The sequence below is a fragment of the Euleptes europaea genome, chromosome 19 (genome assembly GCF_029931775.1).
Source record: "Euleptes europaea isolate rEulEur1 chromosome 19, rEulEur1.hap1, whole genome shotgun sequence".
Taxonomy (NCBI): domain Eukaryota; kingdom Metazoa; phylum Chordata; class Lepidosauria; order Squamata; family Sphaerodactylidae; genus Euleptes; species Euleptes europaea.
In genome coordinates, this window is record NC_079330.1 from 38,863,481 (window position 1) to 38,935,569 (window position 72,089).

Genomic DNA, 72,089 nt, shown 5'->3' on the forward strand with positions numbered 1-72,089 from the left:
ATGTCTTATCTCAGCCAGTCAGTTTTTGATGGGGCGGGGGGGAGAGTGCGAAGTTCCCAATTATTTCTAACAGCCAGGCTGCTCTTCTATTCCCAGTAAAAGCTAAAGTATTCTTGTTACTCACATAGACTTCAGATAGTGAGGTATTTGTTCATTAATCAGTTGATAAGTTGGTAATAGGTGGTGGAGATCCTGGCCAGATGCCAAAGAAAATGCTCACGGTGATGCTTCTCCTCTCAATGCCAAGCAGGACAGTCTCCGCATCTCCGGGGGACTTAAAAAACTCCTTCGGAGAGTATGGGCATCAAACTATTTTCAGGCTGCAGAGGAATTCCTGTATCCCAATCCACTAATTAGGACTGGGTTGGAGTGAAATAAATCACTCCAATTAGAGCATATCTTGGATTCTCTTGAGAGCTTTCTCAAGAGACAAGTGCCAGGATCAGCTCAGCCACCGGAAGTCTCAATAGGGAGGAGTCTTTAGGGGCAGGGACGTGGGAGGTGCTGTCAGGGGCCACCTTTAGATGATGGTGTGACATCATTTCCAGGAAAACCGTAGAGTTTCTAGTGATTCATAAGGCTGACTGATGTCACTTCCAGGAATTCCCTGTAAATGATGTCACACTGTCACCCTATAGTAATTTTTCATTTTTTCCCTCCGCGTGGCTGCTGGAATGGTGGCTGGAAACAACAGCCAGGGGGCCAGGGGGCATCCCCTGCTGCCAGCAGGAACTTGGTAAGCCTAGGTGGAAGACACTGATAGAAGGGGGCACAAAAATATGCATTGAGAGGTTGTTCCAAAACTTTTGTTCCACAACCAAGGAGATCCTCTCTTGAGCTGCCACCTATTTAACCTCAGAAGATGGCTGCAGCTGTCAGGTAAGCTCATATGGGACCAGATTGTTCTTAAGGTATGCTGGTTCCAAACAGCATAGAGCTTTATATGTCATCACTAGTCGGGAGAAGAGGAGGTTGAGGGGGGACATTATTGCTCTCTTTAAGTATTTGAAGGGCTGTCATGTAGATGAGGGCAGGGATCTGTTCCTGCTGGCAGCAGATGATAGGACCTGCAATAATGGGTTTAAATTGCAAGCAGAAAGGTACCAGCTGGATATTAGGAAACATTTTTTACAGTTAAGAGTTGTTCAGCAGAGGAATTGGCTGCCTAGGGAGGTGGTGAGCTCCTCCTCACTGGCAGTTTTTAAGCAGAGGCTGGATAACTACTTATCAGGGATACTTTAGGATACTTTAGGCTGATCCTGCATTGAGCAGGGGGTGGGACTAGATGGCCTGTATGGCCCCTTCCAACTCTATGATTCTACAATCCTATGATTCTATATTATGGGATTTGTTGGCTGTTGGTTTTATGACTGTAGACTGGGATGGTTTTATTCCTGGGGGATAGCTTATTATTTTATTTATTAATTTATTTGATTCATGTATGCCCCGCCTTTCTTCCCAATGGAGAGCCAAAGCAGCTTACATCATTCTCTCTTCCATTTTATCTTTATTGAATAGTTTTCTAGTTTACTGTTATAATTTCAATGTTTACTGTTCAATGTTTACTGTTATAATTTCAATTACTTTATTTTCTTCTTCTTTTGCTAACTACCAGGAGCAGGTCTCTGGAAAGGAAGCATTCAAATGTCCTAAAAGGACAGATAGTCAGGTAGACAATTCCTAATGCAGCAGTTCCCGTTTGAAACAAGACCTGGTGATTTGTAGAAGAATCCTAAACAGAGTTACATAAAATGGATTTAGAAGGGTATAGTGCTTCTTGGATTACACTGTTGGAATTACAAACTTTATCTAGGACAAATTAGGATGTGGAGAATGTTGGAAGCATATTTTTGCACCCATCTCCTTATGGTGCATGTAATCCACTTGGTAATCTTCTACAGAGAAAAGGGACACACACACACACACACCAAGTCTCTTCAAGAAATAGGGGAAGAAAAAGATCTGTTCCTATCAAGCATCATTTCATCCGAAGCACCTTGGAGTCTGACTCAAGTCAAATGGGTTAGGGAACCCTAAAAAGCAGTTTATGGAAAGGTATAAAGCCAACTGCTTTGACGTGTCTGGAAAAAAAGCAAGCCGGGTCAGAGCCGCTCTCTCCGTGTTCACCTTCAAGGCTTATGAACAACGTGGCCTCCATCTAAATGTTGCTTTCCCCTAGAAGGGGGGGGGGAAGGGCCACAGCAATAAAACGCTGGTTTGTCAATGCAAATGGAATTTTAAATTGAATTCTTATCAAATTAGCCATTTATCAAGGTCGTGCAAGACGGCGTGAATAACCTCTGCTGAAGCTTCTGCACTCTTCCTTTTCTGCAGGAGCTGAAAACAAGGTTCCTTGTAGTGTGGTTACTCAGCTGGAGGAGAGCCTGAGGTAGGGCGGCTGAGACAGGGAGACGCTCAGTTCTAGTGATAGGTAGGGGGATGCCAGTTCTCAGAAGGCAACAACTTCGGTCTCTGGCGTGAACTTCTTTGCCTTGCCTAAATGGGGGCTAGTGGTTTGGGCTGATGAGACGCAGAAGAGGCTTTGTCCGTTAGTCAACTGCATGGATTAACTCCCTGCTTCTGGATCAATTATGTTATTACCTTTCAAGCGCCCCCCCCCCGGTCCTCATACTTACAGGGCTTCATCTCCCAATATACTCTCATGGGCCAGTTATGTCCATCCTTCTCTTTATGGTGTCCTCTCATAAGACTGTCTGTATGGCAACATCCAGGTTGGGGGTTTTCCCCATGGTGGGACCAGTCCTTCCGAATGGCCTACTGGAATGGTTGCGGAGAAAACCTTCACTTGCTACATTTTGGAAAGCTTGTAAGATTGTTTTCTTCTAGAGAGCGTTCAGGGATGTAACTAGTTTAAGCAGATTTGGCTCTGTTCATTTCAATTATACTCTAGTGCATTTTCACCTGTGTTTTTTATCTTGCTAACTGGACAGTATATTTTATGTCCTCACAACCTGGCAGTCACATTGTTAGCTGCCTTCAGCATGAGGAGATAAGGCAAAGTAGAATTTTAAACAAACAAACAAAACATAGGTTCATGTGGTCTGAACAATGAATTTGCCAGAGATAAGCATGAACTTAAAGCAGCTTCTCCTAGGGTTGCCAACTCTGGTTTAAGGAATTCCTGGAGATTTGGGGGTCAGGCCTGGGAAGGGCAGTATTTGGGAAGGGGGGGAGTTCAGCAGGGATGTGATGCAATAGAGGTTGCTCTCCAAAGATACTGTTTCCTCCAGGGGTCATTTTCCTGCAGTTTGGAGATCAGCTGTAATTCCAGGAGATCTCCAGACTGCACCTGGAGGTTGGCATCCCTAGCTCCTCCTCAGCTCTTTTCTTGGCATTACTATTCCTTGTATCCCAAGGTAGTTGGTCACTTCAGGGCTGAGTAGGAATTGGGGGGGGATGGGTTTCATCAGATAGCTGACATGGACCTCCTTTCTTGTCTGCTTCATGCTGCCAGTCTGGGGTTGGTTGTTAGAATAGGCCTACAGTAATCTGGATCGGTTCCAAGTTTGGTGGGGCCCTGGGCAGAAAGTGCCCACAGGCCCTGCAATCCTCTGCCCACCATCAACCTCCAACTTATAGCTTTCTTCCTGCCCATCTACCTACATGCCTCACACCTGTCCATGTACCTCTCCTCTACCTACTCACTGTGCCTGCTCACAGTTCTTGTATGGTAGTGCATAACTAGGAGCGTTACCACTGTGGCTGCCAAAAACGCTACCACCATATACCACATCCACATGTACCAACTTCCCTAGCGGTGCTGGGCAGGACATGCGACTGAGAATATGGGTGGCCGAGTGCTCCACAGTGGACAGAGGGAAGGGGACTCAGTCTCAAGACCGGGCGGGGATGTAGGGCTGTCGATTCGATTTGTCCTGAACCAAAAAACAGCCGAATTTCCCCCGATTCGGCGGTTTTTAGTTCGGATGGAACCGAACTCAAAAAAGGCGGGAAAACGGGGAGCCAAATTCGGCAAGTTCGGGGTGTTCGGTGAATAAATTCGGCAAATTCAGGGTTCGGCGCAGCAGCATAACCGTCAGTTAGTAAGCAGCATTCTCCCGTGGCCAATCGGTGGCCAGGCAGGGTCTTCTTCTGGCCAATCAGTTGCGATTGAGCACGTGAGCCCAGCTGCTGCGCAGCCCGGGGAGAGAAAGAGAGAGTATCTGTTTGTGTGAGAGAGAAATCCCAGGGGGGGGAATGCGTGTGCACATTCGCTCCTTTCCGTGGCTGCAGGGGGCGCATTTTTTGGGGTAGAGCCCCCAAACTTTCAGCGGAGCTTCAAAGGACCCTTCTTGCAAGAACCCCCAGGTTTTGTAAAGATGGGATCAGCCCCCCCCCGAAATATGGCCCCCTAAAGGGGTCCCCCCTTAATGTGCATTTTTATTCCATTTACAGCACACATTCGAGCCATTCCATGGCTGCAGGGGGCACATTTTTTGGGGTACAGCCCCCAAACTTTCAGCGTAGCTTCAGAGAAGCCTTTTTGCAAGAACCCCCAAGTTTTGTAAAGATGGGATTAGGGGGGTGAAATATGGGGTCCCCCTTTTCCCTATTGGGATGAATGGGATCAGCCGATCCTGTGTGCATCTCGAGAGCGGCAAATCCAAGGCAAAACCTCCCGTGCTTAAATGGAATCGTATTGGATTGCCCAGTCCTCCCAGTCCCTCCTGATGGAACAGAAGACATCCACAGTAAGACCCTTTTGGGGCTTTAATCTATAATTTTTTCCTGTGTGTATGTGGGGGGGGGGAAGCAGAGTCTGTGTGGCGGAGCAGTTTCTGTGGGGGGGTGGAAGCCAAAGGAGGCTTTTGCCCATTCTGCCGAGGGGTGTGTGACTGCTCACCTCTGTGGGAGTGTGTGTACTGCTTTTAAAGTTTTAAAGTTTAAAGTTGAGTCTGTGCGGCGGCTAGCGAGTCTCTCTCCGCTCGGCACCCAGGCCACGCCTCCTCCTTGGTGTTTTTCCCTGTTTTTGCCCCTAGCCTGGGGTTGAGTGCAACAGGGCAGCTTGCGTGAGATCTCCTGCGTCTTGGATTTTTTTCCCGTTTGGGGGTGCACCGCGGCGCTGTATTGGTTGGAGAGGTGGGGGGGTGCTGGTGAGACTTGCTTGAGTTTGGTGGGGTCATTTGCATAAGGGGGGAAGAAGGAGCAGGGCAGAAAATACAAACTCTGGGGTTTTTTTGCACGGTCTGTTTTGCTGCTCGCTCAAAAATGTTTTTGCAAAATCTGACTTTCACAATACATTTGCACGGTCCAAGTCACCTGCTCCTTTTTTCCTTTTTGCTGAGTTAATTAATAGAGTGCAATGCACAGCTTGCGTGTGCTTTGCATTGCAATGGTTAGCACGGGAGGTTTTGCCTTGGATTTACCGCTCTCTAGATGCATAGGATCGGCTGATCCCATTCATCCCAATAGGGAAAAGGGGGGACCCCATATTTCAGCCCCCCCTGATCCCATATTTACAAAACTTGGGGGTTCTTGCAAGAAGGCTCCTCTGAAGCTACGCTGAAAGTTTGGGGGTCTACTCCCAAAAATGCACCCCCTGCAGCCACAGAATGGCTCGAATGTGTGCTGTAAATGGAATAAAAATGCACATTAAGGGGGGACCCCTTTCGGGGCCCATATTTCAGGAGGCCCTGATCCCAACTTTACAAAACTTGGGGGTTCTTGCAAGAAGGCTCCTCTGAAGCGATGCTGAGAGTTTGGGGGCTCTACCCCCCAAAATACACCCCCTGCAGCCACAGAATGGCTGGAATGTAGTTTTTATGGCTTTATTCGGATGAATTTTCCCCCGAATTCAAATCTCGCGCCGAATTCCACGGATCTGAAGCAGGGGAGTTCGGACTTCGGCATTTCCTGAATTAAAACAGGCTGAATTTTGCCAAATCCGAATTTTACCGAATTTTTTTTTCAACAGCCCTAGCGGGGAGTCAGCGGCAGTGAGCCCTGCTAGAAGCCCCAGGCCTGGACTGCTGCTCCACCGCAGGGTATGCCAACAGCTAACATCAGCCCTGACTAGTATGGAGACACTTGAGGACCCTACTAAGTTGGCAGTAGGTTGCCAACCTCCAGGTTGTGTATGGAAATCTCCAGGGATTACAGCTGCTCTCTAGGGAACAGAGATCAATTCACCCGGAGAAAATTGGAAGGTGGACTCTATGGAATTATACCCTATTGAAGTCCTTCCTCTCCCCAAACCCTACCCTCCTTAGGCTCCAACCCCTTCATCATTTTTCTACTGGTGAAGAAGGTGGGAAGGCACCTCTTTGACCACAAATAACAGCTATACTGGGGATCACCAGATCTGAAGAAGAGTCGGTTTTTATATGCCAACTTTCTCTACCACTTAAGGAAGAATTACAGCACCTTACAATCACTTTACCTTCCCCTCCCTACAACAGACACCCTGTGAGGTAGGTGGAGCTGAGAGAGCTCTAAGAGAGCTGTGATTAGCCCAGAGTCACCCAGCTGGCTTCATGTGGAGGAGTGGGAAAACCAACTGGGTTCACCAGATTAGCCTCCGCCGCTCATGTGGAGGAGTGGGGAATCAAACCCAGTTCTCCAGATTAGAGTCCACCGTGCCAAACCACTGCTCTTAACCACTACACCATGTTGGCTCTCATAAGAAGAGGCTGTTTGTAAGGGGGAGAACTGGGGAAGATTGGGTGAAAAAACTGGCTGGATCCAACCCATACAACAAATTTAAAGATATGGTAACTTGAGCACATGATAAAAGAAGTTTGCCTGCAGATCGATGAGGGTTTCTCTGGGTGGTGGTTCCACCTGACCCCAAGAAGAGATTTATAGCATTTGTTCGCTCTTCCTTCTCTCCCCGCCCTGAAAAAATTGCTTCCTGATGGATGGATTAACTCCAGCACACACGCCTACCATTCTTCAGCAACCAAGATAAATGACAGATGGAAAATGCTTTTGGAAAGTTTCCCAAATAACAAAATAGTAACACATTTGACAAACTATTTCAGAAAACATAATAGCAAAGATAATGATAATTAGGCTAGTAGTTTATGCCCAAATGCTTTTGAATGCCAAAGAAGAAAATACAATATTTTCAGTCAAAGATAATTGAAAAGATTATTTGGCTTATCTAAAATAACTTCCCCCACCAAGCTTCTGCACATCTGTTACACGAATATGTGCAGATGCCTGGCAGAATGCTGCTGATTGAATACAAACGTTTATCTCTTGGAAAAAGAAGCAGGTGCATATTTGAATGAGGTGTGAAGGTCCCCTTGCTGGAAATGGAGGCAGAGCCAGGCTTCTTTCCAGTCTCGTGGGAGGAGGAAATTAGGTAGACGGAAACCACAATTCTCTTGTGTGTGTTCAGAGGATCAGATGATAGGTCAAGGGAACCAGTTGGTGGAGAAATCAAGGTAAGAGGGATCCAGATGAATTGGTAAAGGTGCCACACAAAGAAACACACAACTGGATGCTCTGTATGTTTATTCAGAAGTCCTTTGGAGTTCAGCGAAGCTAATTCCTCTTTGAGTACATGCAGAATTGCAAATGAAAGACATTTAGCTAGAAGTTTAGCCAAAGTAGACAAAGAGTTGGAATCAGGGATACTAAGAATTTTGGCTTGAATACAATCTGCAGCTGAACTTACCTTGACTAAACCTTTTTACTGAAACACAAAGGAAGTTCCTGATAAAATTGCTTTGAGGTTTTCTGTACAACTTCATTTCAAGCACAATGCTGAGCACTTACGCAGCTGCTCACGAGTTGTTTGTCCTACCAGGCCAGTTCATAATAATCTATATATCTAATTTTGAAGCGTGCCCTCTGCCTGCGAATACTTAAATCTGCAGTTAGCGGGCAAACTCACCTCCAACAGATTTTCTGCAGACTCGGGACCATCTGGGTCTGCAGAAAGATCTAACATTTTAAGAAAACTGGGAGTTTAAATCTCCCCAATTTTCAAAAGAGTGTTTTCTGTGCATGTGCAGACAGTGGTGTTCAGCAGCAGCCGCAGACAGCCGGGCCCAGCCATACTGATGGCAGATGGGCTGCACCTTCGTGGGGGCAGGTGCCTAAAGCCACTCCAGGCTTTTAGGTAAGTGGTTGGGAGGAGGGGAAGGGGGAAGAGGTCTGGAGCCGCGATGGAAGATGGGATTCCTTACTGTGAGTTTCACGGGCCCTCACTTGTATTATTGTCAGCTCTTCACCCATCGAACCAGAAATCACCACAGAGACAATAAGATTCCAAGCAGATGGCTTTACTGGTCAAATAGGCAATCCAGTGCATGAAAGGCAAGATGACAGCTATGGCTTGTCTTGCCTGTTATTTGGAAATATAAGGCAGAGAAACGGCGGGAGATTACAAAGCATAAACAGAGCATTATTTCCCAGGAGTGGCGTTCCCAGGCTTTGGTATGTGTAGCCGTCCTTGAGTCTGGACGGTTCAGCAGAGAAACGAAAGGAAACATCTAAACTGAGATAACAGCCTGACATCCTGCTCCCCTTAAGTCCCCCTCCCATCCGGCAAGGGGGCTGGCCTGTCCGGGTAGATATTGTGAAAGGCGTTGACGAGTTTGGGGGCGGAGACATCCCGTGCGTGAACCCACTCGTCATAGGCAGGGGGGAAGTGTTTCCAGCGGATCAGGTATTGCAAGGCCCCATGGTGTATGCGGGAATCCAGGATTTTGGAGACTTTGAAATGTTCCTCCCCCCCACCATTATGGGTTGTTCAGGAGGCGGCTCCAGGTGCCATTGTGGGGAAGCAATATGGGGCTTTAGAAGGCTGATATGGAAAACGGGGTGCACACGCCTCAGAGTTTTGGGGAGAGACAGTTCCACCGTGACAGGATTTATGAGGCGGGTGATGGGAAATGGGCCAATGTATTTAGCACTGAGCTTATGGCAAGGACGGGTGGAGCACAGGTTCTTGGTGGAAAGGTATACCAGGTCACCCACTTGCAGGTCCCTACTGGGGGAACGATGCTTGTCAGCCTGCGCCTTGTATTTGCGCTTGGCTCGGTCCAGGTTGCTAATCAGCCAGGGCCATGTTGTACGGAGGGTGTGTGCCCAAGAGGCAATGTCGGCATCCCCCTCCCCCTCTGATCCTTCTACCGGGGTGATAGGACCGAAGTCCTGTCCATACACCGCATAAAACGGGCTGAAACCTGTGGACTGATGTACAGCATTATTGTAGGCATATTCTGCAAAAGGCAACAGTTCCACCCAGTCATCTTGGTGGTAATTGACATAACAGCGCCAATAACATTCGAGTACAGCATTGACACGTTCGGTTTGACCATCCGTTTGGGGATGGTATGCACTAGACAACCCTTGCTCCACCCCCACCAATTTGAGAAAAGCTTTCCAAAACTTAGCAACGAAACTACTTCCGCGGTCGCAGATTATCTTGCGCGGAAACGAATGTAGTCTAAAGACATGTGACACGAAGAGGCGGGCCAACTTCTGAGCGGAGGGGATCCCCGCACATGGAACCAAATGTATTTGCTTAGAAAATAAGTCAGTGATAACCCATAACACAGTTTTCCCCCCGCTGAGAGGGAGATCCGTCATAAAATCCATAGCAATCACTTCCCAGGGTTTGCTGGGTATTTCAAGTGGTTGCAGTAGTCCTGGGGGTTTGCCTTGAGATCGCTTGACCGTGGCGCAAACAGGACAGCTGTGAATAAAAGAGTCCACATCAGAACGCATTCCCCCCCACCAGAATTGTCTGCGCAACAGGTGAAGGGTCTTTAGGAACCCAAAGTGTCCAGCTGTTTTTACTCCATGAGCCAAATGTAAGACTTCTTTTTGGAGCGTTTTGGGCACGTATAATTTTGAGTCTTTGTACCAGCAACCTCCTTGTTCGATTACATCGGGAGGCAGGGTTTGAGCAGAGCGTTCCATAAGGCATTGTGCCCGAAGGGAATTTAAGAAAGACTCGGAGACGGGAACCCCCCTTTTTTACGGTGGAAGCAGGAGCAGATATGGGGGTCGACTAGGGGGAAGCGCTTACGTGCGGTGGTGCGCTGACTGCAGGCGGCTTGGCGGCCGGTTGGGATGGAGGAGTTGGTGCGTCGGCTACTGCGTGCTTCCATTGTGGGGGCAGTGTTTGGGATCGGGTTTGTACAGCCAGCACGGGTAGGGCTTCTCTTTGCGCGGGCGTAAATAAAGAGTCTGTTGGCCGATCGAGTTTCATCGGGTACTGAGGCAGTCTGGAGAGAGCATCCGCGAGAACGTTTTGTTTTCCAGGGACATGCTTCAGGACAAAACGAAACTGAGCAAAGAATCCGCCCAACGCTGTTGTTTCGCGGACAATTTATGGGTCCCCATGAGGGCAGCTAGATTTTTGTGGTCGGTCCAGACTTCAAAGGGTACTTTAGACCCCTCCAGGAATTGTCGCCACAGAGTAAGTGCATGGTGAACGGCTGATGCTTCTTTCTCCCAAATGGGCCAGTTCAATTGGGAGTGCGCAAACTTCTTTGAGAAGTAAGCGCAGGGGTGAAGGAGACCATTTGGTCCTCTTTGAAGAAGGGCCCCTCCCATAGCCACGTCGGAGGCATCGACTTGCACAATGAACATTTGATTCGAGTCTGGGTGCCGTAGCACGGGCTCCGAAGTGAAAAGGCTTTTGAGGGCTACAAAAGTGGCCTGGCATTGATCAGTCCACAGTATCTTAGCGGAGGGTAACGTAGCCGAGCTTCCTTTACCCTTTGTTTTCAGAAGGTCGGTGATGGGCAGCGCCACTTGGGCGAAGTTAGGGATGAACCCGCGACAGAAATTAGCAAAACCTAGAAACTGTTGTACTTGTTTGCGGTTGGAGGGAGGGGTCCAATCGAGGACGAATTGGACCTTGGCCGGGTCCATGCTAAGGCCATGGTGGGAGATTATATATCCCAAGAAAGTTATTTTGCTCTGATGAAATTCGCATTTAGCCAACTTTGCAAAGAGTTGGTGACTGCGCAGGCGCTGCAGAACTTCTCGGACCAGAGCGACATGCTCATCCATGGTTTTTGAATAAATAAGAATGTCATCTAAATAAACTACTACCCTGCGGTACAGTAAATCGTGGAGGATTTCGTTGATGAGTTGCATGAAGACCCCCGGGGCTCCTTTTAACCCGAAAGGCATCACAAGGAATTCAAACATTCCAAAACAGCTAGAGAAGGCAGTGAGGGGTTCGTCTCCCTCGCGGATACGGACGCGGTAGTAGGCTTCTACTAAGTCCAATTTGGAGAATATACGTCCCTCCTGCAATTGTCCCAAAATATCTGAAATCAGCGGTATAGGGTAGGCGTTGGCTTGGGTAACTGCATTGAGCTTTCGGAAGTCGATGCATAGGCGCAGGTCGCCCTCCTTTTTTCGGATGAAAAATGCGGGGGCTGAGTTGGGAGCATTCGATGGGCGAATGAACCCTCGGGCAAGGTTTTTGTCCAAAAAGTCCCGTAGTACAGTGCGCTCGGAAGCGCTCATAGGGTAAATCTTACTCTTGGTTAATGTGCAGTCCTTCACCACCTCAATTGCACAGTCAGTGGCCCGGTGGGGGGGTAAGGCATCACATTCTTTAATGTTAAAGACATCCGCAAAGTCCTGGTATACATCAGTTAGGGACGGCGGTGATGGGACATTGGAGGTTAATGCTGGAGCGGGTGGAGACAGCACCGCAACTTGCTGTCGGTGCTGATTGCATTTGGGGTTGGCAAAGGAGATAGTGTTCGTCTCCCAGTCTATACTGGGACTATGAACATTAATCCAGTTAATTCCCAGGACCACTTCAAATCGGATAGGGGCTATGGTAAAGTCTATTTGCTCCCAGTGGGAGCCAATACCCATCGCCACCCCTGTAGTGCGATGATCAACTGGGCCCCCCTTGAAACGGCTTCCGTCCATTTGGGCAAATTGGACGGGGGCTGGTAAAGCCTCGGACTTGACTTTGAGTGCTGCAAATGTGGCCTCATTGATTAGAGTGCGACCGCAACCGGAGTCAATGAGTGCCTTAACGGGTAGTCTGGGACCACCTTTATAGTGTTGTAAAACTGCGTCCACATAAACGGTGGTTTCCACTTCCTTCACCTTAGCGGGAGCTTTCGGTTTAGCAGGAGATTCTGCAGGGGTCTGTGGAGACGCTCCACTCACCACAGACCGGAGCCGTTTTTTGACAAATCAAGGGGGGTTTCCAGGTTCAAAGCTGGAGGATTCCATGGGTTCTCTTCGTCAGAATGCCCAATGGGGCATTTGTAATCCGGGACCCGGGACCCGGCGGGGTCACTCGATGTAGGAAGGTTAGATGAGTCCTCAACGTGAAGTGCAGAGGGTGTGGGTCTTCCCGGCGCTGCGCTGCGGGTGGCCGCGGTGCCTCTGCGTTGAGGTCGTCCTCGAGCTTGGGCTGCCATGCTGGGGCGAAAGAGTTCAGGGCGATGTGGGCAGACTGCCGCAAAGTGGCCCAGTTCCCCACAAGTGAGGCAAGCTCCTCTTTGAAACCGTGTTTCGCGATCCTGGGGTGGACGCGCGGGCTTCCGTGGATTGGGGAGCGGTGCCTTGGACTGGGGTTTTTGGACGCTTTTCTCCTTGTTTCTTTGGCGGACAAGGGAAATAAAGCGCCGGCGGCTTTCCACCTCCTCGGCTAATAGAATCCAATCCTCGAGGGTGTCGGGATCACCCCGCATATACGACCAGTTCAGAATGTCAGGGTGTAAGGCTTCCCTGAAATGGTGAATTAGGGTGGCTTCGGGCCAGTCCACAATTCTGCTTGCTAGTCTCTGGAATTCATCGGCAAACTCTCGAACTGGAGTGTAGCCTTGTCTTAATTGTAGAAGCTCCGCTTTGGCTCGTTCCCCCAGAAAGGGATCCTCAAACCTCCTCCGTAAGGCAGTCATGAAATTGTTGAGGGAACGGATAGAGCGGGATCGGGTGTCGAACTGGAGGACCATCCAGTCGGCTGGTTTACCTGTCAAAAGGGAAGCCACATAGCGAACCCGGCTGTCCTCTGTAGGGAAGAACTGCCCTTGTTCTCACATATAGCTGTCTACCTGATGCAAGAAACAGGGCAGGGTTTCGAGAGATCCATCGTAAGTAGTTTTCAATTTGAGTTGTTTCCAAGGACCGGGCATGGGTTGGCCCGGTTGCACAGGTGCCCTGGGTGCGGGTAAAACGGACCTCCGGGAACCCGGGGTTGAACAGGCACATTAGCGGGTGGCTGGGCTGGCACTCCCTGCTGGACCGGTACTGCGGCCCCCTGTGGAACGGGTTGTGCCGGGGTTGTCAGAGCCCGCTGTAACTGCCTGTTGTCCTGAAGCAAGCGTTCCATTAGCTCCTGGAGTTGATCTACACGGCCAGATAGCTCCTGATTCTGAGCTCGTAACAGGTGAACGTCCTCACCCGGGCCACCTGTTCAATGAGGTTTGCTTGTCCGAAAACTTGTGGCCCATTGAGAACTGTCCCCATACAAGTTCTCTTCCTCAGACTCCTTGGAGTCTTGGCGTCGTTCTGCGAGACGGCGTGTGCGTTGGGTCGTGCGCGACGGGGCAAATACCGGGGAAAACGACAGACCCAATGGAGGACCGCTCCGTCCGGAGTCTTTGGGGTGGCCGCCCGTCCGCGCCCGATCCGCAGCCAACTGCTGCTCTTTGTCCCTTGCGGCTTGAGCCTCGGCTTCCGCCTTAGCCGCTTCAGCAGCTTCCCTATGCGCGAGAGCCTGTGCGTTTTCAAGTCTCAGAGCGGCAGCTGCGGTAACGTGCGGTAAAAGTTCCGTTTCCAGGAGTGTGAGTAGGGGGTCGGGCTCCCCACCTAACAATGGTTGCACTCGGACCGCGACCGCGGGTGCATCGGCCCCGAACGTCGGGGTCAAACGTTGAGCCAAGGTGGCTACCGTGGTATCCTTTGTACAATCCGCAAAGAGGAGGGCTGTCTGGATAGCGATCCTCTTGGCTTCAGCTTGACAGTCAGCTGCATTGGGTACCAAAGAAAAACCTGCCGGTGCGGCTCCCGCCATGGTACCTTCCCCCGAGGTGACAGGACGCCTTAGAGCCGTGGATGAGAGAGTCTCACGGGCAAAAAGCTTATCCAATAAACCGGTTAGTATTTGTAAGTCCTCAGTTGCCAGCCGGGCATCATCCAGCAACTGATCAAAATCCTGGAGGTCTAAACCAGCATTAGTATCCTCCGACGTTAACGTCCAGGGAACTCTCACTAGAGATTGCCACTGCGTCTGGATCAGTCCATTCAAGCGGCAAACCTCAGAATTAGTTCTAAAGAGTTCAGCTACTATGTCCCGTAGGAGAGTAGGATCCTCCGAGGAGGACTCCAGGGTTCCAGGAAGCAGTTGTCACGGTTCACTCGGAGAGCGCCCTCCTAGCTCCCATCCGAGTGGCAGGCGAACCCTCCAGGGCTCCAGCCTGACTAAAGAATCGATGAAGAAGAGAGATAGCTGTCATAATGTCAGCTCTTGACCCATCGAACCAGAAATCACCACAGAGACAATCAGATTCCAAGCAGATGGCTTTACTGGTCAAATAGGCAATACAGTGCATGAAAGGCAAGATGACAGCTATGGCTTGTCTTGCCCGTTATTTGGAAATATAAGGCAGAGAAACGGCGGGAGATTACAAAGCATAAACAGAGCATTATTTCCCAGGAGTGGCATTCCCAGGCTTTGGTATGTGTAGCCGTCCTTGAGTCTGGACGGTTCAGCAGAGAAACGAAAGGAAACATCTAAACCGAGGTAACAGCCTGACAATTATTAATTAATTAATTAAGTTTAAACCTCACCCTCCCTGGCACTGCCAGGCTCAAGGTGCTGCCAACAAAATGAATACAATAGCCATATAAATACACCAATATTAAAACATATAGCTTAGAACTTTATAACTAAAACTAAACCCAATTTAACATGGATGGTACCCTAACTCCATAACAGGCTCCTATAAAATTGACTTCACTGAGGAGGTTGGCCAGAGATGGAAGTCAGCAAGGCCAATAACCTTTTTTTTGGGGGGGGGGGCACCGGCACAAGACCAGGAAGGCAACAGCAATGGGGATGGAGAAAAAACGAAAAGGGGAAAAGGATAGAACGAGGAGGACAGGGGAAGGGAAGGGCATAAGGGGGCAGGGAGGCCAGCCAGTCTACATAGCTGTCGCTGTCCTCAACCGTATGCCTGGTGGAACATCTCCATCTTACATGCCTTGTGGAACTGGGCTAAGTCCCACAGGGCTCAGGTCTCATTCGACAAAGAGTTCCACCAGGCTGGGGCCAGAGCCAAAAAAGCCCTGACCCTGGTAGAGTACAGCTGGGTGATTCTAGGGGCGGGGACTATCAGCAAGTTATTTTCAGCCGAGTGCAACACTCTTTGGGAGGGGGTGTATCGAGAGAGGCAGCACCATAGATATGATGGTCCCAGACCTTTCAGAGCTTTAAAGATAAGTACCAGAACCTTGAACCTAATCCTGTACTCAATCAGAGCAGCTTCAAGGATAGCCCTGCATAGAATGAGTTACAGTAGTCCAGTCTAGAGCTGAGCATTGCATGGATCACTATGGCTAGGTCATAATGGGACAGATACGGAACCAGCTGTTGGGCTAGGTGGAGGTTGGAAAATGCTGACTGAGCTGTATTTGTGACTTGGGCTTCCAATAAAAAGGAGGCATCCAGTGTCACCCCCACACTCCTGATAGAGGAAGCTCATACCAGCCGTACCCCATCAGGAGAGGGGAGCTGAATTTCCCCATCTGAGCCTTCCCGATCCAGCCACAGGACCTCTGTCTTTGATAGGTTCGATTTCAGGCGGCTGTTTCAACCATCCAGCCATAGAATCATAGAGTTGGAAGGGACCACCAGGGTCATCTAGTCCAACCCCCTGCACAATGCAGGAAATTCACAACTACCTCCCCCACACACCCTCAGTGACCCCTACTCCATGCTCCATGCCCAGAAGATGACCAAGATGCCCTCCCTCTCATCATCTGCTTAAAGTCATAGAATTAGCATTGCTGATAGATGGCCATCTAACCTCTTATTAAAAACCTCCAGGGAAGGAGAGCGTACCACATCCCAAGAAAGCATGTAGCACTGAGGAACCGCTTGAACTGTTAGAAAATTCTACCTAATGTCGAGACAGAAACTCTTTTGATTTAATTTCAACCCGTTGGTTCTGGTCCGACCTTCGGGGGCAACAGAAAACAACTCGGCACCATCCTCTATATGACAGCCCTTCAAGTACTTAAAGATGGTGGAGTTCCCGTCTTTGGAGGTCTTTAAGCAGAAGCTAGATGGCCATCTGTCGGGAGGGCTTTGATTGTGGGATCCTGCATGGTGGGGGGAGGGTTGGGGTCACGGGATGTGGAGGGAGGTAGTTGTTAATTTCCTGCATTGTGCAGGGGGTTGGACTTGATGACCCTGATGGTCCCTTCCAACTCTATGGTTCTATGATTCTATCATATCCTTTCTCAGTCTTCTCCTCTTCAGGCTAAACATACCCAGCTCCTTCAACCTTTCCTCATAGGACTTTAGTTTCCAGACTCCTCATCATCTGTTGCCCTCTGGACACATTCCAGCTTTTCTACACCCTTCTTACATTGTGGTGCCCAAAAAAGGAACACAATACTCTAGGTGAGGTCTAACCAGAACAGAGTAAAGCGATAACATCACTTCGCGTGATCTGGACACTATACTTCTGTTGATACAGCCCAAGACTGCATTTGCCTTTTTAGCTACTCTGACTGGCTTCAACTCTCCAGGGACCCAGAATCTTTCATGCTGCCATTTTCACTGTAATCAGGTTCACCAGCTGAACTTATTGTGTTCAATCATTGTGATTGCAAGGAGCTGATCCCCAGTCCCAGATTTACTAATTGGATTAGCAATCGTCTCGAGCTACTTGCAAGGCAGTTTGCAGCTATATGGTAGCTGTGCTGTTTGCTTGCTGTACTATTGCATCCTTCTAGTGCCTATTTTTGCACATTCACAGGACATACACAGGATGCTATACACCTATACACATCAATATTTCACCTGCTATTGTGCTTGTGCAGGTATCAATTTGTGAGTGACACAGGGGGAAACTACCAGTCTTACTGGCCTTTGCAAGACTGTGCACACACAAAAGCCCTGCCTGACCCACCAACGACAACTGAGAACAGCAGAAGGAAGGATCTACTTGAAAACTATTTCATGGCATTTGTGATGAATTTAACTTGGGTTGCAGGGCACTGAATTATTCCTGTAAGAGTGAATGAGAGCCAATTGTGCTTGCTCTAAGTGAGAATCAAGAAGCCACCCAGCAAACAGCTGGTAAACACTCAGTCCAAGTATCAAGAAGCTGGTAACTTAATTGCAAGTGGCAAACGAGATGCGAGCCAGACGGGCAGCAGCCCCGGCATTGCCATTTTCTCATCAATGGTACCTGATCTTTTTAACTGGCTTATTGCTCCACATGACCTCGGTAAGATTTGGCTTTCATTGATTCTTTATATGCTGCATAATCTATACAAATACCGTATATACTCGCGTATAAGCTGAGTTTTTCAGCCCAAAAAAAGGGCTGAAAAAGCTGGCCTCGGCTTATATGCGGGTCAATACGGTAGAAGAGGGAGGAGGGAGGGAGCAACTTACCGCCGCCGCCATCGCTGCCGGGCCCGCGCGGCCAGGAGCGCCCTGTGAGGGCCGCGGGAAGGCCGCGCCGCAATCGCTGCTGGGTGCGCCCGGCTCCCTCCTCCCAGGACCGGACTGGGGGAGCCTCCAGCGGCCGTCGGAAGGCCGCGCCACCGCCGCTGCCGGATGCGCCCGGCTCCCTCTGCCCAGGACCGGCCTGGGGGAGCCTCCAGCGGCCGCCAGAACGCCATGCCGCCGCTGCTCTCGGGCGCACCCGGCTCCCTCCACCCAGGACCGGCCTGGGGAAGCCTCCAGCAGCCGCCGGAAGACCGCGCCGCCGCTGCTCCCGGGTGCACCCAGCTCCCTCCACCCAGGGCCGGCCTGGGGGAGCCTCCTGCGGCCGCTGGAAGGCCGCGCTGCCGCCGGGCGCGCCCTGCTCCCTCTGCCCAGGACCGGCCTGGGGGAGCCTCCAGCGGTTGCCAGAAGGCCGCGCCGCTGCTGCTGCCGGGTGCGCCCGGCTCCCACCGCCCAGGACCGGCTTGGGGGAGCCTCCAGCGGCCGCCGGAAGGCCGCACCGCCGCTGCTCCCGGGTGCGCCCGGCTCCCTCCGCCCAGGACCGGCCTGGGGGAGCTTCCTGCGGCGTCCGGAAGGCCGCGCCGCTGCCGCAGCCCGGCACACCCGGCTCCCCCTGCCCAGGATTGGCCTGGAGGAGCCTCCTGCAGCTGCCAGAAGGCCGCGCCGCCGCTGCTGCCGGGTGCGCCCGGCTCCCTCCGCCCAGGACCGGCCTGGGGGAGCCTCCTGCGGGCCAGAGCAGCCATTTTCTCCAGGTGAACTGATCGCTATCAGCTGGGGAGCAGTTGTAATAGGAGGAGATCTCCTCCAGCTAGTACCTGGAGGTTGGAATCCTAGTTTGCACACTGCCAAGAGGCTTTTGTGCACCAGCAAACTGATCACAAGGGCTGGTGTGGCATAGTGCTCAGAGTATAGGACTAGGACCTGGGATGACCTGGTTCAGATCCCTTGCTCAGCCCTGGAAGCCTGCCAGGGGCACTTGGGCCTGCCTAACCTACCCGCACAAGGTCATTGCTGTGAGGACTGAGTGGAGGGCGATGGGGGATGGTGGGAAGAGGGTGGGGGGTGATGTGAGCAGCTGCTTTGGGCCCCCAATCAGGGAGAAAAGTGGGATATCAATAAAAATAAGTATAAATAAAACAAGTAAAACAATAAGATTTCTGTTTGCACCCCTACTCACTAGACCATGGACTTATTAGGGTTTTCAATATATTGATTATAGGTATTGATATATTACAGCTTTAAATGCATTTAATTCTCAGTCTTCTATTGTTTTGTCTGTATAACTGAGCATTTATGAAAAATGAAACTAAGTTAGCTCAACAGTCAGCTGGCAGTCTAGGAGCCGGGCCCAGCTGCAGACATATGCTTTGTTTATGGTACTTGCAAGAACAGAGAAAAAAATGAGGAGACACCTTTTGAATTCAGTTTGTCCGCCTTTGCATCTGCCTAGACCCATGTTGGTGAACCTATGGCATGTGTGCCGAAGCCGGCACGTCGAGCCCTCTCTGTGGGCACATGCGGACCTGTCGCGTCTGCCTAGGGCTGTGCCCTGTTGCCGTGGTGAGGGCACTGAGGATGGTGCTCCTTCTCCCCAAGCCCATGCTCCCCAAGCCTGAGCTGGCGCCCTCCCTCTCTCTCAGCTACCCGTATACATTATTTCCGGGAAGCCTTACATCCTGAGATATTGAACTGGGCTTATATGCAACAAGACCCAGACACTCTTGAAGAATGGATCTTATTAGCCGAGGAAGTGGAGAGTCGTTACCAATTCATTTCGCTGGCCTGCCGTCGAGCCAGGGAGGGGGCAACCAAAAGCCCCCAACTAAAGCCGCAGCTCCTACACCACGGAGACCTGCTCTACCCTCGCAAGACCGCATGTCTCGGTTTCAGAGGGGAGCCTGTCTCGTTTGCGGAACCATGGGCCACTTTGCAGCCGCCTGCCCGCTTCGGCTGGACCGGTTGGTCCCTTCTTGACAGGATGGACTGTTCCGGAATCAGGGGTGACCTCAGCGCAGAGGCACCGTGGCCAACCGTAGCGCTGCTCCTGGACGGACCGCGCCATCAGCTCTCCATGTCGGAGAAGCGCCCCATGATCCTGCACCAGCGAACCCATCAGGGTCCCAGATTACAAGTGCCCCACTTGGGGACAACTCGCCATCTTCGGATGAAGACAGGGACTGGGACTCCCCTGCTTTGAATCTCGAATCTCCTCTGGATCTGTCAAAAAACGGGTAGGGTCTGCGGTGAGTGGAGCGACACCGCGGACCCTCGCAGCTATTCCTGCAAAACCCAATGCTACGGTGAAGGTGAGTGAGGTCGAAGAGACTGTGTATGTGGATGTACTGTTACAGCGCCATAAAGGCCCCCCCCAGTTACAAGTTAAAGCACTCTTAGACTCTGGGTGTGCCCACTCCCTGATCAACGAAACCACTTTCAAAGTGCTCAAAGCCAAGTCAAAGCCAAAGTGCTCAAAGCCAGCTCCCATCCAGTTCGCCCAGATGGATGGCATCGACTTTAAAGGGGGTCCAGAAAATCGTCGCACCCGCTGGTTGGCAATGGGCGTCGGCCACCACTGGGAACTAATTGACTTTACCATAGCCCCTATCAGATACAACGTGGTATTGGGAATTAACTGGCTCAAAGGGCACAGCCCTTGTATTGACTGGGGGGTTGGAACTATAAAATTCTCCGATCCTAATTGCGACCAACACTGTCTAGAGGTAGCTGTTGCACCTCCGTCAGCCTTGGCTTTAGTCTCAGACCCCCCCTCGTCCTTTCCTCTACCTGTTCAATATCGAGACTTTTCGGACGTTTTTGATGTACAGGAATGTGATGTACTGCCCGCCCGCCCCCCACCGCCAGACAGACTGTGCTATTGAAGTGGTGGGAAATGAAAAACTGCCCAAAAGTAAGATTTACCCCATGAGCCCTACCGAACGTACCGTGCTATGTGAATTCTTGGATAAGAATTTGGCGAGGGGTTTCATCCGGCCGTCTACTGCCCCTTCTTCGGCCCCTGCCTTCTTTGTGCGCAAAAAGATGGGTGACTTGTGCTTATGCATCGACTTCCAAAAACTCAATGCAGTCACCCAATCCAATGCCTATCCCATCCCTCTGATCTCGGATCTCTTGGGACAATTAAAGGAAGAGCGTATTTTTACGAAACTTGACTTGGTAGAAGCCTACTACAGAATCAGGATTCGAGAGAGCGATGTACCTCTCACTGCCTTTTCCAGTTGCTTTGGCATGTATGAATTCTTAGTGATGCCTTTTGGATTAAAAGGGGCCCCGGGGGTCTTCATGCAATTCATTAATGAGATCCTACATGACTTGTTGTATAGGGGTGTGTTGGTTTATTTAGATGATATTCTTATTTACTCTAAAACTATGGACAAACACATTGCCTTGGTGAGGGAAGTATTGCAACGCCTCAGAGACAATCAGCCCAAGCTAAGTTGTCTAAGTGTGATTTTAACCAAAAACAGTTAACCTTCCTGGGCTATATAATTTCGCACCACGGACTTACCATGGATCCTGACAAAGTGCAGTCGGTAACCAATTGGGAATCACCCTCCACCCGTAAGCAGGTTCAGCAATTTCTTGGGTTCGCTAACTTCTACAGGGGGTTCATCCCCAACTTCGCTCGAATTGCACTCCCCGTCACAGATCTCCTTAAGACTAAGGGAAAAGGCAACGCCGCCACGTTGCCCTCAGCCAAAATCAACTTGACCCCCCAGTGCCAAACCGCCTTTGATACTCTCAAGCTACTGTTTACCTCTGAACCAGTATTAAAGCACCCCAATCCTGATCAGATGTTTATAGTTCAGGTTGATGCCTCAGATGTGGCAATGGGGGGTGCACTTTTACAGCAGGGGAGGGATGGTCTTCTGCATCCATGCGCTTACTTCTCTAAGAAGTTCACGCAATCTTAGCTCAACTGGCCAATTTGGGAAAAGGAAGCAGCTGCCGTCCACCATGCCCTTACGGTGTGGAGAAAGTTTTTGGAGGGTTCTAAAGTCCCTTTTGAAGTATGGAGCAATCACAAGAACCTGGAGGCACTCACGGGGCCCTGGAAACTGTCCGCGAAACAAGTTCGCTGGGTGGATTTCTTTGCTCAGATCCATTTTGCATTGAAACATATGCCGGGAAAACAAAATGTCCTGGCTGATGCTCTATCCAGACTTCCCCAATATCCAACCAAGGTTGAACGCCCCACGGAGTCCCTGTTCACTCCTGCGCAAAGGGGTTTGCTGCCCACTCTAGCAGTCCAAACCCGAGCGCAAACCCAGCTCCCACCACAACCCCCACAAGGGGGGCACTTCAAGCCCAACTACACCGGTCAGACTGACCGTGCCACCCCCTCGCCTCCTTCGCCAGCCCTGCCGGCACCCAGTCACTCTGACAATACAGCCGTCCAACCCCCCTCAGGGACGTCCCCTCCCTCCACCACAGAGCCCACACCGCCAGATGGGTTGGATCTCACAGACTCTTTTTTAGCCTCACTTCGTTCCGCTTGCCAAGCCAAACTCTCTGAGCAGGCCCTCCCCTCCACTCTAACTGAACGTAGAGGCTTATGGTACAAAGGCTCTAAGCTGTATGTGCCTAAAGAGCTCCGAAAAGAAGTCCTACAGCTGGTCCATGGAGCCAAGACCGTGGGACACTTTGCGTTTCTAAAAACATTGCATTTGTTACGGAGGCAGTTTTGGTGGGCGGGCATGCGGACTGACGTGGATTCCTTCATTTGCAGTTGCTGTTGCATACAGGCAGGTCTGAGTCTCTGCTTCCCACACAGCAACTTATCAATGCTGGAGGAAGCAGGGCCTGATGCGTATTTTACTCTTGCCGGGAGGGGCCGGCAGCTCTTTAACACAATACAGGAACAAGATCACAGACAGATACAAGTTCCTCACCTTTAAGGTCTTGGCTGCAGGCATGGCTTTCTTCCAAGTTCAACACCACGGCAAACCGGACTCCTAAATGAAGCTTCTCAAGATAACAGAGACAGTCAGCATGCAATAACATTTGCTCCCACGAGGCACTTAACGGTCAGTCTTGCTTATATTGCCTTCGTGACTCTCCAGGTGTTTCAGCTCAACTGTCGGTTTCAGACTCTGATTCCTCCTGCGCCAACTTATGTCTTTTGTCCAAAAGCCGGGCTGACTTTCTCCTTTGCTGCAATGCCATTCTGCCTTTTACTCTCCTTCTCTCCACTGGTGGAGGAGACCCTGAAGGTGAAAGGCTTTCTCTTCCCTGTTCTCTTGTTTCAGCCGGCCGATCCTCTGGCTCAGAGGCCCCGTCTTGCTGTTCCGGTGTTATCTTTTCAGAGGGAGTGAGGGCTTGTTCAGTCTCCTCTTCCTCTGAAGAGTAATTCTCAGGCTGACTCACGACAGTTGCCCAGTCTGCGCTACGGTCAAAAGGGCCCAAGGAAAACCTCCCGGATTGTTGCAACCGTTAGAGATCCCCACTAGACCTTGGGAGGTGATTGCTATGGATTTTATGACTGACCTCCCCCTCAGCGAGGGAAAAACTGTACTTTGGGTAATCACGGACCTGTTCTCTAAACAGGTGCATCTCATCCCTTGTGCAGGTATCCCATCCGCCCCGAAACTGCCCCGCCTCTTTGTGTCACATGTCTTCCGTCTACATTCCTTTCCGCGCAAGGTGATAAGCGACCGTGGAAGTAACAACGTGGCTAAATTTTGGAAAGCTTTCTTAAAATTACTGGGGGTAGAACAAGGTCTCTCAAGTGCTTTCCACCCCCAAACCGATGGCCAAACCGAACAAGTGAATGCTGTATTGGAATGCTACTGGCGCTGTTATGTTAACTATCATCAGGATGATTGGGTTGAGTTGTTACCCTTTGCTGAATATGCGTACAATAATGCTGTGCATCAGTCAACTGGGTTTAGCCCCTTTCGGGCCGTTTATGGGCAAGACTTTGGTCCCATAAGCCATAACGATGTCTCCAGGGTGGAGGGGGGAGAAAGTATTGCTGACTGGGTGCTCACGATTCAGACAACCTGGCCTTGGCTGGTACAAAATCTAGAGTGAGCTAAACGTAAATACAAAGATCAAGCTGATAAGCATCGCTCACCAGGCAAGGACTACTCAGTGGGAGACATGGTTTATTTGTCCACCAGGAATCTACGGTCCAATCACCTGTGTAACAAACTCAGTGCCAAGTACGTGGGTCCCTTCCCCATTGCTTGTATCATCAACCCAGTCACTGTGGAACTTTCACTCCCAAAATCACTCAGGAGAATCCATCCTGTCTTTCATGTCAGTTTGTTGAAACCACACGTGCCTTCCCCCGAGTGGCATCCAGAACCACTTCCTGATATACCGGTGATGGTTGGGGGGGGGGGAGGAACATTTTGAGGTTGCAAAGATCTTGGACTCACGCATCCGTCATGGGTCTCTCCACTACCTAGTCCGTTGGAAACATTTCGGTCCCACCCACGATGAGTGGGTACGCGCAAGTGACGTGTCTGCACCCCGTTTGGTCCACCAGTTCCACACTGCCTACCCTGACAGGCCTGCGCCTCCGAATGAACCGGTGGAGAACGGTGGGGAGGGGGTCTAAAGGAGGGCAGGATGTCAGGCCTGCTTTCCACTGCTCTCAGCAGCCTGTCAGACTGTGACTGTTTTAGTTTCGATTCCACCAGGTGCCTCTCAAGGTCGAACTTGCTAACTGCTGAATTCATGTTCCAGCGCTATCTCCCGTGGGAACGGCTCCTCGGTAGTGGGGGGGGGGCGCCTTGACCCGTTGTGACTAATACTTTCCCTTATAAGCCTGCACTGTGCTCCCAATTGCCATTCGTGCCAATGTACCTGTAAGCTCTGCATACCTGTATGTTTTCCAATAAATCAGCTCTCTTTTGGACTCCTTGTCTGCGGATGCTGTTTGTGGGATTGCCACAGGGACAAGTGCTCACACTGCCAAATAATTTTAAGTCAATGAAAGCACTTGGGTTTGCTTTCCTTACTTTGTTTGGATCATCTTATGCTTGTGAGCAGCTGTTTTTAGCTTTGAATTATATCAAATCTGACACCAGAAACAGGCTAACAGATGACCTGAGTGCTGCATGTGTTGCTCTCAAACTTACAAAGTATGAGCCAAGGGTAGACAAATTATCAGCATGCACACAACAGCAAAAATCACATTAATTGTTCAAAAAATTTTGTCAACGTCCTCAAAGATGTCACAAAAATGGTGAATTACATCATGGCTCGTGCTCTGAATTGTTGACAGTTTCAAGCACTTCTTGAGGAGGTTCAGGCACAGTATAATTGTTTACTTATGTACAATAATGTCCGGTGGCTGAGCAGAGGACGAGTCCTGGAGAGATGCATGTCAAATGCAAACTTTTACCTTTCAATAACAAGTTGTTTGTATCATTGAAAGCTCTGTTATTGTGTTTTTCTTTTAATGCAAAATATGTGAATGTTTGAGTTGTTTTTTCTAAACTAAAACCTCAGTATTCAGGTTAAATTGCCTTATTGGCACTTGGCGATAAATAAGTGGGTTTGGGGTTGCAGTTTGGGCACTCGGTCTCTAAAAGGTTCACCATCAGTGGCCTAGACGAATGTTTTAGATATGTCTTTGCTTTAGAAGTTAAGCAAGATGCAATATATATATAATTTTAAGATAGAAGATCCTTTGACTTAATGGCTAGACATTGAGCAGACAATGGATGTGAACCTTTAAAGATGTTTTGAGAAAGATATTGCTTATATGAAAATTTCCTAATGTCATACATCAATTTATGACATCAAGGTTAAGGTAGATGCTTGAGAACAGACATTTAATCTGATTCCATGCATCACAAGTCCTTTGAAGTCCTTTGGAGATCTGGGAAAATGACAACATTCCCAAGACTCCATCTTATTGATTCCCAAAAATCCAGCCCCCCAAATTGAATTAAAAGGGCTTGAAAACTGAGAGAAATTGGGACACTATCCCCCAGGCATGCTTGTGTGCTGTCTGTATGGGAAACAATTCCTCAGACTTGTTGCTGACAGTCTGTAAGAGAATTTCCTGGCATGATCATTGATGGGTTGGTTACTGGCTGATAACTGATTTGTAACTGTATTTCATATTAGATCTATATTCTTTTTTTGTTATATTCTGTTGTATATATTGTGCATATATCTTTTCATTTTACTATTTTCTGAAGTATTTACAATAAAAAGGAATTGTTTTACAATTCAAAATACGTTGTATCATCACTTACAGTGACTGGTTTACTAAAGTAACGTAGTTTTTAGTGAATCACAAAAATCTAAAATCCTAGTCACAAAAGTACAGTGATTGACTACTTCAGAGCTGTCATGCTAAAATACAAATATTCATTTAAAATTATGAATCGCTATTCCCAAATGTTGTTTAGCAAATTTTTCGTGAAAATGCTTTATTGCTGATTTCAGAGAAACAGGGCTGCTTCCAAAACATTCTCCTCATTCAAAGTTGTTTGACATTTCAAAGTTGTTGGTCTTGTTAATTAATTTTTATTGAATTTTACAATATAAAAAGAAAAAAGAAAAAAGAAGAAAAAAAGAAAAATACAATAGTATTAAAAAGAAAAAAGAAAAGTGTAAAAGGGTATTCGTATAACATATTCAATACCATTCGATTTTCAATACAATCATCAAAAAGTACCCTTTCCCCCCACCCACCAGAAAAAACAAGTGACCCATCACCAGGACTTCCGAAGAAGTGTCTGGTAGTTTTATTTGTTAGTTATCTAAAATTTAGTTTTACCTAAGACAAAATTTTCTATAACTCACTAAATAACATAGTAAAATCCATTTTTGCCATCTTGTCCCAATATGAGGTGGCCTTAAACCATGTTTGTTTAAACTCTTCCAAATCATTTCCGTGCAAAAATTCTGTTAATCTGGCCATCCTCATATATAACCACAATTTCTCTCTCCAGTCTATAATTGAGGGTTTGTTTGTTTGTTTCCAAACTTTAGCTATCACAATTCTTGCAGCAGCAAAACTATATTGGCAAATAATATCTATTGTTAGAGGATTGTTATAATGCTTGTTCAGTATCAGGTCCTGGTGAGATCTTGAAAAAAATTGTACCAAACAATCCCTTGGAACTTTGTTTCTGACTGCATAAGCAGAGTTAACTCTGTAAACTGTGATTATCATGCCTTCCACTATTGCTTCTTCTTCTTGTAAAAAATCAGCCAAAAGCACTTTCAAGTATTCTTTCAGGTCAGAACCCTCAGTCCGTTCTCTGAAACCATGTATGCGAATCCAACTCTCCTTTATCCTCAGTTCTAACATCGCCGCATTGTCATCTTGTCGTTCTTCACGCTCTTGGCATGCCTCCAATGCTAGTTTCATAGTGTCAACCTTTTTTCTGGTTTCTTTATTTTCCTTTGACTGTTTTTGTTGTTTCGCCTCCAACTTATCTTGCTTCAAAGTTAAAGCTGAGATAGAGTCCTGCAATGTTGAAATAGCTGCAGTATTCTGGTTAAGGCCTTGCTTAACATAATCCATATCCTGCTTCATTGACACCACTTCAGATTTTACTTCTGCCACATCTTTTTTGACTTCAGCCAGTTCGGTTTTAACTGATGTCACTTCCTGGAGTGTTTTAGTTAAAAGCTCTTGCAAAGAGTTCAGCGTGGCATCAGATTTTTTAGTCATTTTTACCAAAGAAGCTGATCCTGTTGCTGGAGAAGAGTCTGGTGAAATAGCTGGACTAGTGACAGATGGTCTTCTTTTTGGTTGTATGGACAATTGAGTCTGAAGGGTCTTGGGGTCTTTGATAAGTACTTTGGGATGCTTTTCTGAGTCTTTTTTATTTTTTTCTTCTTTATCTCCCATTGAAGCACTCAGAATAGCAGCATTTGTAATCCAAAAGAGAGGAGAGAGAGGGGGGGGATGACAATCTTACAACATCAGTTCAGAGAATCTCAACAGTGGAGCATATAACTGGAAAAATCAATCCGGGAGAGCAGTTAGCGCATGCAAGATGTTGCCCATCAATATTTCATTATCAGCTCAGCAATCACGAATCTGTTGAGTGTCTCTTAGAGCTGTCAGAATCAGCAGAGCAAAAAATTCAACTGCGCCACAGCCTGGCAAAAAGCCAAATTTCATTTTAGGATCGTTACAGAGTATAGAAAGAAAAACCAGCTTGCTTCTCCTTATTGGATATGCACCCAGACACCCCCGTGATTCTCTAGTTTGACATCAAGAAGGAAAAAAAAACCTTTATGCTTTTTCCGCGCCTCTAAACCGCCGTCCCGATCTCCAGGAGAACAATGGCGCCGGCTTCTCCGCTAGCCCACCCGAGCGCTCCCCGCCGCTTCCAAGGCAGCGAGCGCATCTAGGGCAAGCCGCGAGCCGACCGCCTGCTCAGCATCCCCTCTACTCCAAGGGGAGCTGCGACGATTGTTCGGGGAGGGGGGGTTTCCCTCCCTCCCGCGCCTCTTCGGTCGGGGCGCGAGGTTCGCGCTGCCGCGGTAGTTGGCGGCGGAAACGGAAATCCATTGGTCTTGTTTCCAAAGTGGAGCCAGTGAATTAAAAGTTCTGTGCAGGTCTCTGGGTATGCCTAGTTAATTCTTTACCTTCCCCTCTACATTACTGAAAAGCATGTCTGCATTGATAAAACTTTACAAAAACCATATCTCATTTTTACCTACAGTTGTAACAAAAAAATTTTTTTCTGTGTACATTATGTGTTTACAGGCATGCTGCAGTAGGGGGGAAAAGAATCCTGCTGCAATGGTAGCACCCTCCATCAAGATGACTTTGGGGGAGGGCAGTGTTTTATCAATGTGCACATATAAAGTGGTCATGCACAAGCATGGGGAAGAAACGGACTGATGCAAGTTGCACATATTCTAACTGAGGAATTAATTTTAGAATTAATTAATGTTAAAATGGAAGTTGAGAAGAATAGAATACAGGGCAGAGCAAAATTATGGAACAATAAAGGAACAGAATAGGAGAATCATTCTTAATTTTTCCATAAAGCTCCTCCAGTAGATTTCAGACCACAATCTAATAGCCCTCCAGTCTCTTGTAGAGCAGCTGCTCACTGAATTCCATTGCTGCTTGCCTGAGCCGTGGGTTCTCGAATAAGATGCTGCCTGGCTTGACCCATAATTTAGTTTTCTTATTCTGAGTTGTTTGTATTCTGTGCAAAATGCATCCATCTATTCGCAGTATTTATCTCCAGGCTACTGCTTGCTTTACCACATTGTGAAGAGTTAGCATCGTACTTGATTTCCCAGGAGTAAGAGAAATCCATGTTCATGTGCTTATAAAGGTTGACTTCTGAGCAAATTCTTCTACAGGGCAATTTCAGATGCTCTGAGTGATATCTTAAAGTCTTCCAATCCCCCCACCCCAGTTCTGTTTTCAAAAAAGGCATTGCTTTCTAGAATGCAGATGCTAAATTAAGAAGGTAACTTTTTCTAAATTGAGTAAATAAAATGTTAGGGGCAATCACTGCAGGACTCTGTGATTGTGTCACAGTTCTGCATTGTGGGGCACAGATAGACGCTTTAGGGTGTTTGCTTCATTTCTAGCTGTCTGCTGAACTGGAGGGGTCTGAATGGCCGGGTCTCATTTCTGGATGGGCACCAATGAATAATTCTTCCATATTTTTTCCCAATATTTTGTGCAGACCTATGGTTGAGGGCAGCTATGGTTCCTTATATATAAATGTTGGCCTCCCTGACCTCCCCGCTGAAGTAATATCTTTTTATTCAATCTGTATTTATTCCATCTGCTCACCTAGCTGAAGTTTGTGTTTTGTGTTACACTCTAGAGGCACCTTGGATAAATTAGGATAATATTTATACAATTTTATAGGGCTATTTTAAAACGTTTTAATGCTTTTACTGGTTTAATGGGCCATTAATATTTTGTAAGCCGCTCTGACCCCGGTTTTGGCTGGGGAGAGTGGGGTAATAAGTGGAAATAACAAACAAGCAAATAAATTTGCCTGGAACATCCTCCTGACTTAGTTCTCGGTCACTTTGAGGATTGAAAAGCAGGGACGAAACTGTGTGCAAATCCATCCATGTAAACAGAAAGTGCTGGAGACGGAGGTAAAACTGATCTTCATCTCATCTCTTTGAGCCCGCAGTGTAGTCCAGTAGAGAAACAGAACCAGGAAAACCCACTAATCTCCAGGCTGAAGGCAACCGGTAGCAGCCCAGTCGCTGAACACTTCAGCAGAGTCTCTTTATACAAGCAGAGGATGTACACTGTGCCACCACTCAGTGTCCTTTTTAGAGTGAGCGGCATGTGAGCACAGGGATCAAGGATGCCGGGTGAGGGTCTGAGTTCAAATCTTTTAACATTTGTCCATCCTTCAGTGAATTATTCCAGTTCTCCACTTTTCACCATTGGATTTTTGGACTCATTTCATTCACACAGGTTGTACACTATTGATATGCAGTGCATGTAGAATTTCTATATACAATATGCTGCATTTCTATGCATAGCATGTATATAATGTGTGATATGCATTATTTAAAAATGTGCACTTTGGGGGGGGGGGACAAGTGCAAGGAAACAGTAAAATCCAGGCCCTGCCCTTCATGGAGCAGGGATGGTTTCCCCCTCAATTATTCCATTTAGGAATGGAGCTCAGGGCTTAGTGCAGAGCTGGGTAGGCACATCATGTGACCCAGACAGCCAATCAGGGAGGCAGGAGGACTTTTACTTAAATCAACTTGCATCTCCAGACACAGCGGTGTTGTGGCACAGTGTTGGTCTTACTAACCTTCAAGTAAGTTTGGAGGCCCAGCCTATTATCATCTCAGCGTGAATGCAGTACCAAAGACATCATTTGGCATCAGGCAGAACAAGATGCTAACTCAGCCAGGAAGGATGCTGTTAGGAGGGCTTGGCTTTGCGCTCTGCAAAGGGGAAGGCAGTTGTGTTTTGTGCCATAGATCAGTTAATGAATAAAGCTCTAACGGAACCCGTATCGCCTTAAGGCTTGTGCTTTTTTCTGGGATGCCAAGATAATGATTCAGAAATAAAGACCCACAGGTTGGAGTCACACATAGGAGAAGGGGAATTGAAATGGGGAGGGGGGAGGTCAAAGCAGCAGAGATGAGATTGTGAAATCATCTTTAGCCACTCCCCTGGGATAACTGATTTGACCTTCTGATGCGTGCTACAGAATTGCCCTGTGTGAACAAAGCTGAACAATGTGCCAAATCTTAAAATAGCTCCCAGAAACACCCTCCCCTTCCCCTCTTGTTTCATTGTGCAAATGCAGCTGCCCCGTCTCTCATAAACACAAAGCAAAGCAAAGCCCTCCTAACAGCATCCTTCCTGGCTGAGTTAGCATCTTGTTCTGCCTGATGCCAAGTGATGTCTTCGGTACTGCATTCACGCTGAGATGATAATAGGCTGGGCCTCCAAACTTACTTGAAGGTTAGTAAGACCACACTCAAATTGCAGATCGGCATTATCTCCATTGAGAGAATTGTTTTTGATAATACTCAGCTGGCAAAAGGAGGAGAACCACATTGTCTTTTCAGTCTGAACTGCGAGTGGGTGATGTGTCCTGTATTTTGATAGAACATACTCCCGAACAGGGGGAGGATACTGTATAGCTTGCAGGGAGATCCTGTTTGTGGCCTTTTATGCATAGCTTGTTTGCCTCACAATCACCAATGGACTACTTTGGGGTTTTGCTGGGATTATGCATGGTTTTTTGGGCCTTCAGAAGTCACTTCGCTCTCCCCCTGCATTTCCAGGATGCTGTTTTGCCATGATTTTAAAGTCTGCATGTGATGGCTAGTCCTGTGCATCAATCCTTTGGGCTTTGCTTTGGGTTTGTCTCCCCACACCCATTCCCACTTCTCCCACTCTCATCCCACCCCTCCCCCTCATTGCCATTTTTGTTTTTCACAGGGAACGCTGCTTATTTGGTCAGTCCCACAGCAAGTGTTTGGTCAGTTTCAGACCTCGGGGATCAAATGGGCTGAAACAGGACTATGGCCATTCTCCAGTCACCCCTACCTGTTTGTGATTGAAGCTACTCTTCTCTTTAGGCTGCAATTACATTTCATTGTTTCATTGCTAAAAAACAACCACAGGCTGTGCCCCCAGTCCTTGCTCCCTTCCCCTCTTCTATCCCTTTCCTTTCCTGCTCTTGCAGACATTCGCCATGAGAGGCAAAAGTGGGCTGGGAGTGAGCCAGAAAGAGGGGGGAGTTGGCAGCTGTCGCCAAACATGGCTCTCTGGAGAAGCCCAGCCACAAGGGAGCAGGGCCACCAGCCCTGGCCACCATAGCGGAAGCACAGCTCAAAGAGCCATGGCCAAGGAGGAGAGGGCTGCCTGAAATAAGACTGGCTCTGCAGCCAGGGCATGGCGGGAAAACCCCAGCAAGGGTTCCACCTCACTTTGATTCTGAGGCTAGGGAGGCAAGCCCAAGAGGGGCAGGAGGAACACCCCAGGGACATAACTGCTATACAGTCAGAACATTTTTGTATATGGCAGGGAGTTTGGGCCTTTTGGGAATGCTTCCTATTCCCCGGAGGGGGAGGGGGCAGTAGAAATCCAGGACTGGGTACGTGTGGTGCAAACCACCTGGCCCTGGCTCCAAAAGAATTTGGAACGAGCCAAATCCAAGTATAAGGAACAAGCAGATAAACATCATTCTCCTGGTGGTGTGTTTAAAGTAGGGGACCTGGTGTATTTGTCCACAAAGAATTTACAGTCCTTACGTCCCAGTAAAAAGCTCAGTGAGAAGTATATCGGTCCATACCCAGTAACCAGAGTGATCAATGAAGTGGCAGTCGAGCTTGAACTCCCCAAAGCTCTTAGGGGGGCTCATCCAGTGTTTCATGTCTGTCTCCTCAAACCTTACACGGCGGCTCCCCAATACCATCCGGTGCCCAGTCCTGAAGTGCCTACCATGGTGGGGGGGGGGGGGAGGTGCATTTGGAGGTCGCTAAGATTCTGGATTCAAAACTGAAGAGGGGAAAGTTGTTTTATCTGGTTCGTTGGAAACATTTAGGGCTTGCCCAAGATGAGTGGGTGGCAGCCCCCCATGTTGCGGCCCCTCGCCTTGTGCATGAATTTCACTGTGCTTACCCTCAGAAGCCACGTCCTGCCACTGGTGTGGGAGGGGGGCCTTAAGGGGGGCAGAATGTCAGAGGTGTCCATCTTTCCTTAGCCTGTGTCTTGTGCTGGGGCCGGCCCGCACAAGCGGTTAGGCTCCTGACATGAGTGCAGGCCTGGTTGTGGATGTTTACATATTTGCTGTGCTGGTCTCACCCTCGATTCCCCTTGATTCCCCTCCGCCCGTCGCTGTAGCCTTGAGCGGCTAACGAGCTGTGTCTTCCCGCTCTCCCTTCATCCTCCTTTCCTCCCCCCCAGACGTTGTTATCAATCCCTTTCCCAGGCTTGTTAGAAAGTGCACCTATGATGTAATCATGCTACCACGTTTTAACTAGGCTCTGTAGTCTGGCTCGCTCATTAGCAGCTTTGTATTCTGCAAGTTACCTTAGCTGTACCTGTTGCCTTTTCAATAAAGTTAACCTGCTTCTGATTTGGCTGTCTGAGCGAGTGGCTTTTTGGGAATTGCCCAGGTTGGCTGGAGAACCTGACAATTATATCCCAGCCCGTTCTGGTCAAGGTTGGTTCCCATAAAGTTCTATCTTTAGATTTCCTGGTTGGAAAGCCATTTGGCTTTTCAGTTACTGAAATTTTATGTAGCTGGAATAACTTTAAATGGTATATATTTTTTCCTCTTTACATGTCTGTGAGCTTGACTAAAGAGGATAATAATACATTTGGAGATTGAAATCTATGGCTTTCTTTTAATATCCTTATTGAAGATTTCTTTTGTTTCCCTCTAAATTACTCCACATTTTCATGAAACAAGCTTGAATTTAACCCTACAAAACAAATGTCCATGCAACCATAAAATAAGAATTTCTTGCATCAGCTTGTTATCAATTACCTGGGTTTTTGGGTCAGTGTTTGGAATTGTTGGTTTATCTGCTATTTATTACCGTTTGCTTTGATAAATAAATATGTGCATTACCTTGTTGAGTTGGTTTCTTGCTTAGCTATTCTGCTTACATAAAATTGAGCTTCTTTGTTTCTGTACTCATTATATGGTTTGTGGTTACTTTTCTTAATTTGGCCTAAATTGTAAAGTTGTGTTGCTTTGGATTGTTTCTTTGGTGGGTTTTGTCAAGGCTTTAATTTTGTTTGCATTTGCTTTTTATTAAGCTGTCCCAGGAGCCTTTGGGATGAAGTGTGTGTGTGTGTGTGCTGTCAAGTCACAGCTGACTTATGGCGACCTCATAGGGTTTTCAAGAGACGTTTGGAGGTGGTTGGCCATCGCCTGCCTCCACATGGGCTGAGAAAGTCTGGAGAGAACTGGGACTGGCCCAAGGGTCACCCAACAGGCTTCATATGGAGGAGTGGGGAATTGAACCTGGTTCTCCAGATTGGAGTCCGCTGCTCTTAACCACACTGGAATATAAATGTTTAAATAAATAAAGATAAATAAATGCGCTTATCCACAGTGGTAGAGGGGTGAAAATGATATACTCTGAAAGGAATGAAATGCCATAGCAATCTGCACTTACTCCAATAGAGAACTGCAATGCATCACTTTTCATTTCAGGAACAAGATCAAGTAATTAGGAACTCCAAAAAATGAAGGTGCAGAGAATTTTGGAAGCATCCCTGAAAAAAAGTGGCCTGTATTATACTGTATTTTGGAGGACTTTCATTCATGGGGTCGCCATGAGTCGGAGGCGACTTGACGGCACTTAACACACACACACACATTGTACTAGATGTACATGGAACTCTGATCTTCCAGTGTTCCTCTTAATGCCTGTAGTTCCTTCCAGCCCCCGGAAAGATTATTCACGGGGTCATGGGACCTTCACAGAGGAGACACCACACAAGTTGGGGGGTTGGAGTGATGAGGTGAAAGGGGTGGAGTCAGTTCTGTGTTTTCCATTATCAAAGCTCCACTGATGTAAGAGAAAAGAGGGGCTGATGCCACCTGGCCCCCCCTTTCCCAGATTGTGCAGCTGTTCATTTACATCTTGCCAGTGGTCAGAAGCAGCTGCAGGAAAGCAGACAAAACAAATTCCATACACCTTCAATGGCAGGACACAGGACAGTGGAATAGGGGTGGTGGTGGTTCTAAATGAGTTTTGTGTTTTTTACACAGATGTGGAACTTCAGGCAACTCGGCGAGTATTTCCTTTGAATTACTTAAATGACACCATTGAAGATGCTATTCAGCATTCTGACATCATATGTGCAAAGCATTTAACAGCTGAGCACAATTTTCCATTATTGTGATTAGGGATGGAGACATTCCTGTAGGAGAAGCTGATCTTTGCAACCTCAGGCAAGGTCAAGTGTCTCTCTCCCCCCCGCCCCCCAGTGGCTGTGCAGCCTGAGTAGTCATTTTATGTCCAGTGCTGAGTGTTCTGAAAAAGATGGCAGCACACCAAGTTCTTATTTGTACAAGGCATTCTTGGTGATGACAAATATGTCATCATCAGCACCAAGTAGCACCTTCTGAAACCATTGACCTCTAATGCAGACAAGGCAATTTTCCCCTCTGAAACAGAGTGACCAACTCTTGAAATCCAGAATCCTGGGACCAGGGTGTGGTGCAGATTTTGGCAAGCTCTACCACACAGACTCCTGTTTAGCTGAACACTCTGAGACCAGGCTATCTTGAGGAAGTTCTTCACATATTGTCTCTCCCTGGACACTTAGAACATTGTAAGAGTTCATAGTTCAGTGGTAAAGCACGTTTTACACACAGAAGGACATTGTTCAGTCCTTGGATATGTCAAGTTCTGTGCGTGCTCAGCTTGCAGACACTTTTACTTCACCAGTTCATCCACACCTTCTCTCTCTGTGTTACTGATGTGTACCTAAAAACAGCAAAAAAGAAGCTTCAGGTGCTACAGGTGCCTCCAGAATCTTTTTCTGATAAGTTTTCTTGATGCGCAAGATCTCATCTATGAGACAGAGTTGTTCCACCAGGCCTATGGTTGAGGACAGCTCCACCAGGCCTATGGTTGAGGACAGCAACAGTTCCATCATTAACTGGCCTCCCTGTACTGTCTGTTCCATCTATATTATTATATCATATTTGTTCCATCGTGTTCTTACTCACCTCACCTTCCTCTCCTGAGTGGATACTTTTATGCTCTAATGATGCCATTTTGATTGTGCAATATGTCACTTTTAGATCTGTGAAATATTTAACCTTTAGATTTATCAGAGTTTTAACAAAATTATTTTTTTGATGGACTGAATTGCATACTATTGTGGTTAATGCACAAGATGTGAGCCATGCTGAGCTCTACCTTGGTCAGGGAAGGGCAGAATAGAAGTTTAATAAATAAATAAAATCTGTTTGTTAGCAAATTATAGCACAAAAATCAGCTTGGTGCACAGTTGGTGCCATTAGAGGTTCTTAGTGAGGTTGATTAGAGGTTCATTTTTGCTGTGTTCTTTCAGTGTGCATATGAATATTAGTAATGTCATAAGGAGGGAAATTTGTCAGAAAATTTGGGCTAGTAGCATGAAATGAAGCAGGAGAGCGACAAGATCAGGAGCTGATTGTGGTATAGACCATATGGAGGGGTTTCACTGGTTTGTTTTTTGTTTAAATAGCATTTTCAGCTTGCTACACCTGGCTGCAACTATTGATTGCAACTATTGATTGAGATATCATGGAAGAATGCTCAAAGACTATTCCTGTAGCCAAAAGAAATGAAAAGCCATGATGGATGACTGATGAAACGTTTAAAATTTCTAAAGACAGAAGAGAGTTAAAAGTTTAAGGTGACAGAAATAGAACCAGAAGTCTAAATGCAGTGTTCCAGTGACTCGCACACAGAGACAAAGAGAACTATTATAATAACCAGTGTAAAGAAAGAGAACAACAAAAAAGGAAGAATAAGGGATCTGTTCCACGAGATCCAAGAAATCAAGGCAAAATTTAAAATGTGGTTAGGCATGCTGAAAGATCAGCATGGAAACATTAACAGAACAGGACAAAAAAGATGGGAACAATACACTTAAGAACTATGCAAAAGAGTTTAAAGGATACCAGATTCCTTCCAAGAAGAATCTTTTGAATAAGAACCTGCAATTTTAGAAAATAAAGTGAAAGCTGCACTGGGAGCAATTGTGGGAAATTGTCAAGCTCCAGCAAATACACAGCGTTTCAGCGATAGACCTTCAATCCAGGCAGAGCAGCGATTCAAAGATTTATTTCAGAAGTCAGTGATTTCAGTAAGAGATGCGCAAGGTTGGAATACATGACAGCCGGAGTGGGGATACATTTATAGGGCTGATACAATAGGGTTACAGAAACAAAGAGACAATGTAGCCGTTTCCTGCCAGTAACGACTTAAGTAAAACTGAAACAGAAACAATCATGAGCAATCAGTGGAGGAGATGGCCGAGCTCTCGGCTTTGTGTGCGGGACCCGATATCAGATCGAAGATTTACACGGGCGGGTCCCAATACAATTGTAAATCTCTGGCCGGAGCTCGTGTGCAAAACCGGGGGGGGGAGGAGTGCACGGAGAACCCCATCTTGTTTGCGGGGGAATATCTTGTTTGAGGACGGAGCTGTCAGAAGCCCTATCTGACATTCCGCCTCTCCAAAGGCCCCCTCCCCAGGTTCCCAGGCTTGTCGGGACAACTCCGATGGAAGTCGGTGATCAGAGAAGGAGCGTTCATGTGTTCTGCCGCAACCCACTCATCGTGACTCGAGTTTAAATGTTTCCAGCGTACCAGATACTCCAGCAGACCCCTCCGCAGCCTGGAGTCCAGGACCCTAGAAATTTCAAAATTTCCCCCTGCACCATGATAGGTATTGCCTCTAGGGGTACGGGGTGCCAATCAGGGGCGGGAGAAAAGGGTTTCAGTAGGCTAACATGAAACACGGGGTGCACTCCCTGTAAAGTTTTGGGGAGATCCAGTTCAGCAGTGACCTCGTTGATTACTCGGGATATAGTGAACAGACCCGCGTACTTTTGGCAAATTTTTCCACAAGGAAGCAGGGACTTTAAGTTCTTGGTGGAAAGGTACACCTTTTCCCCGACTACAAGATCCCACTGAGGCGCTCTGTGTTTGTCAGCCTGCGCCTTGTACCGTTCCTTAGCCTGGTCCAACTGTTTAACAAGTCCCGTCCAAGTATTTCTGATGGAGTTAGACCAAGCAGATACCTCCAGAGGGTCACCTCCTGGCGGGAGGGGAACCGCCCCCCAAAGGGTCGAATTCTATCCCATAGACAGTCTTAAAGGGACTCTGTCCAGTAGCAGAGTGCACAGAGTTGTTATAGGCGTAATCCGCCAGGGGTAACAGATCGACCCAATTATCCTGGTGATAGTTGGTGAAGCAGCGCAAGTAGCATTCAACAACAGCATTCACCCTCTCTGTCTGCCCATCTGTCTGGGGGTGATAGGCTGACAACAAACCCTGTTGTACCCCCACAATTCCCAAAAACGCCTGCCAGAATTTTGACAGGAACACCGAGCCTCTGTCACTCACGGTCTTCCGAGGAAAACCGTGCAGACGGAAGATCTGTTGAACAAATAGGCGGGCCAACTTGTGGGCTGAGGGTAACCCCTCGCACGGAATAAGGGGGATCTGCTTAGAAAACAGATCTGTGATGACCCAAAGCACTGTTTTCCCCTGGCTAGGAGGGAGATTGGTTGCAAAGTCCATACCAATCACCCGCCAGGGAGCCTCCGGGGTCTCCAGGGGTTTCAGCAGTCCAGGGGGCTTTCCCATGAGACGTTTATTGGTAGCACACGTTGGGCAGGACCTTACGAAACCATCTATGTCCTGGCGCATCCCTGGCCACCAAAAGCGCCGCCGTACCAGGTGTAGGGTCTTAACGAAACCAAAGTGACCCTCCGTCTTGGAGATGTGGCTCCATTCTAGCACTTCCCGGTGCAGCTTCTGGGGAACATAAGTCCTTCCTTCCGGGGTCCCAGCTTCCTCCACCCCAAGGGGACCCTCCCCTCGTTCCTCGCGAAGAGCCTCCTCCCACCTGGTCTTTGCGGCAGAGGGCAGATCTCCAGGAACCTCCTGGGAGCGGGGGGAATCATGAGCCTCCCTCTGTGGGAGGGCCGGGGGAGGCGGAGAACCCGCCGCCCGGGCTTGGGCCCAGGTCCGGACTCCCCAGGGGGGAGGCATCGGGTGCTCCCTCTTGCTGGAGGTCCGGTACAGGTGTGGTAATGGCCGCCCTGGTCTGGGCCCGGGTCCGAACCCCTGGGGGACGAGTGGCACCGCTCGTGCTGCCTTGCAGAAGTACCGGGGCAGGTGGGGGGGGGCACCGCCCGGGTTTGGGCCCGGGTCAGAACTCCCATGCTTGCCCCCTCCAGGTCCAAGCCCAGGTGTTCTCGGCTGAAAAGGGACCCAAGCGGCCGCTCGACTCTGCAGTCATACTGCGGCATGCGGGAGAGACCATCCGCCAGGCAATTCTCCCTCCCGGGAACATGCTTAATGGTGAAGCGGAATCTAGAGAAAAAGTCCGCCCACCTCAGCTGTTTGGCTGAGAGCCTCCTCTGCCCCAAGATGGCCTCGAGGTTTCAGTGGTCTGACCAAACCTCAAATGGCACCATCGCCCCTTCTAAGAACTGGCGCCAAACCGTGAGGGCATGTTTGATAGCCATGGCCTCCTTTTCCCCAATCGGCCAGTTGAGCTCGGCCCCCGAGAACTTTTTGGAAAAGTAGGCGCAAGGTCTGAACTTCCCCTGAGCGTCCTTTTGCAGAAGCGCTCCTCACATTGCTTTGTCAGAAGCATCTACTTGCAGGACGAAAGGCCGAGAACAGTCGGGGTGAGCTAAAACGGGCTTAGATGTGAACCGGCTCTTTAGTAAGTCGAACGCTGCCTGGCAGCGGTCGTCCCTCGCCACCTGATAGTTAGCGGCCGTGGCCGCCTGACCCCTCCCCTTGGTCTTAAGGAGGTCTGTGATCAGGAGGGCTTTCTCGGCAAAATCTGGGATGAATCCCCAATAGAAATGTGCAAAACCCAGAAATTGCTGAACCTGCTTACTTTCCCAGTCTCGAACCGCTTGGACCTTCTCGGGGTCCATGATTAACCCATTGGGAGACACTACAAACCCAAGGAAAGCAAGCTTGTCCTGATTAAAGGCACACTTGGACAGTTTGGCGTATAGGTGATGCTCCCTCAGTCGGGGCAGTACCTCCCACACCAACTTCCGGTGTTCCTCCGGATCCCGAGAATAGATTAAATGTCATCTAGGTACACAATAACCCCCCGAAACAGTAAATCATGTAAAATTTCGTTGATGAGTTGCATGAAGCAGGACGGAGCTCCAGACAACCCAAACGGCATCACGCTATACTCAAAAAGACCAAAGCAACATGAGAAGGCTGTCTTCGCCTCATCCCCCTCCTTAATCCGGTCCCGGTAATAGGCTTCCGCCAGGTCCAGTTTTGAAAATATCCTGCCTTCCTGCAACTGACTGAGAAGGTCAGGGATGAGGGGGATGGGATATGCATTCTTTTCCGTCACTGCATTGAGACCCCTGTAGTCCACACACAACCGGAGGTCCGAAGTCCCCTTCTTCTTTACAAAGAAGCAGGGCGAGGAGAATGCGGCCTTGGATGGATGGATGAATCCCCTAGCCAGATTCTTGTCCAGAAACTCCCGCAACACAGTCTTTTCCAGGGGGCTCATGGCGTAAACCCGGGCTTTGGAGGGCTTCATGTCCACAGTGAGCTCAATGGCACAGTCCGTAGTGCGGTGAGGGGGTAGCAAGTCACAGTCCTTCACCTCAAAGACTTCCGCAAAGTCCTGATATTCCAGGGGTAGCGTTATGGGAATTGCCGCTGCGGCAGTCACCCTCCCCCCATCGGGCATGTCCTCCTGGCAATGCCACCGGCATTGTGGAGACTCAAAAACCACTTGACGCTGCGCCCAGTTAATGCTGGAGTTGTGGCCCGCCAGCCAGTTGCTTCCCAGAACCACTTGGTAAGTGATCCCAGGAGCAATGGTAAGGCTGATCTGCTCCCAGTGATCTCCCACCCCCAACAACACTGGGTCAGAGCGCAAATGAATGGGGCCCCCCTGGAGGTCGCTTCTGTCCATCTGGCGGAAGCGCAAGGGTTGATCCAATTCCACCACCCCCCAACTGCAATCGGTCAAACACCCCCTGGTCTATTAAAGTCCTGGAACAGCCAGAATCCAAAATGCCCATTACTGCAATTGGATCCCCTCCCTGGGGATTTTTTAACACCACAGGTACCAGTAGAGTCTCTCCCTGGTCACTCACCCAGGTCAGAACCGGCTCATTCTCTTGCAAAGTAGCCTCCTGTGCCGGTTCACTCACAGGAAGCTTTCTTTGTTTTTTGGCATTGAGACATCTCTGGAACAGCAGCGATGTTCACATGGGACAGGCTCCAGGTCCACGCTTAACGCCGCCGTTCCGCTCCGGGTGGGTGTTCCCTCCATCCTCCTCAGGTCCGGGACTTGGTAGCCGGTCAGAGCTTTCTTGTCTGTCGCCTGCCTGGGCGATCTGCTGGTGCACTTGGCGGCGAAGTGTCCCATCCTTCCGCAACGTAGACAGGAACCTTCTCTGAAGCGGCGCGCTCTCTCGTCCAGGAAACGGCCTCGATTCCCTTCGCCTCGGTGTACCTCCATCGCAGTGTTCCCCTTGGTCGGGTCTCTGGAGGGGGGTTCCTTCCATGGGCGATCCTTGGCGAACTGCAGGGTCAGCTTGCGGTGTTCTACTTGCCCTGCCAGCCGGATCCAGCCCTCCACAGTGTCAGGGTCTCCCAGAGTCAGGCAGCCGTCCAACACTTCCCAGCGCAGTCCCTCGCGGAAGTGTTGGACCTTGGCGGCTTCGCTCCACTCTCGCACCTTGCACGCCAGGGACTGGAACTCCTGGGCATAATCTAGCACAGACCGGGACCCCTGCCTCAATCTGCGCATAGCAATCTTGGCCCTCTCTGCCCAGTAAGGGTCCTCAAACCGGCGGTGCAGGGCTTCGAGGAAATCATCGAGGGAGCGCAAAAGTCCAGGGTTAACTTCTGTCGCTGCCACTGCCCACTCTACTGCCTCCTTCTTTAGAAGCCCGATGGCGTACTGCACCCGGGCTTCTTCAGAAGGAAAAGTCTCACCCTGATCGTTCATGAAGCCAGAAAGTTGCAGTAGAAAGTGGGGTAACTGGGCACAGGTCCCATCAAAGGAAATCTGCAGGTCCTGGGTGACTGTCCATGGAGAATGAACGGGGAGGGTAGTCGCAGCGCCGATGGACGATCGGAGTCCTCGCACCGTCCCTACTAGCGCCGTCATCTCCCTCCTTAGGATCTCCAGCTGGTCCTGAAGCTCCCGGTTCTGTCGAGTCAGGTCATGGTTCTGCTCCTGCAGAAGATGGTGTTCCTCTTCTCGGGGGCACGGGGTTGAGGTGACTGCAGCACGGCCTTGGAGCGGTTCCTCGTCCCTGGAGTATAGGTCCTCCAGCTGGCCTCGATATAGGAGATCGAAGTTTGGCCCCGTGGTTGATTGGTGGACGTACTGTCCGGTGATCCGCGGTGCCCCCTCTGCAAGTTCTGCGGGGCTCCTTCCCAGGGTTACTTCCTCCCGGCTTGGATCTGTTCCTCTCGGGGCTGCTTCCTCCCAGGGCAGGACCGCTCCCTGCTGTTCCGACAGGCAGAGGTGTTCGTACTGCCGGATCAGTTCGGCGGATCGGGTTGAACTGGGGAACATCTTTCTCAAGAATTAACTAGTAGAAAATAAAAAAGATGGATTCCAACCTAATGTCAGGCTCCAGCAAATTCACAGCGTTTCAGCAATAGACCTTCAATTCAGGCAGAGCAGCGATTCAAAGATTTATTTCAGAAGTCAGTGATTTCAGTAAGAGATGCGCAAGGTTGGAATACATGACAGGGGGAGTGAAGATACATTTATAGGGCTGATACAATAGGGTACAGAAACAAAGAGACAATGTAGTCATTTCCTGCCAGTAACTACTTAAGTAAAACTGAAATAGAAACAATCTGTTTGTTTCTGCTCCCAGTGAGCAATCAGTGGAGGAGATGGCCGAGCTCTCGGCTTTGTGCGCGGGACCCGATATCAGACCGAAGATTTACACGGACAGGTCCCAATACAATTGTAAATCCCTGGCCGGAGCTCGTGTGCAAAACAGGGGGGGAAGGAGTGCACGGAGAACTTCATCTTGTTTGCGGGGGAACATCTTGTTTGAGGACGGAGCTGTCAGAAGCCCTATCTGACAGAAATAAATCACCAGGAGTACATGGGATACCAATAGAGCTATTCCAAGCTAAACATTAGGAAGAACTTTCTGACAGAGCAGTTCCTAGTGGAACAGGCTTCTGTGGGACGTGGTGGGCTCTCCTTTGGAGGTTTTTAAGCAGAGGCTAGATGGCCATCTGACAGCAATGCTGATTCTGTGAACTTAGGCAGTGTCAGACTCAGGGGTTTGTCCTTAGCATCCCTCAAGCAAAACTCATCCAGGCAAAGGCTCTGAAGCAGTTTAGACTTTATTAGGAGAAAAATTAGATAAAGTAAGATGCTGGCTGCCTCCTGGGCATACAAGGCTACCAATGAGGAATCAAGGCAAGGATACATGGTTAAAATGCATAGCAGACTTCAAAGATGGACAGGCAAAAGGCAAACAGGCAAATACAATCCATGATAAGCTTTCTCAGGGTAGGAAGACACAACATGGCTTATGCAGCTGTGGTAGATGTGGTAAACAGGATACCCTACTGGGCATAGTACGCAGGATACAGTTACTGTACAAAGGCATGAGAACCAGGAGCATGTGACCAGGGCCCTGACACCGAGCCAAACTCTGGCCTGCTCGTATCAAGAGCCTGCTCGGAGCAATGTCAGGCTAAGGCCAAGAGGCTGGGCTTGACATTTTGCCCACCTTAAGGCCTCCTCCCGTTGATTGGGGCTTTTGGGGGTAGGCCTCATGAAACTCACGAACTAGGCGAGGGGCAGAGACATCATGTTTAGCCACCCATTCATCATAACCAGGTCCCAGATGTTTCCAACGGACTAGGTAGAAGAGCCCCCTCCCCGGGACCTTGGAATCCAGGATTTTAGCTATTTCAAAGTGCTCCCCCCCACTAACACGGTGGGTTCAGGATTGGGACCTGAGTGCCAGTCAGGAGCCGGTACCACTTTCTTTAGAAGACTGATATGAAACACTGGATGGACGCCCCTGAGGGTTTTTAGAAGAGCGAGTTCAACTGTGACTTCATTTATGAGGCGTGTTACTGGAAATGGCCCCACATATTTCTCAGAAAGTTTTTTACAAGGCCGAAGGGACCGGAAGTTTTTAGTGGATAGGTATACCTGGTCCCCCACCTTGATATCCCATCCAGGGGAACTATGTTTGTCAGCTTGGATTTTATACTTGTGTTTGGCCTTCTCCAATTTTTTCTGCAACCAGGGCCAAGTGTTCTGTACCACCTTCACCCAGTCGGTGACTTCTTTGTCCTCCCCCAGAAGATCCCCATTGCCAAAGGGACTGAATTCTTTGCCATACACCATATGAAAGGGGCTGAACCCCGTGGATTGATGAGAAGCATTATTGTAAGCATACTCTGCAAAAGGCAACAGGTTCACCCAATCGTCCTGATGGTAATTGGCATAGCAACGTAAATAACACTAACACAGCATTGACACGTTCAATTTGGCCATCCGTCTGGGGATGGTACGCACTAGATAAGCCCTGTTCCACCCCCACCAGTTTAAGAAATGCTTTCCAAAATTTGGCCACGTATTGAGGGCCCTGATCCGAGATTACCTTGCGCGGAAAGCTGTGCTATTTAAAGATGTGTGCAACAAATGAGCCAGTTTTTGTGCTGTCGGCAGCCCCTTACAGGGGATTAAATGCACTTGTTTGGAGAAAAGGTCAGTAACCACTCAAAATACTGTTTTTCCCCTGCTGGGAGGGAGGTCTGTAATGAAATCTATTGCAATAACCTCCCAAGAGGCCGAGGGAACCTCTAGAGGATTTTAAAAAACAGGCGGTTTCCCCATCATCTGTTTGGTGGAAGCGCATGTGGGGCAACTGCAGATGAAACTGTCTAAGTCTGTACGCATCCCCAACCACCAAAATTGCCGACACAGAAGGTGCAAAGTTTTTACAAAGCCAAAATGGCCAGCTACTTTAGCTCCATGACCCCGCTCCGACACCTCCCTCCGTACTGAGACTGGTACATACAATTTGTCTTCTTTGAACCAAACCTCCCACCGCTGAGTCATGTCCTTGGGAAGGCTGCCTGCTGCCTCTTCTTCTTGGCAGGCCTTAATCAAACTGAGTTTAAAGGAGTCTGGCAAGTTTTCCAGGGGAGGCGTTTTTAGTGCTTGAGAACGAGTGAGAACAGCCAAGCCCGGTAAATCCCCCCCACCCCGTTGCTCAGGCATGAACAAAGAATTGGGGGAGCCGGGAGAGGGCGTCTGCCAACTGATTTTTTTTCCTGGTACGTGTTTCAACACAAAGTGAAACTTGGAGAAAAACTCAGCCCATCGAACCTGCTTGGCAGAGAGTTTGTGAGTCCCTTTTAAAACTTCAAGATTTTTATGATCCGTCCAGACCTCGAAAGGAATTTCAGCCCCCTTCAAGAACTGCCTCCACACCGTTAGAGCGTGTTTCACAGCAGCTGCCTCTTTCTCCCAAATGGGCCAGTTCAGCTCTGATTGGGAAAACTTCTTTGAGAAGAATGCACAGGGTTGTAGCTGCCCGGTCTCTACCAGCTGGAGAAGAGCCCCCCCCCATTGCTACATCTGAGGTGTCAACTTGCACAATGAAAGCCTTCTCACAGTCAGGATGTTTCAGGACGGGTTCAGAGGTAAATAATTTTTTCAATGTATCAAAAGCTAACTGACACTCAGGAGTCCAGTTCAAACGGGAGGACGGCTGTGTCACCGCGCTCCCTTTCCCTTTTGTTTTTAACAGATCCGTGATCGGTAGTGCTACTTGGGCAAAGTTTTTGAGGTAGGAATGGTAGAAATTTGCGAACCATAGGAACTGCTGGAGTTGTTTACATGTTTTGGGCGGTTCCCATTCAACAACTGCCCATACTTTCTCTGGGTCCATGGCAAGACCCTGGTGCAAAAATCACATGCCCCAGGAAAGTCAAAGATTGTTGATGGAACTCACATTTAGACACTTTGGCATACAGTTGATTGTCCCGCAGGCGTCTTAACACCTCTTTAACTAGTTTTACATGTTCACCATAAGTTTTTGAATAAATCAAAATATCATCGAGATACACAATCACTCCTTTGAAAAGTAAGTCATTAATCATTAATCATAAACACCTCATTAATCATTTGCATGAAGACACTAGGAGCCCCACTTAACTCGAAGGACATCACCAGGTATTCGAACATGCCAAAGCAGCTTGAGAAAGCTGTTTTCCATTCGTCCCCAGCTTTAATTCGCACACGAAAACAGGCATCCACCAAATCCAATTTGGTGAAGATGTGCCCCTCCTTCAGTTGACTGAGTAGATCTGGAATTAATGGAAGGGGGTAGGCATTAGTTTGGGTGACAGCATTAAGTCAACGAAAGTCTATGCACAAACGCAGGTCTCCCGTTTTCTTTCGCATGAAGAAGGAGTCAGCTGAGCAAGGGGCAGAGGAGGGCCTAATAAATCCGCGGGCAAGATTTGTTTCCAAAATCTCCCACAGGACCGCCTTCTCCTTAGGGCTCATGGGGTAAATTTTCCCTTTGGGCAGATTACCCTCCCCTACTATTTCAATGGCACAATCCATCTTTCGGTGGGGTGGTAACACATTACTCTCTTTCACATCGAACACGTCTGCAAACTGGGCATAGTCCCTTGGCAGTTGAGGAAGACCAGAGTCTCTTTTTTGGGCACTAACAGTGGTACACCCACGGACTGCCACCTCTTGTCGATGCCGCTCACATTGCGGTTGGGTGAAGGCTATAGTCTGGGCTGCCCAATCTAAGGTGTGGTTGTGTCCCTGCAGCCAATTCACCCCCAGCACAATCGAGTATCTGATGCCTGGGGCGATGGTGAAGTGGAGTTGCTCCCAATGTGTCCCAACTCCCATGGCCACCTGGCCCATACATTGGGTGACTGGCCCCCCTTAAAGTCACTGCCATCCATTTGTGCAAAGTGGAGGGGTTCGGGCAAGTTTACCGCTTTCACTTTAAGCATTTTAAGTCTCTTCACTGATCAGGGTTCGGGCACAGCCAGAATCTATTAAGGCTTCTACAGTCAATGGGGGTCCCCCTTGTAGTTTTGTAAAACCACGTCCACACACAAGGTGTCTCCCCAGTCTCTTACTATAGCTGGAGCTCCCTGCACTTGATCCAACAAGGTCTGCTGTGGAGCTCCAATTACAGCAGACCGGGGTCATTTTTTGACGACTGGTTCCAGGTCTCTTCCTCACTGGAAGTAGTGGTGGGGCTATCACGGTGGGCATTTGTAATCTACGGCTCCGTTGAGCCAGAAGGAGACAGGTGCTGCTCCTCTTGACCAGGGCATTGGAGGTTGAGAGCGTTGGGCTTCCCCCGTCATCCCGCCGCTGTACTCCGATGGTGCTCCTTCCCTTTGGGACGCATGGTCTCCTCCTTAGGTGCTCACAGGACTGCAGGCGGCCCCTCCGGCCAGGCAGGGCAAGTGGCCGCAAAATGACCCATCTGCCTGCACAAGAGGAATGCGCCACTCTGAAAACGTTTGGTGTTCTCCGCTATTGGGGTTTTCCCTGGGGTCGGGCCACCTTTCCCCGGGACAGCTCGGTCCTGCCACGGTCTCGATTCTCGCATATTATGTTGCCTTGACAGGGTCAGGAGTTGTTGGCAGTTTTCCACATCCATCGCCAGATGGAGCCAGCCTTCAAGGTCTGGAGCGTTCCCTTGCATGAAAGCCCAATGCAGTAAGTCGGGATTAAGCCCCTCACAGAAGTATTGAACCCGGGGGGGCTTCACTCCAGTCCATGATTTTGCCTGCCAGCAATTGGAATTTGCTAGCATACTGCATCACTGGCTTACCCCCTTGGCACAGCTGTAGAAGGGCCGTCTTTACCCTCTCACCCTGGTGGGGATCTTCAAAGCGGCGCCAGAACGCTAGCATAAAGTCATCAAGACTGCGGAGGCGCAGGAGCACAGTTCATACTGATGAACCATCCAGGCTGCCGCCTCACCCTCCAGTAGGAAAGCTATGTACTGTACACAACTTGCTTCCGTAGCAAAAGTAGCCCCCTGTTCCTAGGGCTGTTGAAAAAAAAATTCAGTAAAATTCAGATTTGGCAAAATTCAGCCCGTTTTTATTCGGGAAATGCTGAAGTCCAATCTCCCCCGCTTCGGGTTCGTGCAATTCGGCATGAGGTCCGGAGTTCAGGGAACAATTCGGCCGAATAAAGCCATTAAAATCACAACTGCACCTTTCCGCGGCTCCTGGGGGGCATTTTTGGGGGTAGAGGTCCCAAACTTTCAGCGTAGTTTCAAAGAACCCTTCTTGCAATAACCCCCATGTTTTGTAAATATTGGATCAGTGGGGGCTGACATATGGGCCCCGAAAGGGGTCACCCCTTAATGTGCATTTGCAATTAGCAGAGCTTGCCGCCCTCTCGAAGCTCCCAGCCCCAACAAACAGCTGAGCTGCGGGGAGCAAGGGCGGGGCAGGTGTGAAGAAGTTTGCAAACCATGCAAAGCAACACAACCATGCAAACCATCACGTTTGCAATCATGCAAAGCAACACCTGACGCCTGGGAGTTTGCAAACTATGGAAAGGGACAGAAGTTTGCAAACCATGGAAAGGGACAGAAGTTTGCAAATCATGCACAGCAACACAACCATGCAAAGCAACACCTGACGCCTGGGAGTTTGCAAACCATGGAAAGGGACAGAGCATAAGGAGCAGGAGCAGGAGGGGGTGGAATTTCCCCTTTTGCATCGGACTCGGGACAAGGAAAATGCATTCTTTAAGTCACAATTTAAAAACATTTTTTGAGCAAGCATCAAAATAGACCTAACCGATCTTATGAATGAGGGAAAACCTGAGGACACACAATTGAAGCCCCCTGTGAGGGCCATGTGTCTCTGACTCCCCTTCCCCTTCTTAGCATCTTCTATCTCTGTCCCTTTGAACTCGTAAAAGCAGTTCACACCTCCCCATGCCTTCCTGGGCCCCGGCGCCTCATCTGCCTTTCCCAGGTGCCGCTCTTGCCCTCCCCTGCTGCGCTTCCTGCATGCACTCCCTCGGGCCGAATATGGCCTTGAGGATATGATAGTCCTAACAGTCTCTCTGGGACCCGTTTGATGTTTTGTATTACACCAATCTATCTTGTAACTTCCCACAACAGAAGTGTGAACCCCAGTGCCCTGTAGTAAATATATTCTGTAACCCCGATAAGCTAGCTCACTTGCAACTTCAAACCCATGTCTGTCTTGTACTATCTGAAGCCTTCAATAAATCCTTTGTTTCTGTATCCAAGTCTGAGCAAGTGATTTTGCGAAGTTAGCACAGCTAGGTTGGGACTCTCACACCCCCCCTCAAACTAGGGAGAGAGAGACTCGAGGGGGCACACACCCCAGACAGAACGGGCTTCCCCCCACCCACAGAAACTGCTCCCTCCCCACACACACACAGACTCTGCTCCCCCCCCCACATACACACTGGAAAAAATATAGATTAAAACCCCAAAAGGGGTCTTACTGTGGATGTCTTCTATTCCATCAGGAGGGACTGGGAGGACTGGGTAATCCAATACGATTCCATTTAAGCACAGGAGGTTTTGCCTTGGATTTGCCGCTCTCAAGATGCACACAGGATCGGCTGATCCCATTCATCCCAATAGGGAAAAGGGGGGACCCCATATTTCGGGGGGGGGGCTGATCCCATCTTTACAAAACTTGGGGATTCTTGCAAGAAGGCTCCTCTGAAGCTACGCTGAAAGTTTGGGGGCTGTACCCCCAAAAAATGTACCCCCTGCAGCCACGGAAAGGAGCGAATGTGCACAAGCACCCCCCATGGGGATTTCTCTCTCACACAAACAGATACTCTCTCTTTCTCTCCCTGGCCAGGCCGCGCAGCAGCTGGGCTCATGCACTCAATCGCGACTGATTGGCCAGAAGAAGACCCAGCTTGGCCACCGATTGGCCAGGGGAGAATGCTGCTTACTAACTGATGGTTATGCTGCTGCGCCGAACCCCGAATTTGCTGAATTTATTCACTGAACACCCCGAAATCGCTGAATTCGACTCCCCATTTTCCTGCCATTTTTGAGTTCGGTTCCATCCGAACTAAAAACTGCCAAATCAGGGGAAATTCGGCTGTTTTTCAGTTCGGGATGAACCGAATCGACAGCCCTACCTATTCCCGCATGTACACATCCACTTGGATCAAGAAATAGGAAAGTTTTTCGCTGGCCCCACTAAAGGGCGCCTTCAACTCCCTCCGGGGAGGAGGTGGCGGTAAGACCGGCTGCACGGGCAGTGCAGGCTGTCCCCCTGGGATTGGCTGCCCAGGAGCTCGCTGCACTTGGACCAGCTGTCCTGGCTGCCCGGGCACCAGTTGCCCAGGAGGTTGCTGTCCCAGCAGTCCTATCAGTGGCCCTGCCGGCTGGTCGCGCACACAAGCACATCGTAGCATGTCCATTTCCAGCCACATGTCCTGCATAAAGCCCCGCATTGTTGTAAGCTGTTCCTCCAGCTCTCGATTCTGATGCAGGAAGTGTTGGCGTTCCTCTTCCCACTCAAGCCGCTGCAAGTCTCCAGGAGCAGTCCCTGAACCCCACAGGTCCCAACACTAGATATATGCTGCTCAAGATCAATTGATCAAGGAGCTTCTAATGGATAAAAGGAAAAAACCCCACAGGTCCTTGGGAAACCCCAAAATCGCCGGGTGCCGCTGGCAGGCGTCAACCCCAAAAGTCATCCAAGCCCGAGGTGAGTCCAACCAAGAGCTCAGGCATTAGGGCAGGTGTCTAGCTTTAAATATTTAGGAGTGATGTTTCATCAGTCAGTCTCTTGGACAACCCATATTGACTATGCTATTGTTAGATCAGAGTGCTCTAACTGATGTGGGTCTTGTAGGCTACTTGAGAACTAGCTTTCCCCTGACTCTTCCAGTGTACTTTTACCAGTTTGAGGAACTGCAAGTGCAGAAAGGCCTTCACCAGGACACGCTTAGACATTTTACCACTTGCAGTCTTGGAATGCCGTTTTATATGGGATCCTGCATAGAAAAAGAGTCTGTTTCTGTGATCAAAAGTCTATTTAGGATTTATCCTGCATCACATTCCAGTGTCCAAGATATGAGGTTGAACATAATAGATTTTTGTGGACCATAATACCCCACTTCCATGGAAGGTCAGATCAGGAGAAAATAAGTTATATTACTGAAAGAGAGATACAAATTTATCACTTTCCAAATGGCAAGATTTGCTGCCACCATCATGAAGGATAAAAAAGGAGACGGGGGCAGAGGCTGACTATAGTATGTCTGACCTAGGGCTGCTCCACTCTGGGTCACTTGTTATCTTTTATTTGTCTCTGGACTGTATGATCTTACTATCCTTCATATATATATATGAATTTTTATTTGTGTTTTAATACTCTGGAAAATGTCTAGATTTTAGATTTTTATTATTTTTTATTTTATTTTGGTGGAAGTTCCACCTTATTCTGTATTGTTGCTATGGCTGCCCCCCCCCTCCATGCATTAAAGACTTGATGACAGAGAATAGGTGATTACCCTTGCTACATTAGTTGCAGAGGCAGCACAGACATAGCGTGGACAGATGCTAAGAAATCCATCAGTCCTGGAGAAGGCTGGGAGGGCTCCTCATTCTTTTGCTGGTGCCCTTGGCTGAGGACCTTCAGGTCTGGTTTCTATCTGGTGTGGTTGTCTGGATTTGTGGGATTCTGGTTCATGTGAATGAAATCTGTACCCTCGTGGAAAATCCATGCCTTGCCCAAGTCACTCAAGTGGGCAACCATGCATAATGTGCTCCCAATACATTTGGCTAGTGGACTCCCTGTAGCCACATAGGGACCAAATCCCCTCCTTTTCCTTAGAAATTGTAACCAAACAACAAAGCAAAGCACTCATCCTGCCCCCTTTGGCAGCCATTTTGTGATGGCCACTCCCTAATAATTGATAGTCCCATTGTAGCCATTTTGTGTCGGTGTCCTTTCTCAGAATTTCAAAAGGGAGCAGTGTCAGGATCAGGTGTTTACCCCTAGCATCTCTTAAAAGCAAATTCATCCAGGCAGGTGGTCCTGAAGTAATAATACTTTATTAGGAGTCAAAAGGTAAATAAAAGAGTTGACTCTACAGAACGAAAAAGGCTGCTAATGGCATGACATGGGTAGAATACATAGTTAAAAGCACTCCAGCCAGAGGAAGTAAAACAAAATGAAACAATTCCAAGACAACAGTTCCCAGGCCAAGGAAGACAACACACAACACACAACAGCTGTGGATTGCAGGCTGAGTGAATAACAGGATAACAGGATGAGAAACTATGCACAGAGTTTGTGACATGTGAACCAAAAACTTGACCTGAAGCCAGAGCTTGGCCTGGTCCTGCCAAGAGCCCTTCTTCAGGTGACTTTAGTCAGGACCTGACAAGCAGTTACATAGTGTCAGCTCCTGACCCTTAGAACCAGAAATCACCACAGAGTCATATAGAATCCAAGCAGATGGCTTTTACTGGTCAAAAAGGCAATACAGTGCAAACAGGAAAGTATGGCAGCTATGAGAGTTTCACTAGCTGGAGGATAATATAAGGCAGTAAATGGCGGGAGATTACAAAGCATCAATAACGCACAAACAGAATACACTTTCCCAGGGGTAGCATTCCCAGGCTTTGGTATGTGAGGTCGACCTTGAGTCTAGACAGTTCAGCACAGATACAGAGGCAATACTGAAACCGAGATAGCAGCCTGACATCCTGCTCCCCTTAAGACCCCCTCCCATTCTGCAAGGGGGCTGGTCTATCCGGGTAGGCAACGTGAAAGGCATTGACGAGTTTGGGGGCGGAGACATCTCGTGCGCGAACCCATTCATCATAGGCAGGGGGGAAGTGTTTCCAACGGACTAAATACTGTAGATTTCCATGGTGAATGCGAGAGTCAAGGATCTTGGAGACCTCGAAGTGTTCTCCCCCCCCCCACCATAATGGGCTGTTCGGGAGGTGGATCAGGATGCCATTGTGGAGAAGCAATATGGGGTTTCAGGAGGCTAATGTGGAAAACGGGATGCACACGCCTCAGGGTTTGGGGGAGAGCTAGTTCCACGGTGACAGGATTTATGATCCGTGTGATGGGGAATGGGCCAATGAATTTAGCATTGAGCTTATGGCACGGACGGGTGGAACGTAGATTCTTGGTGGAGAGGTAGACCAAGTTACCCACTCGCAGATCACCCCCGGAGGAACGATGTTTATCGGCCTGCGCTTTGTACTTGCGCTTGGCTCGGTCGAGATTGCTAATGAGCCAGGGCCAAGTGGTACGGAGGGTGTGCGCCCAGGAGGCAACGTCGGGGTCCCCCTCTCCCTCCACATCATTTCTTGGAGTAACAGGACCGAAATCTTGTCCATACACCGCATAAAACGGGCTAAAACCTGTAGATTGATGCACAGCATTATTGTAGGCATATTCTGCAAAAGGTAACAGTTCTACCCAGTTATCCTGGTGGTAGTTGACATAACAGCGCAAATAACATTCAAGTACAGCATTAACACGTTCAGTTTGACCATCTGTTTGGGGATGGTATGCACTAGACAATCCTTGCTCCACCCCCACCAACTTGAGGAATGCCTTCCAAAATTTCGAAATGAAACCACTGCCGCGGTCACAGATTATTTTGCGCGGAAACGAATGTAATCGGAAGATATGTGTCACGAAAAGGCGGGCCAACTTTTGAGCAGAGGGGATCCCTGCGCACGGAACTAAATGGATTTGCTTAGAAAATAAATCAGTAACAACCCACAACACAGTTTTCCCCCCGCTGAGAGGGAGATCAGTCATAAAGTCCATAGCAATCACTTCCCACAGTTTGCTGGGTATTTCCAGAGGTTGCAGCAGCCCCGGGGGTTTGCCCTGCGATCGTTTCATTGTGGGGCAAACAGGACAGCTGCGAATGAAAGAGTCAATGTCGGAACGCATCCCCCCCCCACCAAAATTGTCTGCGCAATAAGTGAAGAGTCTTCAGAAACCCAAAGTGTCCAGCTGTTTTTACTCCATGAGCCAAGTGTAACACGTCTTTTCGGAGCGCTTTGGGCACGTATAATTTTGAGTCTTTGTACCAAGAACCCCCTTGTTCTATTACATCAGGAGGTAGGGTGTGATTGGAGCGTTCTAAAAGGCAATGGTCCCGAAGGGAATTTAAAAAGGATTCGGAAATGGGAACCTTGGCGGGTACCTCCCCCCCGGCAATAGTGGTCTTAGGAATACTTATGGGGGTAGCGCTTACGTGCGGTGGTGCGCAGCCTGCAGGCGGCAGGGCAGCCGGTGGGGTTGGAGGGGCGGAATCGCCGGTTCGTTGCCGTTGTGGAGGCGGCTGGGTAGCCGGTGGGGTTGGCGGAGCTTGTGTGCTGGGTATGGTGTGCTGCTGCTGGGATCGAGTTTGCACGACCAGTACAGGAAGGGCTCCTCTTTGCGTAGGGGTGAACAGAGAGTTGGTTGGCCTCTCGAGTTTCACCGGGTATTGAGGTAACCGGGAGAGGGCATCTGCAAGAACGTTTTGCTTCCCAGGGACATGCTTTAGGACGAAACGAAACTGAGCAAAGAATTCCGCCCAACATTGTTGTTTTGCCGATAGTTTATGGGACCCCGTGAGGGCAGCTAGATTTTTGTGATCGGTCCAAACCTCAAAGGGGACTTTGGACCCCTCTAAGAATTGTCTCCATAGAGTTAGTGCATGGTGAACGGCCGCTGCCTCTTTCTCCCAAATGGGCCAGTTTAATTGTGCGTGCGCAAATTTCCTTGAAAAGTAAGCGCAAGGGTGAAGGAGACCATCCAGACCTTTCTGGAGGAGGGCCCCTCCCATAGCTACATCGGAGGCATCGACTTGCACGATAAACATTTGATTTGGGTCCGGGTGCTGTAGCACAGGTTCCGAAGTGAAGAGGCGTTTGAGTGCCACAAAAGCGGCTTGGCATTGATCAGTCCACAGGATTTTCGCGGAGGGTAAGGTAGCCAAGTTTGCTTTTCCTTTGGTTTTTAGCAGGTCAGTGATGGGTAGAGCCACTTGGGCGAAGTTAGGGATGAACCCTCGATAGAAGTTTGCAAATCCCAGAAACTGTTGTACTTGCTTGCGGTTGGTGGGGGGAGTCCAATTGAGAACGGACTGGACTTTGACAGGATCCATGCGAAGACCTTGGTGGGAGATTATGTATCCTAAAAACGTGAGTTTGCTTTGATGAAACTCGCATTTAGCCAGTTTTGCAAAAAGTTGGTGGTCGCGCAGGCGCTGCAGAACTTCTCGGACCAGAGCTACATGCTCTTCCATGTTTTTTGAATAAATAAGAATATCATCCAAATAAACCACCACCCCGCGATATAGCAAGTCATGAAGGATTTCGTTGATAAGTTGCATGAAGACCCCCGGGGCCCCTTTTAATCCGAACGGCATCACGAGGAATTCATACATTCCGAAACAGCTAGAGAAGGTAGTGAGGTGCTCATCCCCTTCGCGGATACGGACTCGGTAGTAGGCTTCCACCAAGTCCAATTTGGAGAATACCCGGCCCTCCTGTAACTGTCCCAAAATATCAGATATTAATGGGATAGGATAGGCGTTGGTTTGGGTAACTGCATTGAGTTTTCTGAAGTCAATGCAAAGGCGAAGGTCGCCCTCCTTCTTTCGGATGGAAAACTCGGGGGCCGAGTTCAGGGCATTCGATGGGCGAATGAACCCTCTGGCGAGGTTTTTGTCTAGGAAGTCCCGGAGAACAGTGCGCTCGGAAGCGCTCATGGGGTAAATCTTACTTTTGGTTAATGTGCAATCCTTGACCACTTCAATTGCACAGTCCGAGGCCCGGTGGGGGGGCAAGGCATCACATTCTTTAAGGTCGAAGACATCCGCAAAGTCCCGGTATACGTTAGGTAGGATCGGAGGTGCTGGGACATCGGAGGTTAATGCTGGGACGGGCGGATATAACAGCGCAAAGCGCTGCCGATGCTGGTCGCAAGTGGGACTAGCGAAGGAGATAGTGTTTGTTTCCCAGTCAATACTGGGACTATGTCCTTTGATCCAGTTAATTCCCAAGACCACTTCAAATCGGATAGGGGCTATAGTGAAGTCTATTTGCTCCCAGTGGGAGCCAATTCCCATCGCTATCCCTATGGTGCGGTGATCAACTGGACCCCCCTGGAAATGGCTCCCGTCCATTTGGGAAAATTGTACGGGGGCTGGTAAAGCCTCAGATTCGGCTTTGAGTGCAGCAAAAGTGGCTTCGCTTATGAGAGTACGACAGCAGCCGGAGTCAATGAGTGCTTTGACGGGTAGTTGGGGGCCACCGTTATGGTGTTGTAAAACTGCATCTACGTAGATGGTGGAGTCCACTTCTTTGATTTTAGTGGGAGCATTTGGTTTAGCAGGAGGATCTGCAGAGGTCTGTGGAGACGCTCCACTCACCACAGACCGGAGCCGTTTTTTGACAAGTCAAGGGGAGATTCCAAGTTTAAGGCTGGAGAATTCCATGGGTTTTCTTCATCCGAGGAGGGAAAGTTGTCCCCCAATGGGGCACTTGTAATCCGAGACCCGGCGGGGTCGTTCGTAGTAGGCAGGGAGGCTAGGTCTCCAGCATGGAGTGCAGAGGGTGTGGGTCTTCCCGGCGCTGCGCTGCGGGTGGCCGCGGTGCCTCTGCGTGGTGGACGACCTCTGGCTCGGGTTATCGTGCTGGGATGAAATAATTCAGGGCGGTGTGGGCAAACAGCTGCAAAGTGACCCATTTCTCCGCAAGTGAGACAGGCACCTCTCTGAAATCGGGCTTCACGTTCTTGGGGTGGACGTGTAGGATTTCGTGGAATGGGCGGTGGCGCCTTGGGTTTTTGGGTGCTTTTTTCCTTGTGCTTTTGACGGACAAGAGAAATAAAGCGTCGGCGGCTTTCCACTTCCTCGGCCAATAGAATCCACTCTTCAAGGGTATCGGGATCACCCCGCATGTATGACCAGTTCAGAACATCAGGGTGCAAGGCTTCCCTGAAATGGTGAATTAGGGTGGCCTCGGGCCAACCCACAATTTTACTCGCCAGTCGTTGAAATTCATCGGCAAATTCTCGAACTGGAGCAGAGCCCTGTCTTAGTTGTAAGAGTTCCGCTTTGGCTCGTTCCCCCAGAAAGGGGTCTTCAAACCTCCTTCTCAGAGCAGTCATGAAGTTGTTGAGGGAACGTATAGAGCGGGAGCGGGTATCGAACTGGAGGACCATCCAGTCAGCTGCTTTACCTGTCAGAAGGGAAGCCACATAGCGCACCCGGCTGTCCTCCGTGGGGAAAAGTTGCCCTTGTTCTCGCATATAGCTGTCCACTTGATGCAAGAAACAAGGCAGAGTCTCGAGAGATCCGTCGTACGTAGTTCTCAATTTGAGTTGCTTCCAAGGACCGGGTGCAGGCTGACCCGGTTGCACGGGTGGTCCGGGTGGAGGAACAACGGGCGCTCCGGGAGGCAGGAGTGGAGCAGGTACATTAGCGGGTGGCTGGACGGGCACCCCCTGACCCGGTATCGGAACGGGCTGTGCCTGGGCTAGCAGGGCTTGTTGTAATTGCCTGTTATCCTGAAGCATACGCTCCATTAGCTCTTGGAGTTGATCAACACGGTCGGTGAGCTCCCGATTCTGGGCTCGTAAGAGGTGAACATCCTCGCTTGGGCCACCGATAAGATGAGGCTTGCCAGTTCGGAAACTCGTGGCCCATTGAGAGCTGTCCCCATAGAGATCCTCGTCCTCAGACTCTCCGGAGTCTCGGGGTCGGTCAGCAAGGCGGCGTGCGCGTTGGGTCGTGCGCGACGGGACAAACGCCGGGGAAAAAGAGAGACCTAGCAGTCCCTGTACAGTGTCCTTGGGGCAAGTATCCATTTTCACCCGATCCTTTGCGGCCAGAGCCTCGGCTGACGCCTTAGCTGCTTCAGCAGCTTCTTTATCCTTTGCGGCCACAGCTTCGGCTGCGGCCTTAGCCGCTTCGGCGGCTTCCTTATCCGCAAGAACTTTGGCGTTCTCAAGTCTCAGGGCAGCCTCTGCCGTAACACGCGGTAAAAGCTCCGTTTCCAGGAGTGTGAGTATGGGGTCGGATTCCCCGCCGAGCAATGGTTGTAATCGAACTGCCAGTGCGGGTGCCTCGGCTCCAAATGTCGAGGTCAAACATTGAGCCAAGGTGGCCACCGGGGTGTCCTTTGTACATTCCACAAGGAGAAGAGCGGTGCGAATAGCGACCCGCTTGGCTTCAGCTTGACAGCTGGCCGCATCAGGTATTAGGGAAAAACCCTCCTGCGGGGCACCTGCCATGGCAGCGTTTCCCAGGGTAACAGAACTAGAGGGAAGAGTCCCCCGAGAAATAAGATTGTCCAAAAGTCCAGTTAGTACTTGTAAGTCCTCAGTTGCCAACCGGGCATCGTCCAGTAATTGATCCAAATCCTGAAGATCTAAACGAGTATTAGTATCCTCAGACGTCAACATCCAGAGAACCCCTCTTAGAGATTGCCACTGTTCCTGTACCAGTCCCCTCAAGCGGCAAACCTCTCGGGTAGTTCGAAAAAGTTCAATGACTATGTCCTGTAACAGGGTGGGATCCTCCAGAGAGGAATCCAGGGTAGTAGGTCACTCAGAGAGCCTCCCAGCTCCCATCCAAGTGGCAGGCGAACCCCCCTTGGGCTCCAGCCTGGCTAGTAGTACAATGAAGAAGGTGAGATAGCTGCCATAATGTCAGCTCCTGACCCTTAGAACCAGAAATCACCACAGAGTCATATAGAATCCAAGCAGATGGCTTTTACTGGTCAAAAAGGCAATACAGTGCAAACAGGAAAGTATGGCAGCTATGAGAGTTTCACTAGTTGGAGGATAATATAAGGCAGTAAATGGCAGGAGATTACAAAGCATCAATAACGCACAAACAGAATACACTTTCCCAGGGGTAGCATTCCCAGGCTTTGGTATGTGAGGTCGACCTTGAGTCTAGACAGTTCAGCACAGATACAGAGGCAATACTGAAACCGAGATAGCAGCCTGACACATAGCAAGCTTTGGGGGAGGGGGTAGTAGACCTCAGTCAGGCTGCATGAGAACACACAGGTGCAGAACCCCAACTGCATGGCACTGGCCAGTTAGGAACTAAATTGGTGAAGGAATACAATGAAACAACCTGTCAAATGCTGATGAACAGATTGACAAACTATCAAACTGCTCATCGAAAAATGTGGCCACTGTTTGCAACCAGCCAAGAGGACAGACCACGGTCAGCTGGCCTTGGTGAAGGAGCAGGACAGAGAGCTGCTGGCGTGCTGATTGCAGCTGATTGCAGATGGAGATTGTTGCTGATTGAGGAGGCACTGTTTGCCCGGGGCTAACTGCTGGCCCCGCCCCCCACTGGGTGAGCCTTGAACTGTGTAAGGCTCCTCCTCGCCAGAGGCTGACCACTGTCAGCTGGGCTTGGTGAAGGAGCAGGACAGAGAGCTGCTGGAGTCCTTTTGTGCCTTTCCTTAACTGCTGGGGATAATTAGCTTAGGTTACTGTGTGGGAGGATAGTGTTTGGGGGGGTGAGTGTGTTTAGCCTGCTGGAGAGTGGTGCCTGTTTGTGTCAGTGTTGTTTCTGTTAATCTATTTTGCCTGGGTTGTAGCTGATTGTGAAAGGTAGTTGTTGCTGATTGGGAAGGGTTTCTTTGCCTGGGGCTGGCTTCTGGCTCCGCCATCTGCTGGGTGAGCCTTGAACTGTGTAAGGCTCCTCCTCACCAGAGGCAGACCACAGTCAGCTGGGCTTGGTGAAGGAGCAGGACAGAGAGCTGCTGGCGTGCTGATTGCAGCTGATTGCAGAAAGTGATGGTTGCTGATTGGGGAGGGGAGTCTTGTGAGGCAGTTTGGCAGGGGAGTTGTCAGGGAAGTACAAGAAAAAACAAACCACTCCTACAATGGATCGACGCAGCATGGCTGGTGAGGGAGCTGAGGCAGTGCCATGAAAAGCCTGTGGCATTTTCGTATTCTTACCTGTGGGTAACAGCAATTACAATTGCAGCAAGTATAAGTTAGTAGCCCTACTGGAGGAGAAGATACAGGGACTTGAGGCACACTTGTCCACAATCCATTTTATACGGAAAGCGGAAGAGTTCATGGACAGAACACATGAAGCACTCTTGAGAGGGCAACAGGAGGAGAAGAGACAGGTATCAGCAAATGGAGGAGCCCCCAACACAGGAAGCGAGCACATGGAAGAAGGTAATCCACAGGAGCAGGAAAATCAGGAAACATTCTGAGCCTCTGTTGCTAAGAAATCAGATCCAGGGTCTCCCCATAGATATTGATTCTGGACCACTGGAAGAAGGGCTACTCCCCCAGCTTATTCAAAACTTGAAGGAAATTTCTCAGGCCCCTGTGATGAGAGGACTCAAGCTTCAGCTCCCCAATATAGGAGGAAGTGTGTGCTGGTAATTGGGGATTCCCTACTGAGAGGAGTAGAGGCTAAAAAAAATTGGTAAATTTTGGGTTTGCTAGGCCCGAAGATTTTTGTAAACCCAGAAATAGCTGAATGCCGAAATTTACTAGTATGGGTATTTGGCTTATTCCGGGTTTACAAAAAAAAATCGGGCCCAATAAACCCAAATATTTTCTGATTTTTTTTTTGCACAACCCTACTCATTTAGGAAATGGAAGGAGGGCCTGATACCCAAGGATGAATATAAACAAATAACCAGTGCTTGTAGGGAGAATGTTAGAAAAGCTAAAGCTCAGTATAAACGTAGGCTAGCGAGAGATGCTAAACACAACAAAAACAGGTTTCTTTTGTTATGTTTAGAGTAGGAAAAAGAACAAGGACACAGTAGGCTTTTTGTGGAGACAGGGAAATGAAATTGTAACAGAACTGCTCAATTCCTACTTTTCCTCAGTTTTTTCTTGTGAGGGAAATGGAGCTAAACATGGCAAAAATAGAGGGGAGTGAGTTGCAGCCCAGGATCAGCATAGGGGTAGTACATAAAGACCTAGTTTTCTTATATGAAACTAAGTCCTCAGGGCCAGATCAGTTGCATCCAAGGGTACTAAAGGAACTTATGAATATAATTTCTAAGCCCCTGTCCATTATTTTTGAGAATTCTTGAAGAACAGGTGAGGTGCCAGAAGACTGGAGGTAAGCAAATATTGTCCCCATCTTCAACAAGGGGAAAAAGAGGATCCGGGTAACTACTGACCCGTCAGCTTGATGCTTCTACATGGAAAAGTTTTAGAACAAATCATCAGTCAGTCCTGGAGCATTTAGAAAGGAGGGCTGTGATTACTAATAGCCAGCACAGATTTCTCAAGAACAGGTCATGTCAGACTAACCTTATGTCCTTGTCTGAGAAAGTTACTACCTTGTGTCAGCTCTTGGTCCATTGAACCAGAAACCACAGCAGAGACAGTCAGATCCAAAGAAGATGGCTTTACTGGTCAAATAGGTATTACAGAGCATGAAGGGAAAAATGACAGCAATGAGCTCCCTGCCTAACACTCAGCAGTATAAAGGCAAGGATATTTGCAAGTGATTACAGAACACAAACATAGTTGCTGTTCCCAGGACTGCTCCCAGAGCTTCAAACGGGCTTTGGTATGTAGGAATGTCCTTGAGCGCAGTCAGCGATAGAAACGAAAGCAAAACAAAGTAACTGAGATACAAAGTAACTGAGATACAGGCCTGACATACTGCCCCCCTTAAGGCCCCCTCCCTCTGTGCAAGGGGATGGCTTGTCTGGGTAGGTGGTGTGAAAGGCGTTTACCAAGCAGGGGGCGGAGACATCTTGCGCACGCACCCATTCGTCATAGGCAGGGGGAAAGTGTTTCCAGCAAATTAGGTATTGCAGAGATCCATGGTGTATACGTGAATCCAGGATTTTGGACACCTCGAAATGTTCCTCCCCTCCCACCATCACCGGTTGTTCGGGAGGCGGATCCGGATGCCAGTCCGAGGAGGCGACATGGGGTTTCAGGAGACTGACATGGAAGACGGGGTGGATACGCCTCAAGGTTTTGGGGAGAGTCAATTCCACAGCGACAGGGTTAACGATCCGGGCAATAGGAAATGGGCCAATTTACTTGGCACTGAGTTTGTGACAAGGACGAGTGGAGCGCAGATTTCTGGTGGAAAGATATACTAAGTCTCCAACTTGAAAGTCCTTACTGGGGGAGCGATGCTTATCAGCTTGCGCTTTATACTTGCGTTTGGCTCGGTCCAGGTTGCTAATCAGCCAGGGCCAAGTAGTACGGAGGGCATGCGCCCATGAGGCCACATCAGGATCCCCCTCCCCCTCAGACCCTTCCACAGGGGCAATAGGACCGAAGTCCTGGCCATACACAGCAAAGAAAGGGCTGAAGCCAGTAGATTGATGCACAGCATTATTGTAAGCATATTCTGCAAAAGGCAACAGTTCTACCCAGTCATCCTGGTGATAATTAACATAACAACGCAAATAGCATTCCAGTACAGCATTGACACGTTCAGTTTGCCCATCCGTTTGAGGATGGTAAGCACTAGACAACCCTTGCTCCACCCCCACTAACTTGAGAAAGGCTTTCCAAAATTTGGCAACAAAACTACTTCCGCGGTCGCAGATTATTTTGCGCGGAAACGAATGTAGCCGGAAGATATGTGACAGGAAGAGGCGGGCCAACTTGGGGGCGGAGGGAATACCCGCTAAGGGAACCAAATGTACCTGTTTGGAAAATAAGTCAGTAACAACCCATAGTACAGTTTTGCCCCCGCTAAGGGGGAGATCCGTCATGAAATCCATGGCAATCACTTCCCAGGGTTTACTGGGGATTTCCAGCGGCTGCAGTAGTCCTGGGGGCTTGCCTTGAGAACGTTTGACTGTGGCACAGATAGGGCAGCTGCGAACGAAGGAGTCCACATCAGAACGCATTTCCCCCCACCAAAACTGTCTGCGCAACAGATGAAGAGTTTTCAGGAACCCAAAGTGTCCCGCTGTTTTAGCTCCATGAGCTAACTGTAGAATTTCTCTTCGAAGTATTTTAGGCACGTATAGTTTTGAGTCTTTGTACCAACAACCACCTTGTTCGAGTACACCTTGGGGCAAGGTTTGGGCAGTGCGTTCGGCTAGGCACTGAGCCCGAAGGGAGTCCAGGAAGGTATTGGAGATGATCACCCCCTCTCCGTTCGTGGGAGAGGGTGAAGCAGGAGCTGGTGGAGAGGCTGGCTGCTGTGGAGCGCTAGATACAGGTGGCGCAAGGGGGACAGGCGAGGGAGCCTGCTGGTTGGGGCTGGATACCTTGTCAGCTACGGTATGGTTTCCCTGCTGGAGCCGGGTTTGGGCCCGGGTTTGCACGACCAGTAGGGGTAGGGCTTCCCTTTGCGCCGGGGTAAACGAGGCTGTCGGTCGATCATGTTTTATTGGGTATTGAGGCAACCGGGATAGGGCGTCTGCAAGCACGTTCTGTTTCCCGGGCACATGTTTGAGAACAAAACGGAATTGAGCAAAGAAGTCCGCCCAACGCTGTTGTTTTGCGGACAATTTATGGGTCCCCGTGAGGGCAGCTAGATTTTTGTGATTCGTCCAAACTTCAAAGGGGATCCCGGACCCCTCCAGAAATTGCCACCACAGCATCAGGGCATGGTGGACGGCTGATGCTTCCTTTTCCCAAATGGGCCAGTTTAGTTGGGAATGTGCAAACTTCTTGGAGAAGTAGGCACAGGGGTGCAGGAGACCATCCGGTCCTCTCTGGAGTAGGGCCCCCCCATGGCTACGTCGGATGCATCGACCTGCACAATAAACATTTGGTTCGGATCTGGGTGCTGCAGGACCGGTTCAGAAGTGAAAAGCCGTTTGAGGGCTACAAAGGCAGATTGGCATTGATCAGTCCACAGTATTTTGGCCGAGGGCAACGTTGCAGAAACCCCTTTACCCTTCGTTTTCAGGAGGTCAGTGATTGGCAGCGCCACTTGAGCAAAATTGGGAATGAAACCGCGGTAGAAGTTAGCAAAGCCCAGAAATTGCTGTACTTGTTTGCGGGTAGAGGGCGGAGTCCAGTCAAGTACCGATTGGACTTTAGCGGGGTCCATGCTAAGGCCACGATGAGAGATTATGTACCCCAAAAATGTTATCTGCTTTTGGTGAAATTCGCATTTAGACAGTTTCTCATAGAGCTGGTGGTTACGCAGTCGTTGCAAAACCTCTCTGACCAGAACAACATGTTCCTCCATGGTTTTCGAATAAATAAGAATATCATCCAAATAAACTACCACGCCGCGGTACAGCAAATCATGGAGGATTTCGTTAATGAGTTGCATGAAGACCCCCGGGGCCCCTTTCAATCCGAAAGGCATCACAAGAAATTCATACATTCCAAAACAGCTAGAGAAGGCGGTGAGGGGTTCGTCTCCCTCGTGGATACGGACGCGATAATAAGCTTCCACTAAGTCCAATTTGGAGAAAATGCGACCCTCCTGTAATTGCACCATAATATCTGAGATCAACGGTATGGGGTAGGCGCTGGCTTGAGTAACTGCATTAAGCTTTCGAAAGTCAATACATAAACGCAGGTCGCCCTCCTTTTTCCGGACAAAGAACGCTGGGTCTGAGTGGGGAGCGTTCGATGGCCGAATGAACCCTCGAGCGAGGGTTTTATCCAAAAAGTCATATAATACAGCACGTTCGGAAACGCTCATGGGGTAAATTTTGCTTTTAGTCAGTTTGCAATCTTTCACCACCTCAATTGCACAGTCAGTGGTACAGTGGGGGGGGGGCAAGGCATCACATTCTTTAACATTAAAAACATCTGCAAAGTCTCTGTATGCGTCGGGCAAAGGCGGTGGCGATGCGGCATCGGAGATTAAAGCCGGAGCGGGTGGAGGCGTCACTGCGACTCCCTGCCGGTGTTGTTCGCACTTGGGATTGGCAAAAGAAATAGTGTCCGTTTCCCAGTCTATATAAGGGCTATGACCCTTAAGCCAATTAATCCCTAGGACGACTTCGAATCGGATGGGGGCTATGGTAAAGTCTATTTGTTCCCAATGAGAACCAATACCCATCGCTACTCCCCGTATGCGATGATCGACTGGACCCCCCTTAAAAGGGCTCCCATCCATCTGGGCAAATTGGACGGGAGCTGGTAAAGCCTCGGACTTGACTTTGAGGGCTGCAAACGTGGCCTCACTGATTAAAGTGCGGCCGCAGCCAGAGTCAATAAGTGCCTTGACAGGCAGTTGGGGACCCCCTTTATAGTGTTGCAACACTGCGTCCACATACACCGTATTTTCTACTTCTTTCACCTTCGTCGGTTTCGTCGGTTTTGCAGGAGCAACTGCGGGGGTCTGCGGGGACGTTCCATTCACCGCAGACTGTGACCGGTTATTAGACAGGTCAAGAGGCGAGTCCAGGTGTAGCCCTGGGGTATCCTGGAGATGATCCCCGTCCGAAGATGGAGAATTGTCCCCCACTGGGGCACTTGTAATCCAGGACCCGGAAGGGTCTGCAGAAGTAGGAAATGCAGACGGTGTGGGCCATCCCGGTGCTGTACTGCGGGTGGCCGCGGTGCCTCTGCGTTGAGGTTGTCCCCAAGCTCGGGGCAATGCATTCTGTCGAGGGAGTCCCAGGCGTTGAGGACATGCTGAAACAAAGTGGTTCATCGCGCAGCAAACGAGGCAAGTTCCCCTTTGGAATCGAGATTCGCGATCTTGAGGGGGCCGTGCTGATCTCTGTGGGCAGGGAACAGAAGCTTCGGGGGGAGGCTTCTGGCTTCCCCTCACCTTGGGTCGCTGACAAGGTAGTATCTCTGCTGAGCCAGCAAAAGAGATCTTCAGTTTGGGTGGTCTCCATGGAACTGGAGGTAGTACGGGTGCTGGTGTAGATCCAAGGAACGGGGCCCCTGGACTTCCTGGCGGTGGCAGGACGGGAGCTCTGGGGTCTCCTGGCGCCACAGGCACTGCTGGAGTTACTGGCAACATGGGCACTCCGCCCAGAGGTGCCGCAGGTTGCTGCGGTTGAGCCTGATCAGGAGACCCTGGTTGTGGAGCTGGGGCCGAGCCATCCGGTTCGGCTTGTATCTGCTGCAAGCAGTCGTTGTCGTGAAGCAAAAAGTGCATTTGACCCTGCAAGTGGGCCACCAGGTCTATGTGTTCCCGATTGTGCTGTCGGAGCAAAAACATATCCTTGCCCGCATCACCTAAGCGACGGGGCTGGCTGATTCGGAGGTTTGCAGTCCAGAGAGTTTCCTCATAGTGCAAGTCCTCTTTGGTCCCCTTATGATCCGCCAAAACTTGATCCGCTTCAAGTTTGGTGGTCAGGGCTGTGGTAACTAGTGGCAGAGCTTCCTGCTCCCATGCCGAAATAGGTCCGGCTTGATCCGGAAGATCCAGTCGCGGCTGGACCTGAACCGCTAAGGTCGCTGCGCTGACACTAAAGGTGGGGGTTGACAGCTTAGCAATCCCGGCCATTGAAGCGGTGGTCGAGGTCATTCCGTGGAAGAGCGCAACCACCCGTTTTGCCAGTGCTTTTGGGCCGGCTCCGCATACCCGGGCCAGTCGAGCATCCTCCACTAGACAATCTGACACTTGGAGGTCGTGGCGGGCACTGGCTTCCACGCTGCGCCCGTACAAGTCCAGTCAGGCGGATACGTTCCACTTCTGCCCAATGAACTTTGTCTAGGGCGTCCTCAAAGGAAGGTGTCAAGGATGAGACCCTTCCAGGGCTCCGGCTCCGGGGAACAGATCCACCGGGACCGGGGCGAACCACACGGGGCTCACTCGGAGAGCTCTGTCTTAGCTCCCATCCGAGTGGCAGGCGAACCACACGGGGCTCCAGCCACGGTAAACTCACTCGGAGAGCTCTGTCTTAGCTCCCATCCGAGTGGCAGGCGAACCCTCCTGGGCTCCAGCCTGACTGATGAAAAGGGTGATGGAGATTGCTGTCATAATGTCAGCTCTTGGTCCATTGAACCAGAAATCACAGCAGAGACAGTCAGATCCAAAGAAGATGGCTTTACAGGTCAAATAGGTATTACAGAGCATGAAGGGAAAAATGACAGCAATGAGCTCGCTGCCTAACACTCAGCAGTATAAAGGCAAGGATATTTGCAAGTGATTACAGAACACAAACATAGTTGCTGTTCCCAGGACTGCTCCCAGAGCTTCAAACGGGCTTTGGTATGTAGGAATGTCCTTGAGCGCAGTCAGCGATAGAAACGAAAGCAAAACAAAGTAACTGAGATACAAAGTAACTGAGATACAGGCCTGACACCTTGTTGGATCAGGGGAATATTGTGGACATAGTTCATCTTGATTTCAGTAAGGCTTTTGATAAGGTTCTGTGAGGGTTCCCAACCTCCCTGTGCAAACTCCATAAAATCACTTGCTCAGACGGTCATGCAGAAACAAGAAACTTTATTGGAAGCTTCAGAGAAGTACAGGCCTTACACTGGTAAAGTTGCAAGTGAATCCAGATTCACAAAGACAGAATTATAACCCCTACAGGGAAGCAGATGTCAAACGTGTATTATGGGAATCTACGAGATAATTGTGCATGGTACAAAACATCAAAGAACTCCGAGCTTGTTAGTACTATCTACCCACCAAGGCCACAGTGGTGGAAGGGAGTCAGTGAGAGCAAGGGAGGGACGTGGGAAGAGGGAGGAGACATTCCAACCTGGGGCCCGTCAGATGCTGCGCCTGAACCAAGGAAAGTCAAGAGACCTGGACTGCTTTTACGAGTCCGGGGGGGGGGGAAAGCATACAAGGCAAAGGCCTACCAAAGGCCAGGCATACAGACCCTCACATTCTGCCCCCCTTAAGGCCCCCCTCCCCCGAGTCCGGGCGGACGAGGCTTGTCAGGATAGGCAGAGTGAAACTCTCGAACCAGACGGGGAGCCGCCACATGGGGAGCGGCCACCCACTCATCCTGGGCGGACCCCAGGTGCTTCCAGCGGATCAAATAGAACAGTTTTCCCTTTTTCAGTTTAGAGTCCAACACTTTAGAAACTTCAAGATGCGTTTCCCCTCCCACAACTGTAGGAACTTCAGACTTAGGGAGGGGCTGGAAATGAGGGGCAGCGACGTATGGCTTAAGTAGGCTGATATGGAACACCAGATGCACCCCTCGAAGAGACTTGGGAAGTTCCAACTCTACCGTGACGTCATTGATCACCCGGGTGATGGGGAAAGGACCTACATACTTGTCACTAAGCTTTTTGCAAGGCCGAAGTGACCGTAGGTTCTTTGTGGAAAGGTAAACCTGCCCTCCCACCTTGAGTTCCCACCCCGGAGACCGATGTTTATCAGCCTGGTCTTTGTACTTGCGCTTGGCCCTTTCCAGGTTCTTTTGCAGCCAGGGCCAAGTGGTCTGCACTACTTGTATCCAATCCTGAACCTCCTGCACCCCCTCAAGTTCAGGAGTGATGTTAGGAGAACCAAAGGGTCCGAAGTCCTTTCCATAAACCACGTGAAAAGGACTGAAACCTGTGGAGGAATGGGGGGCGTTATTGTAGGCATATTCAGCAAAAGGCAGTAGGTCTACCCAATCGTCCTGGTGGTAATTGACATAACACCTTAGATAGCATTCTACTACAGCATTGACACGTTCGGTCTGACCATCGGTCTGGGGGTGGTAGGCTGAAGAGAGTCCTTGCTCTTCCACCCCCATGACTTTCAGGAAGGCCCTCCAGAATTTGGCCACGAACTGAGCCCCTCTGTCGGAGAGGACCTTCCTCGGAATCGAATGATGCTTCACCACATGATTAATAAACAGTTTAGCCAACTTCTGGGCCGATGGTAGTCCCGCACAAGAGACAAAATGAACCTGTTTGGAGAATAAGTCTGTTATCACCCACAGTACAGTTTTTCCCCGACTTGGGGGCAAATCCGTGATAAAATCCATGGCGATCACTTCCCAGGGCATGGTCGGGGTCTCCAGAGGCTTTAAGAATCCGGGAGGCTTTCCCATCCGTTTTTTGGCCGTGGCGCAAACAGGGCAGCTGCGCACGTACAACTCCACATCGGCTCTCATACCTGGCCACCAAAATTGACGCCGCAATAAATGCAAAGTCTTTACAAACCCAAAATGCCCCGCAAGTTTGGCCCCGTGAACCAGTCCCAGCACTTCTTTTCGGAGTACCTCGGGGACATAAAGCTTACCGCCCTGCAACCACAAGGAGCCCTGGTGGTCGAGATGTGCGCGGAGCACCTGCTGATCCGCTTCCCTCAGAAAAGCGTCCCGGAGCCGCTGTCGGAAAGCCTCCGGGATTCCCTTGAGGAGGGGAACATCCTGGCGGTGGGACTGGGACCGGGTGGTTACTACTAGTCCCGAGAATTCGCCTCTCTGTTCAGGGGTAAACAGGGAATCCACCGGCCGGTCAAAGTCATTGCGGTATTGGGGGAGCCTAGAAAGAGCATCCGCTAATGCATTGTCCTTCCCTGGCACATGTTTCAGGACAAAGCGGAATTTGGCAAAAAACTGTGCCCAACGAATTTGTTTCGCGGTGAGCTTTCTAGCCCCCTTTAAAGCCTCTAGATTCTTGTGATCGCTGCAAACCTCAAAAGGGATCTCTGCCCCTTCCAGAAAATGCCTCCAAATGGTGAGGGCATGTTTAACAGCAGCGGCTTCTTTCTCCCAAATGGCCCAGTTGATTTCAGATTGGGAGAATTTTTTAGAAAAATAGGCACAAGGTTTCAGCTGACCGTTCTCGTCCCGTTGCAAGAGAGCCCCCCCCCCCATGGCGACGTCAGAGGCATCGACCTGGACCACAAAAGGTTTTTCACAATCAGGGTGCGCAAGAACGGGTTCGGACGAGAAAAGCAGCTTGAGCGTATCAAAAGCCTGCTGGCAGTCCGAAGTCCATTGCAACCGAGCAGAGGGCAAGGCGGCTCCCGCCCCTTTCCCTTTTGTGCGCAGGAGCGAAGTGAGAGGGAGCGCTACCTGGGCAAAATTAGGGATGAAGTTTCGGTAAAAGTTAGCAAAGCCCAAAAACTGCTGTAAATGTCTGCGCGTGGTGGGGGGGTCCCACTCCATTACCGCCCGAACTTTCTCGGGATCCATCTCTAAGCCTTGATGGGAAATCACATACCCCAGGAAGGTGATGGAGGGTTGATGGAAATCACATTTAGAAACCTTAGCAAACAGTTTGTTCTCGCGCAGCCGCTGCAGCACCTCGCGTACCAGTTGTACGTGCTCCTCCATGGTTTTCGTATAAATGAGGATGTCGTCCAAGAAAACCACCACCCCGCGGAACAACAAATCATGAAGCACTTCATTAATTAATTGCATGAACACACTCGGAGCCCCCGAAAGTCCGAACGGCATCACTAAGTACTCAAACATTCCAAAACAACTGGAGAAGGCAGTCTTTGGTTCGTCCCCTTCTCGTATGCGGACTCGGTGGTAAGCCTCCACCAAATGCAATTTGGTGAAGATTCGGCCCTCTTTCAATTGTGCGAGAAGGTCTGGAAGGAGAGGGAGGGGGTATGCATTAGACTGAGTGACAGCATTCAGTCTACGGAAATCAATACACAGTCTTAAGTCTCCCGTCTTTTTCTTGACAAAGAAGGCGGGAGCTGAGTATGGAGCCTTAGATGGGCGGATAAAGCCCCGTGCCAAATTGGTGTCCAAATAGTCTCGCAACACCGCCTTTTCATTAGGACTCATGGGGTAGACCTTCCCCTTGGACAATTTGCCGTCCCCCACTATCTCGATAGCACAGTCCGTTTCCCGGTGGGGGGGTAGTTCGTCGCATTCCCGCACGTCAAACACATCGGCAAACTGGGAATACTCTTTGGGAAGCTGGGGCAGTGGAAGCCCGATAGAAGGGGCCCCTACGAGGGCGGCTGCAGGAGTGTGCAGTACTCGGTCTTTATCATGAAGTTCACATGGGTTGCGGGGAAAGGTGAGCGTCCGCTCAACCCAGTCTATGGAGGGATTGTGCCCTGCAACCAATTCATCCCTAACACAATGGGCGCGGTGATGGGGGCAATGGTAAAATAAAGCCGTTCCCAATGCTCCCCTATAGCCATGACGACCGCGGCAGTGCGGTGAGTTACAGGTCCTTTTTTAAAGTCACTGCCATCCATCTGGGCAAAACGGATGGGTTCAGGTAGCCGCTTTCGCTTAACGCGCAATTGTCGGGCAGTCTCTTCGCTTATCAGGGTGCGGGCACAACCCGAGTCAACTAGGGCCATAAATTCTAATGTGGGCCCCCCTTTGGGCAGCGAGAGATTGACTTTTACATACACATTGTCTTCCTGAGCGCTTACCATCAGTGGAGCTCCTTGCACAACGTTCGGGGCGGTCTGCTGAGGAGCCCCCTTTACAGCAGACCGACGGCGTTTTTTGCTGGCAGTTCCCAGTCTTCCTCCTCACTGGAGGAAGCAGCTGCAGTATTTGTAATCCGTGACTCCGATGAGTCAAAGGCTTCATTTGTAATCCGTGGCCCCGATGGGCCGGGAGAGCCCAAGGCTTCGACCTCGGCGCGTGCGTGCTAGGCCGAGGGTGTGCTCCGGCGGCTTGGTGCGCCGCTCCGCCGGCGAGGTTGCCCCTCGGGAGGGGGCTTCTCAGGTTCGGCCGTTGCCGGACGAGACGGTCCCGGACGTCCGGGTCGTGAAGGGCATTGAGAAGCAAAATGTCCTTTCCCCCCGCAAACGAGACAGACCCCGCTCTCAAAGCGTTTGCGGCGTTCGGTCGCGGAGGGTCCTCCCCCCGAGGGGGGACGAGAGTCCTTCGGACCGCCGGGCCTTTCTCCACGGGTCTTGGTCTCCCGTCCGGTGCATTGTCAGGACAGGAGCAACAGTTGCTTTCGGTTTTCGATGTCTGCGGCGTGACGGACCCACCCTTCCACATCAGGAGGGTTACCTTGCATGAAAGCCCAGTGTTGCAATTCCGGGTTCAAACCTTCGCGGAAACACTGCACCCTGGTAGCTTCACTCCAATCCAAAATTCGACTCGAGAGCGACTGAAATTCGCTTGCATACTGCGTGACAGATTTAGTCCCTTGGTGCAGTTGTTGTAGGCAGTTTTTGCTCGCTCACCCAAATGCGGGTCCTTGAAATGGTGTCGAAGGGCGACCATGAAGTCATCGAGACTTCGCAAGACCGGGGAGCGGAGCTCATACTGCTGTACCATCCAGGCGGCCGCCTCACCTTGTAGGAGGGACGCCACGTATTGGACCCGGGAGTCTTCCGAGGTAAACGTCCGGGCCTGTTCACGCATAAAAATGTCCACTTGCACCATAAAAAACGTCAGCTGGTCACTCGACCCGTCATACGTGA